This window comes from Oryza glaberrima, chromosome 6, assembly GCF_000147395.1.
Source record: "Oryza glaberrima chromosome 6, OglaRS2, whole genome shotgun sequence".
NCBI lineage: Eukaryota > Viridiplantae > Streptophyta > Magnoliopsida > Poales > Poaceae > Oryza > Oryza glaberrima.
In genome coordinates this window covers 23,762,360-23,830,827 of record NC_068331.1, presented here as the reverse complement: position 1 = coordinate 23,830,827, position 68,468 = coordinate 23,762,360, and the positions used below count along the sequence as shown (strand labels likewise).

Genomic DNA, 68,468 nt, shown 5'->3' with positions numbered 1-68,468 from the left:
ATGGTTAGTGCCTTCTGCTTTTAAACCTGAAAAAAAATGTGTAGTGCAAACTTCGTGTGTAATGCATACCTAGAAACTGTTGTAGGAAAGTTACTCATAGTAAAAATTTACTCATAATAACATGGATAAATCCCAGACGAATATTTTTATCCTAAGATAGTCTTTGGTTTGTATTATATAGACATACACGGAGTTCATTTCCCTTTAAACCTTTACCCAACAAACACCTTCTATAGAAGTTGGAAGTTTGCTAGCAGTCTATCAAGTTTCACACTGTCATGTGTGTGATCCTTTCTCTCTGATAGTCTGATCAGTGCTAAAAGTGAAAAGAAAAGGGAAAGAAGAGAAGGATGCTGGGTTCAGTGGGTTCCATGCACATGCAAAAGCCTAGCCTTTGGAAGTTACAATGGCAGGCTGCTGCTTCTTTAGAAAACATCCAGGCTATGGTGCTTTGCTGCAAGCAAGATGCTGCTGAATCGAACTTTTCTGTTTTCTAGTAAAAATAGCCATATAAAACCAGGCCAAAGAAGGAAATGAAAACACAAGATATGGTCAATTGAAATTCAAGTAGAACTGACCAATGATCAAGGCAAATTGAACTTAATGTACACCATATTATACAAAGGATAAATCAAGCAGATCATCACCTAGTCCCGTCTGAAGGAGCTGGGGCAAGGTTTTTGGAGGAATTATTTCAGTTCTTATTGAAGATAGAAAAAAAAAGTATTTCAAACATAACCTTTGAATTTAATTTTCACACCATTCGAATGGAGGGCGAGAGTTCAATCTTGAGATGGGTAATAGTGGGATGGCGTGAGGAGAGAGAAACACAAAATATGGCGTGCGATCATGTCAGATGGAGGAGACACTACTTTTGGTGCTCGAGATGGCATGTTTGCGGGTTTTTCGCTCAGACGTGCTATCTTCTGGATGGCATTCGTGATAGCTTGACTGCTGGAGATGCTTTTATGTATGTTACAAATGCGAGCAAATATATATCAATTCTTTTTAGAAAAAAGAGTGAAGGCATTAATACTTCAACGTTCTCGAATAAATGACACTGGCACATTCATGTTTGAACTTTCATCACTCATCTTTTTTGAAAAAAAGAGAAGAGAAATACTTAAAAAAATATGCTACATTATCGAATTGTTTAGCGTCGTAAATGTAATCAAACAACTTTCATTCACTTTAATGTAATTACTAAAGGTATTTTGTGATCATTAAAGGAAATTTGTTATCAAAGTGAGACGGCTATAGTAAACAGTAATATTTATTCGAGAACAAAGGGAAATTTAAGATACCATCTTTGTCGGACAAAAACAATCTCGAGTGTATACATCTGATCTGTTTTCTCTCTACATATGCTAGATGGAATTTATCCTTACATAAAAATCTACATTGTCACTTTCTTTAGGATTTCTTTTTGACTAATTGAATGGCATATACAAACACGAGAGCATGTGTAAACAAACTGTCTAAAACGTCCAACAAGTATAAACAAAAGCAAATTGGAATCGGATATGACTGCCACGAGGCAAGTAAATGGAATAAGAGAAGATAATTGAGTTTTTCCCTAATTTAGCTTAAGATAAAAACAAAACACAACCCACAAGCATTAACCAAGATTTTGAAACTAGAAAAAGTTGGAACATTAGCCTCAAATTATCACACAAAATGCTTGGGCTAACTGATCGATGCACCTCACCACCCTTTGAATTCTACTGATATCTTAACTCGAGCTTAATTTGCTTCCTTGAGGCCACACACCATTTCCCATATTTTCTCCACAATAAAATCACAATGAAAAGGTGAAACAAAATTACAAGACTAGCCCAAGAAGAGCATTTTCCGCTAATCAATTGCACTAACTCGCGAAAAACCTAGCTTCCCTAGAGATTGTTAGGTTGAAGAACGCCATGGATGATTCAGCTCAGATCATGATCATACGCCGCCTGCCCAGGCGTATGGCGGCGAGCGGTGGTCGGGGTAGGTCGCGGGCATGGCTTGAGGGTGGTGCGAGGATGGCGGCAATGGCAGCTGCTGTTGTTGCACTTCTTGCGGCGCCGAGGTGGACGTGGCGGCGGCGGCGGCGGAGGAGAGGTCGGGCTTGACGTCGGCGACGTCGGCGGCGTCGGCGAGCGGGAGGCGCTCGTAGACGGCGTTGGCGAAGGTGGCGGCGAAGAGGGTGACGGGGCCGGCGGCGACGAGGGGCCCCACGACGCAGCCGCCGACGACCTGGCCCTGGCCGGCGGAGAGCAGCACGGAGAGGCCGGACGCGCCGGGCGGCGCGGGGGGCGGGAGCACGGTGCCCGTTACGGAGAGGAGCTCGAACCTTCCCGGGAGCGGCGCCGCCGCGCCGCGCACGGCGACGTCCGCGACGGCGCCCGACGCGCCCATCAGGCACACCCCGCGCCCGCGCCGCCGCGCGTACTCCGCGACGCACGCCGCCACGTCGGCCCCCGGCGCCACCTCGATGATGTGGGAGTGGAGCGCGTCGGGGCTGTCCCGCGTGATGATCACCGGCGGCTTCGGCTTGTTCTTCGACCCCAGCGGCCTCCCCCTCGGCCGCCGCAGCGGCACGATGGCCCCCGCCGCCGCCTGCTGCTTGCTCTCCGGCGACGCGGCCCCCGCCGGAGCCGCCGCCGGAACGTTCACCGGCGGCGGCGGAGGCGGGAAGTCGAGGGCCGCTTGCCACCACTTGTTGTTGCTGGTGGCCATGCACGTATCGATCAGCTTCTCACGCTCTCGCTGCTCTGGCGTCGCCGGTCAGATCTCGAAGGCGATGGTTATAGAGATAGAGTGTAGAGAGAGAGAGAGAAGAAAGAGTGAGAGATGGGAGATGGGGTTGGGTCGTCTCGTCTTGGCTGGCTTTGCTGTTGCTGCTGCTTTGGTGCGGCTGTTTCGGGTTGGGGTTGCCCTTTTGCTTGCTTAGTTGTAACCATGAGAGAGAGAAGCATATGGAGGGGAGGGGAGGGTCGCGACGGGGGCGTGGACAGGTGGAGGGCGGTGTGGTGTCCAGTGCAGCAGTTCGCTGCTGCAGTCGCGGGACACCGGATACGTGTCGCCGGAGGCAGACACCGTCCCGTCGGCTCGGCGCCAACCTGTAAACGAAACGACGTCGTCTCCATCCGCCCCCCCGCGTACGTTTCCGGCGACCCTTTTTCACCACCCGACGCAGAAACCGCCGTGAATTGTTCGTTTTACATCATTATACGGATCGACGAGTTAACTTTGGGGCTATTCTGATCGAGGCTGTGTTTAAATTAGGGAGTAAAAAGTTTTGGTGTGTAACATCGGATATATGAACACACATTCGAAATATTAAACGTATATTAATAAAAAAAATTATAGATTCCGCCTGTAAATTTTAAGATGAATTTATTAAGCCGAATTAATCTATCATTAGCAAATGTATACTGTAGCACCACAGTGTCAGATTATGAAGCAATTAGGCTTAAAAAATTCATGTTGCAATTTACACGCAATCTGTGTAATTAGTTTTTTTTTCCATATATTTAATATTACATATAGCATGTGTCCAAACATTCGATGTGACATGGTGAAAAATTTTGCTAGGGGATCCAGACCCTGATACCATTTTTCCACCATATTATTTTTTGGGTAAAGTTGCTAGAGAGTATCTATATTTGGTTTGTTGTCAAACTTTGGTAAATAAATAAGTAATCCTATAAAAATTTTAGTAATATTGCTAACTTACCATGATTTTGACATTAATAAAATTTGGTAAGGTTTATTTTGGCTACAATGAACAGCCCATTTGTTTTCCTTTCAAAAAAAACAACCTTGTTGTGCATTAATGGTTATAGGTAGATCTCTATTTTTTTTCTTTCAGAACATCATATGGAGGTACCCTCCATCACATAATAAATTAATCTAGTACCGTTTGAAGTAGACGCTAGTACAGAACACATACACTCACCCTAAATTCTCATTGTTATAAAAGTTACGATATAGCAGAACGATGGTTAACTTTCTCGATCGCTCTCAAGACATGCCAGATGACGATGCAGGAACACGATTTTGTTAACGAAGTTTAGCCAAAACCCACATCTCCGGAGCTAAATTAACACTTTGATGTACATTATATATTTTACAGGAATTTTATGCTGAACAGTTCGATTTAAGTGATTTAACCAGTGTAGAGAGTTCCTTGGTTTAGAGGGTGAGTAGGACAGATATATCTGATTTGATGGATATGGTTAGTGATCTGTCTGGGATGGACGGAGCTAAAATACGTACAAACCTGTCAAACTGACCGCAAATGATGCTAATCCTCTGTACCTGACCTTGCATTCTGCATCTCTTGGCCTATAATAATACGAGGTCCTAAAATATGATTATCCTTCTCGTTAATCTATTATTGAGTGCAAGTGGCTCTTAGTCAACTGGTTGATCCAGGTTTCAAACTATTCAGGCCGCGACAACCAATCTCTATCTAGCTATTGCAATTTTGTTATACTCGAATTGAGTTCACAGAATTATTACTCCATAATATAATAAATCAATCATTTTGTAGTTTACACACAGCGACAAGATTTTACTTGCACCAATCAGATGATAGTCTATCTGATAATACTATATGATTCAATGGTACTATCAGAATGTAATCTGCTGCAACAATCATAATGTTCAGCTGCCTTGTTCCGATCCCTGCAGTCTTCAGTCGATGGTTACAAAATCAATAACTACCTGCTGCTGGATTTGGACAAAATTAACAGCGACTGTAATCAGCTGGCTGGGTTAATGGCTTAATGACTTCATGGAAAATAAATTAAAGATATTCAGGCCACTGATCTATGCTTGACCGTTCAATGCGTGTTTATTGAAGAACTGGTCCGGAATATCGGCGTCTGATCATATGACTTTTCCATATTATCTTCAGGTCTAGTCTATCTATCCCTGCTCATAGATAATGACCCTAGTTTGTTTCCCTATCAGGAAGGCCGTACGTTGCAAACATCCACAAGATAATAGTAACATTTATGGAGTACGAACACTTAAAAAATCTGAACATATAGCATCTAGATTATGACTGGTTTAGATCTCTTCAAAAAAAAATATGCTTTCTTAAAAAATAATTTCTTAAACCACTTGTTTTATCATGATAATACTCCCCTGTCTTAAACAAAACTATTTTTAGAGTCGAATATAGACATTCTCGATGTCCAGAGTCGAACTTATCAAAAGTTCAATATTTTTTTTCTAAAACAGATGGAATATTGTTAAGTTTTTTTTAAAAATATTTAATTTGTCTATACCATCGACTAGATAATTCGTAGTAATAATGCACTCAATAATCTAAATCAAACTGCGCCTTAGACCCTATTTAGAAATCAGAACAGAAAAGTTTTTTTTTTCTGTATATGCTGAAACGAGAACCACCAATTCCACACCCAAAAAAAAATAAAAATATTAGAAAGTGCTTAATTTCATAGAACTTTGATGCCTTCCTTGAAACAGAGAATTACTGCAAAAGCTAAACTGGTATGATGTGCTTAATATCTTAAAATGCATGAGTTCCAAAAAGGAAAAAAAAAAACCCTTGATCAAATTGAACCATCCTGCATCCTGGAATCTGGACCATGCCAAGCATGCCCTTTTCAGCTTTCACCCACACCACACCATGTCACCACCATGCACACACAGCTAGCAGCTAAACCACTTCACAACTCCACTCTTAATTAACCTTTCTTCTCACACAGCTGTACACACACAACCAAAATCTTTAAATTAATCAGCCTCATAACATGCCAATCATCCCTAGCCCTTCGAACTCGGCGACAAACAGATCGAGTCACCCCCGGGCAGGGGAGATTAAACCCTTAATTAATCCCCATGGCTAACGCCTAAACCCTCCGACGTGTCGTGTAATCGCGTGTATTATAGTGGGCGGCAGCGGCGCCGTGCCGTGCCGCGAGGGTGAACGCCCATGTGCGCGAGCGAGCCAGCCCGATGCGATCGAGAGAGAGAGATTAGATTAGCGACAAAATCATCATGGCCATGGCCGCCTCGGAAAGCGTTTTCCAGGGCCCTAATCCATCCTGTGTTGCTGTCACAGCTTGGGGGGTGTTGTTCTTGGATTAGTTTAATTGATCTGCTGCGTGATTGAAAGCTAATTAAGCTGTGGTTGAAGTGGTGCCCCATCAGGGCTTTTGTGCCGACCAGTGTGTGTGTGTGTGTGTGTGACAATGTGAGGTGATCTCTGATCGATCTTAGGTGGATCTGGCCCCTTTTGCAACCTCTGTCAGAGTTGGCCATTTGGCATTAGCTGGGAGCACAAGACAAGGTATCTTTGGTAATGTACTAGTATTAGCTTGGTGTACTTGCGTGATGAGTTTTATTTGGGGATTTAGTCCGAGAGTCTGGACGAGTATTCATTCCAGACCTGGGCCGCCATCGGTTCCCCTAATGCAGATTATAAGCCATATGGCTTACTAGAGAAAAACCATTAGTGAAATACTTATATATGTGTTCTATGAGATTTAAAAACTTATCAATGTTGTACAATAAGGTATGGTGAAAAGTCACAAAATAAATTTAAGTTTTAAATTTTAACCTTTTTAGTAGCAATTTATAAGTTGTAGGACAAATAATGGGAGCCTTGAAGTTACAACTTCGGTCTGCCTTTTGCAAGTTCAAGAAGTGATACACATGTAAATAAACTAATCTGCTTACAAACTATATAGGTACATTGCAAAAGAATCAAAAGCACACAGATAATGCAGAAATCTAACATATATCCTAAATCTAAGTGCACAACCTAAATAATCTAGCTGCTTTTGACGACTCCGACATACGGCAATTCAACATTTCCCATGTATATTTTGCCATCCTTCCTCTCCATCACTTCGGTTGGCCTCAAGCTCTTTGGTCCTCTCATCTGTTGAACCAGCTTCCCACCAGCACTAACCCTCATAGCAACCAAGTGACTATCCGGACCAAAGGGAAGCTCATACTTCTCGCGATGAAGCGCTATCCAATAACCACCTTTTCCATCAGGCCTCACATTATCAGGATAGCCTGGCAGGTCAGCAAATGGTTCAGATTTGCCAGTCTTCGGGCCTCGGATCCAATGCCTCATCAACTTACATGGCCCGGTCAATGCAACGATCAGATGTGTTCGGTCAGCGCTAATGGCGACACCGTTCGGGTAGGTTATGTTGGATTGAAGAACGGTGACTTGGTTAGTTCGTGGGTCATACTTCATGAGCCGTCCGGTCGAATCCTTGGTCGCCGTGACTTGCTCGTGCTGAGATCGTTGGTAGTTCATGCTGCTGTCGGTGAAATAAACATCTCCGGTAACCTGATCAATGTCCACCCCATTGGTGAAGCGAAGTGGCACGCCATCAGCCTTCGTGGCTAGCACTGTTGCCTCCCCGCCTTTTGGACCAACTCGCATCAATCCCATGTAGGCGTCGGCGATGTACAGGTTGCCGGTTTTGTAGTGAAACCGTAGGCCCAACGAACGGCCGCATTTGCTGTCGGTCTGGACCGTGGGGAGAGTCGATGCCGCGCACTTGTTTTTCGTGTAGCTGGGGCTGTACGTGTAGGTGCTCCAGCCAGCCGCCTCGCCGTTCCACCTCATGATGCGGCCGTCGGAGACGCCGCTGTACGGGCCGCGGCCTTTGCCGTCGAACGCGACGCTCTCCGGGCCGACCAGTGATCCGCCGAGGTCCAGATGCTGGCTCCGCCGGGCGTCAATGGTCTTGAACATTCTCGTTGTGGCTGTGGCGGCGGCAGTAGGGGACGGCGAGAGCAGCACGAGGAAGACGATGAGCGCGAACGCCGCCGCGGTCGCCGCTTGCCTCGCCGTGCTTCTCATGGCTGTAGCCTGTAGGAGCTCGGCCGTGTACGCGCGCTGTCTCAGTCTGATCAGTTGGCTGCACTGCACGTACGCTTGGCTCTCGTGCTGGTGCTCTCGTTCGCTGCAGCTGCAGGCTTTGGTTTGGTTGAGAGATTGGAGGAGCAGCGTGGTGCTTATATAGTTATATGCGGCTGGGTTTTGTCAGCCAGGTCCGAATCGGAGCTCGGCCGCGGGGTGACCTGCGATCCGAGCTCGATCGATCGCAAGGTATGTTCGCTCGATTCGGACTCCGAGTTTTGAGAGATTCCGAGTCGGGAGAGGCCCGGTTGCAGAGGGTTGACAGGCCAGATGATAATGGACTGTTGGGCCGGACCGGGCTCGGTTTATTGGAACATGGACCTGCGGACTCCGAAGCCCATCTCTCAGAATTCAGTTATTCAGCACAATCCGTTGCAGTCTTGCAGAAGTCCAATTTCTATGGAAGTATATAGTTTCTCGTTAACTTTTCTTAGCATACATAACAAAACTCATGTACCATGAACTCATGTATAACAAATCTATTATTGTAAAAGTGTGGTCTGACAATATTATGCAACATGGTTGTCGGTTACAATACTCTTGTCTATAACAGCGTTGTTGGAAAAATAGGTCACCGACTAGGCTATCACCTACTTAATAAATAATACCCTAAGCTGTTGGATTTCATTTGAGCTGTTGTAAAAAACTGCAAATTCATAGTGATGGTACAGTCGTTGACACTCGATTGCAAATTTGTACTCTTTTCGTCCGATAAAAAATCAATCTAGCACTAGATTTTATACATCTTAGTACAACGAATCTAGACAGGTATTTGTCTAGATTTATTGTACTAAGAAGTATCATATTTAGTTTTAAATTTGTTTTTTTTGTGACGGAGGGAGTACTGAGGAAGGACTTGAGATGGCTAGCCTCCACACCTTGCTAAACTTGGTTGGTTGACTGCAACTTTTAGCTAACGAGATGGCTAGCTGGACCCATTTTTTAATGTTGGCTACAATTTGATATTATGGTTTTTTTTCTTACATAATAGAAAAGGGCTATATCTCCGGCCTCTGCTCATGGACACATATCCAACAAGTCTCAGAAGAACTTAAAAAAAGACGTGATGGGACAAACCCCCCAACTCCCGCCCGCCAATAAAAGGGTCAACTGAAATAACGTTTTCAAGATTACGTAGATTCTAGCACGAAATTCTGTAGGTACTGTACCATCCAAATTGGAATAAAAGCTCCTTGGCTACCAATTCTAAACATGTAGCACCAATGCGCATAGTATCATGTTATTCCTATAAAACATCGTACCCAAGAATGGAGTAAACTGAAACACATGAAGATAACCTATAATGTTAGACAATTTCTTATGGTTAAAAACTTTATCATTACGGCAATGTCAGATTGACCAACAAAGCGCACTAGCTTCAAATGAAATTATTATTTTTTGGGCCTAGGCACTCCCTTTAGCCATGATACTCCCTCCGTCCCACAATATAAGGGATTTTGAGTTTTTGCTTGTAATGTTTGACCACTCGTTTTATTTAAATTTTTTTTGCAAATATAAAAAACGAAAAGTTGTGCTTAAAGTACTGTGGATAATAAAGTAAGTCACAAATGAAATAAATAAAAATTTCAAAATTTTTTGAATAAGACGAGTGGTCAAACATTGAAAGCAAAAATTTAAAATACTTTATGTTATGAGACGGAGGAGTATTATGCATTTGGTGACTACCCATAATTATTCTCTTTTTTTTCTAGAACACAATAATTATGACGACCCACACTTCTCATTATGTGCCAACAATAATGCCGTACACTATAATGGGATCCGAAGAAATAGGAAATAATTACTTATGGGAGAAGGCGGGCATGTTTGGTTTTTTATGTTTGTTTTTTTCCCTTTGTGCGCGGTATGGTGGGAGGGGATGTGCAGAGGGCGACTGTGTGAAGAGGATGTGCAGACACTCCACATGTTAAATTTTAAGGCTGTGTTCGTTTCCACAAGGAACACGGAAAACGAAGCAGTCCATTAACACATGATTAATTAATTATTAGCTATTTTTTTTAAATAAAGTGGATCAATATGATTTTTAAGCAACTTTTATATAGAAACTTTTTGAAAAAAACGTACCGTTTAAGAGTTTGAAAAGTGTGTGCGTGGAAAACGAGGGAGATGGGTTAGGAACCATGAGAAACGAACTCAGCCTAAGTCTCAAGTTTGTTTGTGGCTAGAATCCAAATAAACTTCATGGTTTTACTATTGGTCCTTTACATATTAAGGGTTTCTTCGAAACACATGATTAAGAAAACGAAGGAATAAGAAAAAAAAAGAATTCTAATATGAATTCAAGTACAAAACTGATAGTTGTGCAATACAGAAAAAGAAAAGAAAAAAATAATCGTTTGATTGGACCATAAGAAAAACATTAGAATTGGATAAGAGAGATCCATTCGAAACTTTTCATGAGACTGAATCTTATGTTAAAAAATCCTTGAAAACTTATGTGGATAGAGGGCATTTCTTAGAAATTTCATATGATCTAACAAATTGTTATTTCCAAGGATCATATATAAAAAAAATCCAATATGATATGTTTTTACTTCGAATTAAAAATGGTCTAACTAGGGGTTCTCGAGATGTGAACCTGCAGTGCTATCCTTATCCTCTGTACCAAATAATTATACTCGTCTCTATCCAGTTCAGTTTTTGAAAAAAAAAAGAGATCACTATCCAGTCCCAATCAGCTGCTACAACATTTGTCAACTCTCACGTTCTGCCCAGGCTCAATAACCAGTTTGTCTGGTGAGTTAATTAATCAGTGCTGCTCGAAGTATACTAAAGGTGACATCGGCTGGCCAATTGCTGAAACTATATCGTTTAACGTATTAGCAGAAAAGATAATTTAGAATTTAAACTTTTACATACATATTCTTAATTATCTAAGCGTTAATATTAAAAAAGAAAACTACAATGAAACAAAACCTTTAAAATTAATCTCAAAATTAACTTGTATAAGACTTAAATTTTGATATCCATGCGACATAATATAGTAGAACTAGCACACTACCGGTAGACGGTAGTACTACAACTCTACAAGCCACAGACAGGAAACAGGATTTCTCCTCTTGGGTGACACTGACACGAGCTAACCGAAGTCTAGACGTCGTGCTGTAGCAGCAGTTGTACCATAGCAATGTTGGGCGGCGACGGGAGAACGAAGACGGTGTGCGTGACCGGCGCCGGGGGCTTCGTGGCGTCGTGGCTCGTCAAGCTCCTCCTCTCCCGCGGCTGCTACACCGTCCATGGCACCGTCCGTGATCCAGGTATACCCTCACTTCCTGGGATCTTTGACGAAATCGATCTCCTCCTTGCTGAATTCTTGGATGAACCATTCAGAAATTTCCTTCTGATGCTGCTCAGAGATTTTGATATTTACGGCGTTCTGCTCTTGTTCTTGATTGATTGATTGGTGCGCGTGTGCTGGCGATTTTGTGCGAAGGCGACGCCAAGAACGCCCACCTGATGTCTCTGGACGGCGCCGCGGAGAGGCTGCGGCTGTTCAAGGCCGACCTGCTCGACTACGGCAGCGTGGCGGCGGCCATCGCCGGCTGCGACGACGTCTTCCATGTGGCCTGCCCCGTGCTCCTCTCCGCCCCCAACCCAGAGGCACACCTCTCTCTCTCTTTTTCAGCAAAATAATTCCTTCTCTTCTCCATTGACTTGTTCAAACTGTAGACTGCAGTTACTGAAAATCGACAAAATCAACAGTTTCTACTAGAAATGATTTGTTGAAACAGTTGATTTCTCAACAAGCAGTAGTAGCTGAAGTCTGCAGAGAGTTGTAAACCGTCATGTTCTTGTAGCTAATGAATTGATGTTGCTGTAGGTTGATATACTTGCTCCTGCTGTAACGGGCACGACGAATGTGCTGAAGGCTTGTTCAGAAGCTAAGGTTGGGAGGGTTGTGGTGGTGTCATCTGTCTCTGCTGCGATGGTGAATCCTAACTGGCCTGAGGGCAAGGCCATAGATGAAGATTGCTGGTCTGATGTCGATTACTGCAGAGCCACTAAGGTGATACCAACCAAACCAACACAAGGCTTATTGCTCATGTACTATATGCAATGAGATAAATGACTGAGGGGCCCCTTTAAATCGTAGGAATGAAAAAACAAAGGAAAAGGAAAAATATAGGATTTTGATAGGAATTTAATTGCAAAATAGAGAATTGCAATACACAGGAAAAACATAGGAATGACCGTTTGATTAGACCGCAGGAAAAACACACGAATCGGATTAAAGAGATAGACTCAAAGGAAATATTCTAAGAGGTTGGAGCTCTTGCTAAGTTTCCTTCAAAATTTCTATAGGATTATCCGTTTCATAGGAATTTCAAATGATAGGATATGATTCAATCCTTTGTTTCAAATGCCTTCATAGGAAATTTTCCTATAGGATTAAAATCTTTCCAAAATTCCTATATTTTTCCTACAAATCAAAGGAGCCTTGAACTCTTGACAAGTACTTCCCCCGTTTCACAATGTAAGTCATTCTAGTATTTTCCACATTCATATTGATGTTAACGAAGTCTAGATTCGTTAACATCAATATGAATATGAGAAATGCTAGAATGACTTACAATGTGAAACGGAGGGAGTAACAGATTTTGCTTGCAACATGATGTTGGATTTACTAGATAAGTATCCAAAAAAACTTACTATTAGAAATTACAAAGCAAATTTGCATGAATAAACATCTTGATAGTCAACGCTAGTTGGAATACTGTTTCTGTTAGTTCACTAGTTTTTGCTGTTGCTTAAATATTCGGTGCCTTGAGACTTTAGTCTGAGATGATTAATTCAAGTGAGCAATAGTGCAATACTTTGCCTTTTTTCTTCTTTACATATCTTGGTCATGTAGGCATATGGTTCTCATATGTTCCAATTTCGCTTGATACATCGGTTTAGCAGAATTGGTATACCCTTGGGAAAACACTTGCGGAGATTGAGGCCTTTGATTATGCGAAGAGAAGTGGATTGGATCTTGTGACACTCTGCCCATCGTTGGTGATTGGACCTTTGCTGCAACCAACTGTGAATGCGAGCAGTACAGTCATACTTGGATGTCTGAAAGGTTGAGCATTTTGCCTCACTTTGCTATGCTCCGGTGATTCATTATACTCCCTCCGTTTCAAAATGTTTGACACCGTTGACTTTTTAGCACGTGTTTGACCGTTCGTCTTATTCAAAAAAATTTGTGAAACATGTAAAACTATATGTGTACATGAAAGTATATTTAACAATGAATCAAATGATATGAAAAGAATAAATAATTACTTAAATTTTTTGAATAAGACGAACGGTCAAACACGTACTAAAAAGTCAACGGTGTCAAACATTTTGAAACGGAGGGAGTATAAATTATCTTTGTTTCTGTGGCTGCTTCAGATTGAGATCCATTTTATTATCTCTCGGCAGGTGATTGTGAGGTAAAAATCAAACTGAGGAACTTTGTGGATGTCAGGGATGTTGCCAATGCTCTTCTTTTACTGTATGAAACCCCAGGGGTCTCCGGACGATACATCTGCAGTTCACACGCAAGAAGGATGCCTCATATCATTGACTTACTAAAGAGCTGGTATCCCGGTTACAAATTTGCCGACAAGTGAGCCTCTGCTCTTGGGTTGAAATGTAGAATAGCGAAATCTTTCCTTCGTATGTATGAAGTATTGCACTTTGCATCTGTAGAACACGGCAATCGTTATGCTTTTGCTGCATTTTGAATTAGTAAAGTTTCCATATGAATTCTATGAAACCCCTACATTTCAATTACAGGTTTGTGGAAGTGAGCGATGAGCCGCAATTCAACTCGGGGAAGCTAGAGAAGCTAGGATGGAAAATCAAGCCATTTGAGGAAACACTCAGGGACAGCGTTGAATCTTATAGAGCTGCAGGTGTCCTGGATTGAGCAAATGGTGTCCTGTGTATATACCAACACAATTGAAGGAATTACCAACACATTGATCGGGTTCTAGGCTTAGTTTAATAGATCTACTACATAGGTGTTTGTTTTGATCGACCTTAATTGGATCTGGCCTCTTTGGCAACATCTGTATGTAAGAGCTGCCTATTTGGCAGCAGCTGGGAGTAGAAGATAAAATTATCTTTTGGTGATGGATTTGCGCTGAGAATTATGCCATTTATGCCCTGAACATGAGAGTGACTTGATGTACCTGTGTGATAAGCTTTATATGGGGCCTTACGGGAGAATCTGGATGCATAACCAGAGGAATGAAAATCACTAAAATGCACATGTAACCAAACTAATCTGCTTACAAATTACAGTACACAGCAAAGGAATCAAAAGTACACAAATTACGCATAGATCTTACACATGCTAAAACCTAAGTGCACATCCTAAATAAATCTAGGTACTCTTCACGACTCCGACATACGGCAGCTCAACATTTCCCATGTATATTTTACCATCCTTCCTCTCCATCACTTCAGTTGGTCTCAGGCTCTTTGGTCCTCTCATCTGTTGCACCAGCTTCCCACCAGCACTAACCCTCATAGCAACCAAGTGATTGTCCGGACCAAAGGGGAGCTCATACTTCTCACGATGGAGGGCTACCCAATAACCACCTTTCCCATCAGGCCTCACATTATCAGGATAGCCTGGCAACTCGGCAAATGGTTCGGACTTACCAGCCTTTGAGCCTCGAATCCAATACCTCATCAACTTACATGGCCCCGTCAGTGCAACAATCAGATGTGTTCGGTCAACACCAATGGCGACACCGTTCGGGTAGGTTATGTTGGATTGAAGCACGGTGACTTGGTTGGTTCGTGGATCATACTTCATAAGCCGTCCCGTCGAGTCCTTGGTCGCCGTGACTTGCTCGTGCTGAGATCGTTGGTAGTTCATGCTGCTATCGGTGAAATAAACATCTCCGGTAACCTGATCAATGTCCACCCCATTGGTGAAGCGAAGTGGCACGCCATCAGCTTTCGTGGCTAAGACGGTTGCCTCACCACCTCCTGGCCCAACTCGCATCAATCCCATGTAGGCGTCGGCGATGTACAGGTTGCCGGTTTTGAAGTGAAACCGTAGGCCTAACGGACGGCCGCATTTGCTCTCGGTCTGAACCGTGGGGAGAGTCGATGCCGCGCACTTGTTGTTCGTGTAGCTGGGGCTGTACGTGTAGGTGCTCCAGCCAGCCGCCTCGCCGTTCCACCTCATGACGCGGCCGTCGGAGACGCCGCTGTATGGGCCGTGTCCCTTGCCGTCGAACGCGACGCTCTCCGGCCCGACGAGTGATCCGGTGAGGTCCAGATGCTGGCTCCGTCGGGCGTCAATGGTCTTGAACATTCTCGCTGTGGCGGCGGTGGCGGGGGACGGCGAGAACACCAGGACGACGATGAGCGCGAGCGCCGTCGCCGCCGCCGTTGGCCTCGCCGTGGTCCTCATGGTTGCACGATCGAGCTCGCGAGCTCGTGATCGTTGGCTGTTGGTGTTGGTTTTGGTTGGCTTTGGTGGAGGAGAAGCGTGGGGATTATATAGCTAGGCCGCGGCGCGCGCGTTGTGCCATTGCCAACAATGCCAAGCTCCTAGTCGGACAAGTTTTGAGTCGGAGAATCCGAGTAGGCAGGCAGCATGGCTCGCTCGACAGTCGACTCGGATTCGGGGCTCCCAGAGTTTGTCAGAGTTTGCCGAGTTAGAAGGCCCAGTGAAACTTTTCCTAGGCTAGTTTGAACAAGTAGCCAAGTAGGCCAGATGATAATGGGCTGGTTGGGCCGGATCAGCTCGGTTTGGGTGTTGTGACATGGGCCTGTAGAATCCGAAGCCCCCCTCAGAATTCAACACAATTGGTCGGTGAAAATGGTTTTCTACGCATGATTAGCAAATAGATACCTGGCTCAGTTGGTTACCTCACGTGCACGCTTTTCAAACTACTAAACGGTGTATTTTTTTAAAAAAGTTTATATACAAAAGTTGCTTTAAAAAGTCATATTAATCCATTTTTTTAAAAAAATTAGTAAATACTTAATTAATCATACAATAATAGATGTTTTGTTTTGCGTGCCGGGGAGGAGGGGTTCCCGCCGGCTTAGTTCGTATGTAGTAGTTGGCTGCTCATTTTGGAAGTTGGGAATGTCTAGCACTCTAGCATTCTTGCTGGGGCCAAGGATGGCAAGGAACATGATTCGTATATGGATGAGAACTCAGATGCTTATAATTCTTTTTGTTCATTTGTATCTAGACATATCTCTGATCTCAGGGGTGGATCTAGCATGGGGCAGTGAGGTCTCAAGCCCCAACCGATGGCGCGAGTATCATAGGAGCTCTCACAAAGTCCTAACTTTTTGCTATATATAAATAGGAAGGGGGCTCTAACTTTATCTAGTTTGTTCAAACTTCCCTGCTATCTCTTCCTATATCCACCACTATCTGATCCGTTTGTTCATTCCATGAGGTGTCGATTTCTTGTTTCTGACTAGCAGAACAGATATTACATTGCTATATGAATATATGTATTTTATAGCTTATTATAAAATTTTATTTGACTTACTATACTTATAAGCTAAATTTTAAAATTTAAAACTTAATTATTTTATTTGACCTTTTGGTTTTTTTCATCATAATTTTTTTACAACATTTGCTTTTGAACCATAAAGGACACACATATAAAATTTTCGTTCACAAATTATTTTTTAAGTTGATAATAAGCAATTCAGATAAGTATATGCATAAGAAAAAGATAAGACTGGAAAAATTGAGTAAGGATCTTGGCCAGGCTGAAATTGAGCGAAGATTAAAATTCCAGGTCGTATTTTGCAGGATGGAAGCATAAAAACTTGTGTATTTGTGCAGTTCTCTCCCCGAAACACCATAATATATAATCAAATCTTGTATTGTTCTCATATTCCGGTGTGGCCAATAATAATTTAGTACTGGAGTGTTTTACTTGATCTTGTTGTTGAGATTTTTTTTATATTGTTTAGTGTTTGGAAATGAATATCTGCAACGGTGCTCACAGATCCGTTGCAGATATTCTAGAATAAGATACGATTGACTGGTTGTACATGGTTTATATGGCTGGTGTCTGTTGTCCGTCTTTACCATTGAAAAGAAAAAGACATAATACAACGGTGGAACAACAGCGCTTGATATGTTATTACCAAAATGTATAATACGAACATTGAACTTTTTGTCATTTTTTAGTAACATTTACAGTCAACAACGTTTACTCAGTATCCTTATATATAGTAGCAAAGTCATTTTGATGCCAATAAATATTCCTCATTTCTCGTATGTCATTTAAATTAAATAGGTATGACAAATTTTCACATGCAAGAAAGGATAAGAGAGATAGACTTAAAGAAAAATTTTCAATAGGTAAAAACTCATGCTAACTCTTTTTTAAAATCTACGTGTATTGAGCCATTCCTTAGAAATTTCATAGGATTTGAGAAACTACAACCCTTTTTTTGAAAGGATTCATATAAGATTTGAATCTTGTAGAATTTCTCAACAAATCATTTGTTTCAAATAGGGCCTGAAGATGTCAGTTTGCCCTTTGCAGTATTGTTCTCTCCAATCAGTTACCACAACGTTTGACAACTGTCACATTTGGCGCGAGCTCAATAACGAAGTTTGAGAAATCACACATGTGCTCACATTTACTCCTATTTATTCTTTCAGTGGTAGGCGACATACCCGTCGACAGCGAGACGTCTATGGTGACTTCATCAATATCAAAATATGCCGACCGATTCCTTCGAAGGTGCTCATAGGGATAAGGTGTACGTGCGTTTATAAGGGTGGGTGTGCGTGTGTTGCGTGTGTTCTAAGCACCTACGTTTCTAACTTTGTATTGTGTTTCTAAAAGAAAAGCTAGTGCACTACTGTAACAAATCAGATCAGTTCATACTGGTGAAGCCTGAAAGGTCCAAGCCGCAGGATCTTCTTCCCCTTTGGGTGACATAGACGCGAGCCCGCTGAAGTCTAGACGTTGTTGCAGTGCCAATTTGCCATTAGCACTGACCCAACATATTTGATCGTTGCGTGCATTGACCGATGCCGGAGGCTTTTGTGGCGTTGTGGGCTCGTTAGCTGCTGCATCCTGCATTTCAGCATTCACTGTAATTATCTGATCGCGCCAAGCTCGTTGGATTTGCTCAACGTCTGAAACTCTGAATCCTTGTTTAGAAAAAAAAAAAAACCTGTTGTATTGCACTTGTAACACTGAACTTCATTGAAACCCATCGATGATTTTCTGTTAGAAGACTCAGTCGTGTAAGTTCAGTTCTAAACGGGCTGGGCTTGTAATGGAGAGAGAAGCCGCCCAGTTAGGCCCACCAGGCCCATTTATCGTTATATTCCATGACAGGCCGGGCCCACGATCGGCTAAGTACACCCGAGTCCGAGTCGATCGAGTGCTCCGCTCGTCTTCTCCGATTCGGAAGCTGGCCATTGGCAACACGCCAAAACCCAGCAGTATATAATCACCACGCTGCTCCTCCACCAGCAGCGAACGAGCACGACTGCACGAGCACCAACCGTACGTGCAGCAACAGAGATCAAGCAGACGAGACGCGTGCACCAACGAGCTCTCCCTCCCCTGCAGCTAGCCATGAGGACCACGGCGAGGCCAACGGCGGCGGCGACGGCGCTCGCGCTCATCCTCGTCCTGGTGTTCTCGCCGTCCCCCGCCGCTGCCGCAGCGAGAATGTTCAAGACCATCGACGCCCGACGGAGCCAGCATCTGGACCTCGGCGGATCACTGGTCGGGCCAGAGAGCGTCGCGTTCGACGGCAAAGGCCGCGGCCCATACAGCGGCGTCTCCGACGGCCGCGTCATGAGGTGGAACGGCGAGGCGGCTGGCTGGAGCACCTACACGTACAGCCCCAGCTACACGAACAACAAGTGCGCGGCATCGACTCTCCCCACGGTTCAAACCGAGAGCAAATGCGGCCGTTCGTTGGGCCTACGGTTTCACTTCAAAACCGGCAACCTGTACATCGCCGACGCCTACATGGGATTGATGCGAGTTGGTCCAAAAGGCGGGGAGGCAACCGTGCTAGCCACGAAGGCTGATGGCGTGCCACTTCGCTTCACCAATGGGGTGGACATTGATCAGGTTACCGGAGATGTGTATTTCACTGACAGCAGCATGAACTACCAACGATCTCAGCACGAGCAAGTCACGGCGACCAAGGATTCGACCGGACGGCTCATGAAGTATGACCCACGAACTAACCAAGTCACCGTTCTTCAATCCAACATAACCTACCCGAACGGTGTCGCCATTAGCGCTGACCGAACACATTTGATCGTTGCGTTGACCGGCCCATGTAAGTTGATGAGGTATTGGATTCGAGGTCCAAAGGTTGGTAAGTCCGAACCATTTGTCGACTTGCCAGGCTATCCTGATAATGTGAGGCCTGATGAGAAAGGTGGTTACTGGGTAGCGCTCCATCGTGAGAAGTATGAGCTTCCATTTGGTCCGGACAATCACTTGGTTGCAATGAGAGTTAGTGCTGGTGGAAAGCTGGTGCAACAGATGAGAGGACCAAAGAGCTTGAGACCAACTGAAGTGATGGAGAGGAAGGATGGCAAAATATACATGGGAAATGTTGAATTGCCATATGTCGGAGTCGTCAAGAGTATCTAGATGTAGCATTAATTTGTACTTATATCGTGCTAGATTTATGCATTATTTGTGTGATTTTGATTCCTTTGCCCGTGTATCATAATAGTAATATACAAGTGTATCAGTTTGTTTTTTTAATAATGGATTTTCAGTAATTCGGCCTCTCTATCCACGAAGGATATACACAACAAAAGGATACAAGAGTTCTTAGACTCATGCCTCAACAAGGAGGAGAATACAACAAAAAATGAAAAGAAAACCAAACGACCTCGGCACGTACATTATGCTTCTCTGCGTCCCACCATATTCTCCTGAAACGGCCAGATTTGACGAGTGGAAGTCTACCAGTCGCGGCCACCCCTAATACGCTGTCGATGCAAAACTCCATTGGTGCTAAATCAAAATCAAACAGGTTCAAGAACCTAAATCAAACAGATTCTAAGGGCTCCATTCCAAAACCCCTTACAAATGAATCTTACAAAGTCCTTAAAATTACAATAGAATGGCTTGTTTCGAACGAATGAGGCTCAAAATTTCTATGTCTTTTCAGTGGTATTACCAAACAATTTTTTTAAAACAAAATCTTCTAGATTCATTTTTCTGTCGGATTCGTTGAAGCATGATATTTTACTCATGGCATTTTCATGTTTCTGTATTTTTCGGAATCATGTACTCCAAAGGATATATTCCTGAGTAGACCAAATTGTTTGTTTGGTTAATAATTTTGTAAATCTCACTAAAATTTTGATGATAGCAGTTTTTGGTGGCAAACTAAAATTTCATTTACTTAGGGGTAGCAGTTTGGATGGCTCGAAAGAGCATCGAACAGTAACCCAGATCCCAACAGTCACCATGCGAGGAAGGGCCGTCCCTAGGAGGCAACGAGCACGGCAGGGAGGGGGTGAGATCGAGAGGAAGAAAGTGAAGGAGAGAATTAAATTTGAAAATATGCTATTTATTTTTTCACAAATATTCGGGATGTAATTCTTTTAGTAAAAATACTAGCCACATGGTTGCGCTTTGCGCAACTCTAAATACATGTTTAAGAACCTGTGTAAATGGCATCCACCCATACACAAACACAATCATCTACGTGGCCAAGACCCCTGAGTAACAACTCGATCCTAAGCATTTATAATGTAGTACATTATAATGTACATGCCAACAAAAAATTTGATCCCAAATCTAATAAAATAACAAAAACAAATGTAGTAGCTTTGTGTTCTTCCACCAAATGCATGGTGGTACCGTGGTATTCACTTGGAAACATAAAAAATATAATCTTTTTAAGAGCAAATAATAGATTAGCAGGACCAGTTGATTTATGTTCTTCCACCAAATGCACGTTGGTATTCACCCACAAAAACAAAAAGTATGAAATTCTTATGAGCTAATCTCATATGAGAAGGACCAGTAAGGACATAGTCTCATGTAAAAATGATAGAAAGATATGCTCCTCAATTTGTACAATGATTAATGAGTATGGAGTACTACAGTATTACAGATATAGATAGGTGCCATATGATAATCCAATATCTAAAGCTCTGCCAAATATTCCAATATCAGTATGCATGGTATTGCCTTTGGATTGATAAGAAATGCACCTAGGCCTATTAGGACAGTAAAGAATCTACGGGTTGGTGGAAATTACCATAATACCGTTAATTAAACTTCTAAGCAAGATTTATGGGTGGTGCATAATCACAAAGCTGGCAATTAACGTATTATAATTCTTTCTTGTAAATATGCCTTGTTTAATTTTAAACGAGAACCCATTCTTCCTGTCGACACATCATTCACACTTCTACACACACAAAATATCATTGAAACTCATTGCTCTTATAGCTCAATTCTATGCTTGATCAAGTAGTCTAAGACATTTTACTGGCACTTGGAAAAATAAGGATAGGTGTAAATATTACTTACCGATGGTCAGTACAGATAATTTATTTCTCCCTCCTCCGCTGCGTACCCAAGCATAAGGCCCCACCACTGATGTCGATGATTTAATTACAACGCTGCAGCCGTGCAGTGCCTGCTGATGCAAAATAAAATAGGATCAGAATGAAGCATCCTAATATGGGCCGATGTTGACCAAAACTATATCTTGTGTGAGTTAACCTTTTTTGTTTAAACAGTTAGGGTTATCCCTAAATCAACATGTGCTATTGAACTTTCTACTGTTGCAGGCTCAGGGAAAAATAATTTCAGTCGAGATGTCTTCAGTAACAGCGATATAAATAACTTCTAGAAAAAAATTAAATAATAGGAATCAGGAAGGCTATACTGATGGATAAGTCTTTGTGGTCCTTGTTTGTGATTCTTTCTTTTGCTTTTGGGTAGTTTCACCTTTTCAGGACAGCATCTACTCCTTTAGCATATTTTCAGTTGCTAGGACAGCTGCGGTTAGTAGGACAGCAGCGGTTAGCATCTCCTTTATGCCCCCCTTTATGCTTTATTCAGTTGGGATGCCCTCTAGGACAGCATCCCTTTCAAATTTCGAATTTTAGACTAGAAGAGTGCAGCAATAGGCTTGCAGCCAGCTATGGCTATATATATATGTATCCAACCTTCCTCGGGAGGTATGGCTTTGTGTTTGTGAATGAGAGAAAACCAGAAAATTGCCCCATCTCTTGTGCCATCCTCTTCTCAATGAGAGTAACCATTGAGGTTCTAACATTTGGTATCAGAGCCACACTTTCCTGTAGGCTAAACATCTCCTGTTCCACCCCTTCCCAAGCTCGGTTGAGCTCTCAGCCAACAGCAGCAGCAGCAGCACCGGCTGCTCCTTCCCCTCTCCCTTCCCCCTCTCCACGCAGCAGCCTCCCGGAGGCACACCATGTCCGACGTTCGGTCTCGGCGTTCGGTCGCCTCGAGCACTCGGCGTCAGCAGGACGCCGAGCTCGCCGCAGCAGAAGAGCGCAGGCGAGCAACGGCTCAGACCGCTGCAGCAGCAGCGAGGGCGGCCAGACTGGCGGCAGCGGAGTTGGCAGCAGCCAGGGCGGAGGCGGAAGCAGAGGCGGCGGAAGATGCGGCACGTGCGGCGGAGGTAGAGGTTGAGACCTTGCGCAGCAGCATCAACGGCTCCATCGCCGGCGACATCACCGCCGACAGGGAGCTTGAGGAGCTGGCAAGAGGAAGGGCGCGGGAGCGGGCAGAGCGGTGGGCAGCAGCCCACCCCCATGGCGGCGGCGGCGGTCCAAGGGACCGCGCACCCGCCGACGGGAACCTAGACGGGCGCTGGCGTGCCGGCGGCAGCCCGGAGCCCGCGCGCGGCCCTCGTAGGCAGCGCGGCTCTCCCTCCCCTGACCGGCGGCATGGTCACCACGGCGTCCAGACGGTGGTCAGGGATTTTGGTCCCGGCGGTGGGTGGCCTACCCTCACCAAAACCAACTACATCGAGTGGGCCGCGGTGATGAGGGTGAGGCTCCAGGTGCGGCACATGTGGGAGGCAGTCCGGTACGGCGACGTCGACTACGATGAGGATCGGCGGGCACTGAATGCCCTCATCGCTGCAGTCCCGCCCGAGATGCAGTTCTCGCTTTCCCAGAAGCGGACTGCCAAGGAGGCCTGGGACGCCATCGCTGCGGCACGCATCGGCAGCGACCGCGCCCGCAAGTCCACACTGCAGGCACTCCGCAAGGAGTGGGAGAACCTGGCCTTCAAGCCGGGTGAGGATGTTGATGACTTTGCCCTCCGTCTCAACACTCTTTTGCAGAAGATGGTGCAGTACGGCGACGACACCTACGACGAGGAGAGAGCTGTCGAGAAGCTCTTTCGCTGCGTCCCAGAGAAGTACAGGCAGATCGCTCGCTCGATCGAGTCTCTGCTGGACCTCTCCACGATGTCAATAGAGGAGGCGTTAGGTCGCCTCAAGGTCGTCGATGGTGATGAGCCACAGCCTCTCTCGGGGCCTATCACCATCGGCGGGAAGCTCCATCTCACTCGAGAACAGTGGGAGGCCTCTCAGAGCGACGGGAGGAAGGGGGAGTCTTCTCCCTCGACAGGCGGCCGCAAGCCGCGCAAGGGGCGCGGAGGTGTCCAGTTGCGGTGGGCGCGAAGACGCGCCGAGGGTGGTGCTCGCAGAGGCGCCCAAGGCGGCGCCGCCGGCAACCACAAGCCGGCACGAGACGACGCCTGCCGCAACTGTGGCAAGCTTGGCCATTGGGCCAAAGACTGTCGCCAGCCACGACGCGGCCAGGCCCACGTTGCACGGGTGGAGGAGGAAGAACCGGCTCTGCTCCTGGCTCACGCAAGCATCGAGCTACCTCCAGCGGCACCGGCCGCAACGGCTTTTCTCCACCTCGATGAGCCAAAGGTACTCGTCTCCCTCTGCAACGGCTCCAGCAACGACAAGGCTGATGGGTGGTACCTCGACACCGGCGCCACCCATCACATGACCGGCCGACGGGAGTTCTTCACCGAGTTCGACTCCAGCGTCCGAGGCTCTGTCAAGTTTGGGGACGCCTCCGGCGTGGAGATCAAGGGCGTTGGCTCCGTCACCTTCACCGCCAAGTCCGGTGAGCACAGGCTGCTCACCGGAGTCTACTACATCCCCGCGTTGAGGAATTCTATCATCAGCGTGGGACAGCTGGATGAGAACGGCTCACGCGTGTTGGTCGAGGACGGACTCATGAGGATTTGGGATCGCCGTCGTCGCCTTCTTGCCAAGGTAACCAGAGGCACTAATCGACTCTACATCCTCAGCGCGCAGGTCGCACAACCAGTTTGCCTCGCTGCTCGTCGGGACGACGAGGCGTGGCAGTGGCACGAGCGCTTCGGGCACCTCCACTTCGAGGCCCTGAAGCAGCTCAGTGCCAAGGAGATGGTGCGAGGCATGCCGTGCCTTGACCACGTGGAGCAGCTCTGCGACGTCTGCGTGGTGACGAAGCAGCGGCGGCTCCCCTTTCCCCAGCAGACGAGCTTCCGAGCCAAGGAACGGCTCGAGCTCGTGCACGGGGACTTGTGTGGCCCAGTGACACCGGCCACACCAGGAGGACGACGTTACTTCCTGCTGCTCGTCGACGACCTCTCCCGCTACATGTGGGTGATGGTCCTCGGCAGCAAGGGAGAGGCTGCGGACGCCATCAGGCACGCGCAGGCTGCTGTAGAGGCGGAGTGTGGCCGCAAGCTGCGCGTGCTGCGCACTGACAACGGCGGCGAATTCACGGCGGCTGAATTCGCGTCGTACTGCGCTGATGAGGGCATTCAGCGCCACTACACCGCGCCGTACAGCCCGCAGCAGAACGGCGTCGTCGAGCGGCGCAACCAGACGGTTGTGGGGATGGCTCGGGCTCTCCTCAAGCAGAGGGGGATGCCGGCCATCTTCTGGGGAGAGGCGGTGGTGACGGCCGTCTACATCCTCAACCGCTCGCCTACCAAGGCTCTCAATGGCAGGACACCGTACGAGGCTTGGCATGGGCGCAAGCCGGCGGTCTCCCACCTGCGGGCCTTCGGCTGCCTCGCGTTCGCCAAGGAGCTTGGACACATCGGCAAGCTCGATGACAGGAGCACCCCAGGGGTGTTCATCGGCTACGCGGAGGGCTCGAAGGCCTACCGCATTCTCGACCCGGAGACACAGCGTGTGCGCACGGCGCGCGACGTAGTGTTCGACGAAGGGCGAGGGTGGGTATGGGACAAGGCGGTGGACGATGGTTCGACTCCGACGTACGACGACTTCACCATTGAGTACGTCCACTTCGAGGGAGCTGGGGGAGTAGGCAGCTCTTCTTCACCGAGCGTGTCTACCCCAGTCCCCGAGCCTCCACCGACTTCGACACCAACACATCCTCGGACCACGACTTCGACTACGACGAGCTCTTCGCCGACACCGCCCCAGCCGGTGACCCCACGCGCTCCAGCACCAACAGCCACTCCTCCGGGCATGTCTACTCCGACGCCAGCTCGTGTTGAGCGCAGCCCGGTGGAGTTCGCTACTCCGCTCTCCCACGACGGGGAGCGCATCGACGCGTACCACGACGGCGAGCAGCTACGGTACCGTACGATGGAGGATCTTCTCGGCGACCAGCCGGTGCCGGGACAGGTGCCTCGCGACCTGGAGGCGCAGTTGCACCTTGCGTGCGACGACGGTGAGCCTCGGTCTTTCGCAGAGGCCGAGAAACACGCGGCATGGCGTGCCGCGATGCAGTCGGAGATGGACGCGGTTCAGGAGAACCGCACCTGGGAGCTTGCTGACCTCCCTCGTGGTCACCGCGCGATTACCCTTAAGTGGGTGTTCAAGCTGAAGAGGGATGAAGCCGGAGCCATCGTCAAGCACAAGGCTCGCTTGGTGGCACGCGGTTTCGTGCAGCAGGAGGGGATCGACTACGACGATGCCTTCGCTCCCGTGGCACGGATGGAGTCTGTGCGACTCCTCCTTGCGCTGGCTGCTCAGGAAGGCTGGGGTGTCCATCACATGGATGTCAAGTCGGCGTTTCTGAACGGCGACTTGAAGGAGGAGGTCTACGTGCACCAGCCTCCGGGGTTCGTGCTCCCCGGCAAGGAGGGCAAGGTGCTACGCCTGCACAAGGCCCTCTACGGCTTGCGGCAGGCACCGAGGGCGTGGAATGCCAAGTTGGATTCCACGCTCAAGGGGATGGGCTTCGAGCAAAGCCCGCACGAGGCGGCCATCTACCGGCGGGGCAATGGAGGAAATGCCCTGCTGGTAGGTGTCTACGTCGACGATTTGGTGATCACCGGCACCAAGGATGCGGAGGTGGCGGCTTTCAAGGAGGAGATGAAGGCCACCTTCCAGATGAGTGATCTGGGGCCTCTCTCCTTCTACCTGGGGATCGAAGTGCACCAAGACGACTCCGGGATCACGCTTCGACAGACCGCCTACGCCAAGCGCGTCGTTGAGCTAGCTGGGCTCACCGATTGCAACCCAGCTCTCACTCCGATGGAGGAGAGACTGAAGCTGAGCCGCGATAGCACGACGGAGGAGGTGGATGCTACACAGTACCGGCGTCTTGTGGGGAGTCTTCGCTACCTCACCCACACACGGCCGGACTTGGCCTTCTCCGTCGGCTACGTCAGTCGGTTCATGCAGCGACCGACGACGGAGCACCAGCAGGCTGTGAAGAGGATCATCCGCTACGTTGCGGGGACTCTCGACCAAGGTCTCTACTACCCGAGGTGTCCTGGCAGGGCACACTTCGTCGGGTACAGCGACAGCGACCACGCCGGCGACATCGACACCAGCAAGAGCACGAGCGGGATTCTCTTCTTCCTCGGCGAGTGCCTCGTTAGCTGGCAGTCGATCAAGCAGCAGGTGGTGGCCCTGTCCAGCTGCGAGGCCGAGTACATGGCGGCATCCGCCGCTTCGACCCAAGCGCTCTGGCTTGCTCGACTGCTTGGTGATCTCCTCGGCAGAGACATTGGAGCGGTAGAGCTCAGGGTGGACAGCAAGTCCGCTCTGGCCCTGGCAAAGAACCCCGTTTTTCACGAACGGAGCAAGCACATCCGGGTGAGGTACCACTTCATCCGAAGCTACTTGGAGGAAGGGAGCATCAAGGCGAACTACATCAACACCAAGGACCAGCTTGCGGACTTGCTCACCAAGCCTCTTGGGAGGATCAAGTTCCTCGAGCTCTGCTCCAGGATTGGGATGGCCCAACTTCCCCACAAGACGACGCACAAGACTTAGGGGGAGAATGATGGATAAGTCTTTGTGGTCCTTGTTTGTGATTCTTTCTTTTGCTTTTGGGTAGTTTCACCTTTTCAGGACAGCATCTACTCCTTTAGCATATTTTCAGTTGCTAGGACAGCTGCGGTTAGTAGGACAGCAGCGGTTAGCATCTCCTTTATGCCCCCCTTTATGCTTTATTCAGTTGGGATGCCCTCTAGGACAGCATCCCTTTCAAATTTCGAATTTTAGACTAGAAGAGTGCAGCAATAGGCTTGCAGCCAGCTATGGCTATATATATATGTATCCAACCTTCCTCGGGAGGTATGGCTTTGTGTTTGTGAATGAGAGAAAACCAGAAAATTGCCCCATCTCTTGTGCCATCCTCTTCTCAATGAGAGTAACCATTGAGGTTCTAACATATACCAACTAAAGCTGGTACCCGAATAATTATCCTTTTTAATAGTAGTGCACACAATTTAGCAAGATAGAAGTGTATACATTATTGCAGCCCTTATGTAAACTGCTGAAATCCTTTCCATGAGCAAATATTTTTCTAATTCAGTCATAAATGAAGATAGTAATCCACTCTCCATGAATAGATTATTAGTGTAATTAAGCATTGGTGACTTGAGCTGTACAGTATATGCATCTGAGACAGATTGCTCCTAAGACCATTCCTGTAAATTAATACTAACTATAATCGATTTACATGAGTCTCTAATTTGTCTGGTCCCTCTGAAGCTAAAGCTGGGATTTTTCTTTTGGTGTATTTGTTTGTGATTCATGAAACATTTAGATACACTTCATCATCTGTTGTGCGATACCTTAGAGAATCATTTACTTTGAGTATAAGTAAACAGATCTACATTCTACAAAATATTTTTATTTGCTGATACTTGCAGTTCTACTTAGTTGTCCCAAACTTGATTTTCTCAATTGTAATTATAGCCAATCATGGAGCCTAAATTGATACGATTTTTGGGCTTATGAAATAAAGCCTAATAAAGATAATTAATATTGGAATTCATAAGGTGCATACATATAATACAAATCAATATAGTAGTATTTGAAAGGCTAACATCCAATCAACAGTCAAGAAAGGAAGATAGAGAAGGAAACAGAGAATGAGGAATAGAGAAGAGAGTGACCTTGGTTGTTCTGCCCTGGATACCGATTTGGTGAATAGGTGTGGACGCAGCTCCTGTGGATACCCTCCTCCTCGCCATCGCTATTCATCTGTCATCCCTTTCCCCCCTTCTTCAGGGTAGCGGGAGATTAGAGGTGGATGTGATGCGCCGGTGTCGGTGGGGTATACGGCGGCGGCAGGGGTGGGATGGAGCCGCGGTGATGAGGGGATGAGTAACGCCGGCAATGGAGACGGAGAGGACTAGAGGGGGAGGTAGCGGCGGCTTGGGAGAAGAGGCGGCGCGCGGCGGCTGGGCCTCAGGAGCGGAGGCGGCGTGAAGACGAGAAGGGTCGCGTTCTTTCTTCTTCTTTTTTTACCGCAGGAACATGGAAGGACCTCGTTGTGAAAGAAATTTCTAGAAGGACTAAGAAGATATTTCGCCGATCTAGGATCTAACGGCCTGAAACTTTCTGAATAGGAATCGGACGGTCCATATTTTATTGATGACGTGGCTCAATGTTGTTTTGAGAAACTTTAATAATTTCACTACTTTTGATACCGTCAAACTTGCACAACTGGTGCACGAAAACGACGTGTGCCGGATGATACGAGCGGTCTCGTGCAGGGACGACGCGAGACCGCGCGGTCTTGCAAGGGGATTAATTAATCACTAATGAGGATCATTAGGTGACAATGTTTGGCGCTGGCACTGTTTGTGGGTGCGGTATCGCTGGTTAGCCGCGCCAGACCGCGCCTATTCTGCTTGACACCGTGCAGTTTCGCATCGGTATCGTGCGAGACAGCCCGTGTTGTTGTTTTCACACATCGGTCATGTGAGATGAACGATATATTTATGTCAAATAAATTGCATCCCGAATATTTATGGAAAAAATTGAATGAATAGTATATTTTCAAACTTAATTCGTGAAGGAGATACATGTGGGTGTTGATGGTTCTTTTATTTTCTTTAAGAAAAGTTTTGCATGTAATGAGATGTGACACGTTATAATTATCACGTAAATGTCACGTAAGAATGAAATTATCATCTAGACCACTCGGGAGACGAAATGAATTGGTTTTAGCATTGAAAGATGAAAAGAAGTTTTGTATCTGGTTTTGAATTACTCTGTTCGTCCTATAATATAACAGGTTACTCTCTTTATTGTAAAAATTAAGGATGTAAAAAGGACGCGAAGTACAATTGATGGTACAAAAGAGATGGTATAAACTAGTTAAAAAATGATAGACGTAGAATAAATTACTACAAAAGTAGGTGGGTAAGTGAGAAATAAAGAACTCGCTCCGTAAAAAAAAAAAAAGGCCAACCTAGTTTATACCATCCCGCTGTCCAGATTACTTGATTAGCAGGGGCAAGGTTTACGATTCCGACGAAATCCGGTTGGATTTCGCAAAATTTCAGCGAGGCTCGAAAGTAGAAACCATCTGAGATTTCGAAAAGTTTCATCCAAATTCAAATTTAAATTGATAAAAAAAAGAAAAAAATCTTATAAATACTATGATATTCATAGAACTTGTTGGGATATAAATTTTTGAAAAAATGATGTATTGTGTGTATTTACTAAAACTTACATCAAGAAAGAAAAGAATAAAGAATTAAAAAAAAGAAACAAATTACCGATCGGAATTTCTATGATTTCGATCGGAATTTCGCCAAAACCGATCGGTTTTCGAGAACTTGTCGACAAACTCAGGGATTTGTATTCAAATTTTGGTTTATGAAATTTGTTCAAGATTTACCGGTTTTTCACTGGATTTCATGAAATTCCGAATTTCACCGATGCCCGAAACGGAAGGGCCTGTCAGAATCGTAAACCCTGAGCAGGGGTCACATTTTCTACAGGTTGGCTATTTTTTTTAGGTGAATAGCCAAAGTGATCCTCCAGGTTTTATGCAAGGATCAATTTAGTCTTTAATGTTTCAATCAGTCCATATTAGTCCTTCAAGTTTTTAATTTAATTCAAACTTATCCTTCAACCCACATAACCAATAACTCTCTTAATAAATGACACTTATACCCCCTCATTCACATATATACGAGAAAAAATTGCATGCTATGAATTTTTTTTATAGATAATACATAGCAATTTATGTAAAACAAAAACAAATTATGTACTTGCAAGTGTATTCGATAACCATTAGGCTCAAGTTCATATGCACATGTTGGAATAATGGGAAGTATATATGCAATGATGTTTATTCATTTTGGTTTTCTTTTTTCTAATGTATAGTTGTATACAAATTAAGGGCAAAATAGATATTTTCTAATATAATTGTTGACTAGGAATAGCCATATGGCATATTAAGTGGGCCCAAGGATAATTTTAGGCCAAAACAAATACTTAGAGCAAGTTCAGTATAGCCCACTGCTAGCTTCAATCTATAGCCAATCTAATAGCTAATTTATACAATAGTTACTTACTATACTGTTAATATATGGTCCCACCTGTCATACACACCTTGCGTCTTGTAGTCCTTACTGCAATTGGCTACAAATCTGTAGCCCGTTGCTCATGTCTCTATCGTTTATCGCATTAAAATTATACCTGCTCTTAGAGGACCTATGTGGACAAAATGAAACCTAAAGGACTAAATTGAGACTTAGGACTAAATTGAGACTTTGGTAAAACTTAAGGGACTAAATTAACTATTCACCCCTTTTTCTTATATTTAATACAAATTTATTTCCCATAATCAAGGAGGCGATATCGACTTTTTTTTTTTCCCCAAAAACGAATGGGAGGCCATAATCGAGACGGCGCCGTGCGGCCAAACCGAGCTCCGCAGCGAAGAGGAGTGTGGGGGTGAGGAAGTCGGAAGTCCGAAGGCATGGCAGCGGCGGCGGCGAGGCAGACGGTGTGCGTCACCGGCGCCGGGGGGTTCATGGCCTCGTCGCACGTCGAGCTGCTCCTCTCCCGGGGGAACTACGCGGTCCGCGGCACCGTGCGGGATCCAGGTGAGGCCGCCCACACATACACCTTCACAGCCCCTCCAAACCTCGCCTTGCTTTTTTTATTCGTCGCCCCGGAGTTGGTGAAATTTGGGGCGGAAGTATGCGAGGTGGAAGCGTGGATGATGGAGTTAGGTTTCAGAGGGTATTATCTCAAAAAGAAAAAAAGAAGCAAAAAGGGTTCAGGGGTGCAATACTCAAATAAATGAATAAATAAATAAATAAATAGTGATCCGTATGTTGCTGGAAGCAAAGAGGAGAGTTTCTAGTTCCTAATTTTGAGTTTTTTTTGTTGGCCTGAAATGTTAGTTTGGTCTTCGTACAACTATTTGTTTATCTTTAGGTCGAATCACAAGAATTTTGAAGGTCCTAATCTTTGAAGTTATTTTAAAATTACATTGTATACTTATTATGGCGGGACAAAAGTTTTGCTATGTATGATGGTGGTGACGTGGTGTGCCTGCTTCTGTATGCTGTAGGTGATGCCAAGAATGATCATCTCAGGGCGCTACAAGGTGCCGAGGAGAGGTTGCAGCTGCTCAAGGCTGATCTGTTGGACTATGATAGTGTAGCTTCAGCGGTTGCCGGCTGTGAGGGCGTCTTCCATGTCGCCAGCCCTGTACCCTCGGGCCGATCCACCAACCCTGAGGTTAACATTTGACAAGAACATATATTTGTTGTCAGTTGGGTTGATGTCGAACAATGGAAAATAGGGTGATTTTTTTGTGTTGAATCAAGGGGCCATCGCTGGTTATGGTTTTAACATGGTGAAATTGGTGATATTAGTATAAAGCAGTTGATGTTAGATCAGAAGTGAAGTCGCATATTTCAGGATATCTGTGTTCCCCATAAAATTAATGATTACAGACAATTCATTCTGATTTATGCTTTGCACCATCGTTGACTCCTGGCTCTATGATATTGTATTCCTATGTCGACATTATATAACTATTGTTGTTTTGCAGGTAGAGGTCATAGCTCCTGCTGTAACAGGCACACTTAATGTGTTGAAGGCCTGCCATGAGGCAAAAGTTAAGCGAGTTGTCATGGTGTCTTCCATTGCTGCCGTGTTCAGTAATCCTAACTGGCCAAAGGATAAGGCTTTCACTGAAGACAGTTGGTCAGATGAGGAATTATGCAGAAAGAATCAGGTAATGCTCTTAATCCTTCAAGTAAGCCAATGCCTTTTCCGTTGCTAAATTTATATGTACTAATGTCCTTGAGAGGAGCAAAATTTCAGATACCTTTTTCAGTATATGTTGCTACTGGGCAAATTGATTGCTATGACATATAGTTACTTTGTGCTTTCTCATAATAAATGATCTTCCTATATTGACAAAGAATATTCGTGACTCTTGTTGTTTGTGGTACATAACTCCCTGTGCTGTATTACCCACTCAAAAGAAGTTATCTGTGTTGTTATTCTGGCAGGATTGGTATTACCTTTCGAAAACGGTGGCAGAGCGTGAGGCTTTTGCTTATGCAGCAAAAACTGGGCTGGACATTGTAACTATTTGCCCATCATTGGTGATTGGACCCTTAATGCAATCTACAGTAAACGCGAGTAGTAAAGTTCTCATTAACTATTTCAAAGGTAACCGTGTTACATCGTTATATTAGTTTCCTCTTGGTTTACATGGAGTTAGTTAAAATCATAATTCTAAGCAGTATTATGTTTAAGCTGTGTTATCAGAAATGATATCCACCTTCTTGTGTTCCAAAAAGGAAAGCTTACTAACGAATAGCGTGAAAGAACTTAATACTAAGATCAAGTTATTTCAATCAATAAAGTATTTTAGGCTTTAAGCTTTCTGTTAAAATGAAGTACTCATCTTTTGCAGGAGATCGTGACACTGTCGAAAATAGACTCCGGAATGTAGTGGATGTTCGTGATGTTGCCAATGCTCTCCTTTTGGCGTATGAAAATCCAGGAGCATCCGGACGATACATCTGCAGCTCAGCTCCAATAAGAGTCTCTGATATGATAAACATTTTAAAGACCTTATATCCAACTTATACTTATCCCAAAAAGTAAGCCCAACCCCTCAACAAGTTACTGGATGTGTTTTACCTGTGTTGTAGCTGTTAACTCTGCATTTGTACAACAGATATGGCTGGCATTTCATAAAAGGGGAGGGTACATAAACTTGAGATAACTAGGTAGAATTAAAGATCCATAATATTTTTCCTGAATTCATACACCCACATCACTTGGTTCAATAAAGTACAACTGAGTACCAAGTTTATCAAAGCGGTGTGAAATTTTTATGGGCAATTATTTCACTAGACCAGTAAATGCTTCTTTTTTTTACAAGAACTAGATGTGTCATATTTGTTCCTATCTTCAGCTTCTCTATGCTTAACTTTCATGCAACTTATTCTCCTCTCATCCAATGGTTTTGTAGCTTTGTGGATGTGGAAGAGAACACCATATACAGTTTTGAGAAACTTCAGAAGCTTGGCTGGAGTTTCAGGCCTATTGAGGAAACCCTCCGGGACAGCGTGGAATCCTACAAAGCATTTGGCATCCTTGATTGAGGATCCAAACTGTGAGAACTTCAGTGTCTGTTAAACTCTCCATGATTCATGTAATCTGTGTTGAGATCAACCGGGTCAATAAAGAATCGTTATTAAAACCACCAGTGCATTTCCGTAAAAACAAAACAAAACAAAAACAAAAACCACGAGTGTATCGGTGTATCCTGATTCCTGAATCTTGTCCATTGAGCAATGCAGATATATATAGTTGACAGTTGTTGGCTCGGTGGTGAGGACGGCTTAGGCCCTCTTTGTTTAGGTTTAGGCTTATTGGTTTAGACTTTTAAGTTAGCTTATTAGTTTATATGATTTGTAAGTCGGTGGATTTAATGTCGTAAGTTTAGTGGTGGAGTCATACATCTACCTCATATAAGCCAAAAAAGCTTCTCCAACCTAGCTTTTGGCTTAATAGTGTTAGAGTGGCTTATGTCTTCTAAAAAGCTAAACGAATAAGCTGCTTGTTTGTTTAGGTTTAAACTTTTCGGCTTTTAAGTTGACTTATAATACTAAACAAAGAGGGCCTTAATATAAACTGGTTTGTTCTTGCGCTAATTCAGTTGGTGATGGATTAGTTTTGAATCTTGCCTATATGAAGTTATGTACTAGTGTGCCGTGCACATTAGTTCCGTAGTTACTTGGCTCAAGGCATCATACTCTTTCCATGTTCACCTAAATTACCAACGTTCTCTCTGCCATCTTCTTTGCGTGACCTTCCCTTGATGATCATTGCAATTTGCAAACATTAAATAAGGCAACAATTGGCACATTCCCAATTAGGTGGACTGAGGATCAATCCTAAGATGGCATGTACTTAACCAAAAAAAAAAGTTTTTTTCCCTCAGTGTTTGTCCCAATTTCACTATCATATTGATCCATTTCCGCAAAACTAATATAATAATATTATTATTATTACAGATGGTTACTTATTTCAAATTTTAGTTTTTCCAATTTCTGTCGGTGTGACATTGAAGTTGACAGTTTAGTTAAATTCATAAATATGAAAATTTCCTAATTGTTTCCGTTCATTTCCGAAAATAGTAATGAAATAATTATATTGTTTCCATCCTTAGCCCGTGGTGATTTTATTAATCTCAAGATATATCAGCTAAGTCTTTTGGATGTACTCATAGGGGTAGCGTGTGCATGTCAGCATGTGAGCACCTGCGTTTCTTCCATGTTTGAAAAAACAAAACAAAATCTTATGCTTTTAAACTTTATATATATACTAGAAAAAAATGCTCGTGCGTTGCAACGACCAACGGGAGAAGTCTATTTTAATCTTATTATTATTGTTATATGGTTTAGTTAAGATAAAATTCACTGTGGGAGTTCGCTTGGATATATATATATATAGATATATAGAAAATCATGAACTGCAATTAAGAGTCCGATCGTCTCAAGTTAGCATGCAAATTTTTTTAAACAGATTTCTTATATGATTCCTTCTGTATTACCAAAAAGTAAATGATCTTAAAAATCAACTCAAATAAGGATATGTATTTCCAAAAGCAAACGAACTTAAAAACCGACTCATACATGGATAACGTACCAAAATACCGGCAAAAACATCTTCAAGTTTTATAATAGTAGAGATTTTAATTTAACAATGAAAGATAGAAAAGTTTTATTAAGAAAAAACTAAAACGAAGTAATTGAAAATGGTGGTTCGTTCAAAAAAACGAAATTCTTAAAAAATATAGTCACAATTTTTTTTTGTCTATGATGGGATTTAATCTATCTTTTAAAAAACGAAGGGATGTTATCCATCTTTTTAAAACTAAAATGTCCAATCTAGATTCTTTTTAAAAGGGACCATCTACTCCTCATTTGATAGAAACCCCTCCTAATATTTTGTAAATTTAGACCGTTGGATTACGTTTAGATTCGTAAGAAGTCCACAAAACCCTAACTCTTTTCCTTTTCCCTCCTCGCCACCGCACAAAGCCCTTGAGTGCGCTGCTTCCCGACGCCTCCTTTACACCACCTCCTGCGCCGCTACTTCGGCTTTGCTGGCTGGCCGGAAAGCGTCAACCACCGGCGAGGCCCTCCCGGGCCCCGACTGGCCCCTTCCCCCTATCTTTCCCCCCTCTTTCTCCTATCCTTTTCCTTAATCGGTGGTGGCGAGCTATCCTCGCATCGCCGTCTTCCCCATCTTCAACGACGGGGCATCACCACCGGCCACCTCCTCCTAACAGTTCTCCCGCTTTGCCCCCGCCGCCTACACCAGCCCACTTCTCGCTTCCGACCCAGAGGCTTTGGCGGCGGGGCTGCCGCCTCCCACGACCATCCTGTAAAGACAACGAACTCCCTCCTCTTCTCCCTTCCCCTCCCACCTCAACCTGGGACCCTGATTCGTCGGCCCTCCGCCAGAGCTTGGGTTGTCGCTAGGATCGGAGTTAGAGAAGAAACACCTAAAACACAAATCACGAAGCACATCTAGTGATCCAAAATATGTAAGATTGGGAATGAATTTTCTGTCGAAAAATGATTAGCAATTTCATTCCTTAAAATGGGTCAAATATTTTGCGGAGGAATTAGGGAATATGCCAGTACATATCACCTACGAAATGCTATCCATAGAGGGAGCAGCCGCACAGGCTGTACGGGCGGCGTGGCGGGCGCACGTGTCCCGGCAGCCTGCGATACGTGTCGCGCGCGCGTGCAGCCGGGCAGCCACCGCTCGCGTATATAAATGGAGGCTTCCGGCGATCGAGGGGACGAGGAGAGAAAACCACCATCGACGACGGCGCTGCTGCCGCCGCCGCCGCAGGGAGGGAGACGACGAAGAACAAGAAGAAGACGGTGTGCGTCACCGGCGCCGGCGGCTTCGTCGCCTCGTGGCTCGTCCATCGCCTCCTCTCCTCCGGCGACTACGTCGTGCATGGCACCGTCCGTGACCCAAGTAAGATATCGCGACGACCAATCGAATCGAATCGAATGCACGCGCGTTGATGGCCGCCGGCCGTTAGTGCAGGTGATGCCAAGAACGGTCACCTGAGGGAGATGGACGACGGCGCCGGCGAGCGGCGGCTGCGGCTGTTCAAGGCCGACGTGCTGGACCGCGCCAGCGTGGCCGCCGCCGTCGCCGGCTGCGCCGGCGTCTTCCACGTCGCCAGCCCCGTCCCCGCCTCCAAGCCCCACAACCCCGAAATCACATCATAAACCAAACCCGGAAGTAGAAGATTTAAACACGATAACGACACCGAGACACGATATTTGGTAACGGAGTCCAGCAGCCGAGACCAGACCTGACCGGCGACGTACGGCGTCCCGTCGCCGTTTGATTTTTAATTTCTCCGGCGCTGGCGCTGGCGCTGGCAGGCGGAGGTGCTGGCTCCGGCGGTGGCGGGAACGCGGAACGTGGTCGAGGCGAGCCACGAGGCGGGCGTCCGCCGCGTCGTGGTGGTGTCCTCCGCCGCCGCCGTCATCCTCAACCCGGCCTTCCCCCGCGACGCCGTCCTCGACGAGGACGCGTGGTCGGACGAGCACTACTGCCGATCCATCGAGGTAAACACAACCGAAATGTGTCAAAATGCAACACAAACAAATTAAACCATCGATCAATATTCAAAAAGAAAAATAGAAATAAAATCATTCGCACGTATTTTGAGTTGCCATGCATCGAACTGAAATTCTGAGACGATCTTGGTTAGAACTGGTACTGCCTCTCCAAGACGCTCGCCGAGCGCGAGGCGTGGCGTTTCGCGGCTGACAACGCCGCCGCCATGGACGTCGTCACCGTCTGTCCGCCATTAATTCTTGGACCTCTGCTCCAATCGACCGTGAACACCAGCAGCTCCATCCTCATCAACCTGATCAAAGGTAATTAAGAAATATTCAGAAGACTGTCTTTTACATATATTCAGAAATTGATTAAGCTCGATCATGATTAAACAGCAAATGCATCTGCATCTGACAGTAATACCGACTGAATTCCAAGAGCTAGTAGCATATGAACATCTGACAGAAACTGAATTCCTAGATGTGTTTCTCACCGGTTAATTGCTTTTATGCACGTGCTCGCCGGCGGCGGCGGTGATGATGAGGAGAAGGCCGCCACCACGGACAAGAGGAGGAACGTGGTTGACGTGCGTGATGTCGCCGCCGCACTCATCCTGACGTACGAAAATGCGGCGGCTTCCGGCCGCTACATCTGCAGCGCATACGACATCAAGGTGTCTGAAATGGTTGACATCGTCAGGCGCTTCTTCCCAGATATCAACTACCCAAAGTAAGCACATACTCTACGGATTTGGATCGTCTGCCTTCGCAGAGTGAAGGCACGAGCATGCAGTCACCCCCTTATCCACCATTGAAGTAATCTAACGGCTCATGTCGCATGTGCGCTTAAAAAGACGAATGAATTTGTCTGTAAAAGACCGCGATGGTTCTATCGCAAAAAAAGAAAATCCCACGATGATTGTTTTGGTCTGGGAAGTGTACGCAAGCTGAAGAAACTTACAAACTATATTAGTGCTAATACACATGAAAAAAAATGGATGATATCACTAAATTAAAACTACAAGAAAACCGAAAGTTTCAAATAACAACACTAATTCATTACAAAGTAGTTCTCCATCTTTTTCATATTATAAGTCATTTGACTTTTTTTCTAGTCAAAAATCGTTAAGTTTGACTAATTTTTATATAAAAAATAGTAATATATAAAATATCAAATTAGCTTTATTAAATCTAACGTTGAATATATTTTTATAATATATTTGTTTTGTGTTAAAAAGTTAAAAAAAAAAGAAGTTTGACTAGAAAAAAAAAGTCAAGCGACTTAGGCCTTGTTTAGTTGGAGAAAATTTTTGGGTTTGGTTGTCACATCGAATATACGGACACACATTTGAAATACTAAACGTAGTCTAATAACAAAACAAATTACAGATTTCGCTAGGAAACTGCGAGACAAATTTATTAAGCCTAATTAATTCATCATTAGTAAATGTTTACTGTAGCACCACATTGTTAAATCATGGTGCAATTAGGCTTAAAAGATTCATCTCACAATATACACGCACACTGTGTAATTAGTTTTTTTTTCACATAAAAAGTTTTTATTTTGGGAACTAATGGGGGGAGTATGACGCAATGTCAAGTCACATCATAAAAGCAAAAGAAAAATTATGATTAGAGCATAGGATTGATAAGAAAAATTACGAAATTTATAATGCAAACATCATTGGTATTCGGACTGAAATATAGCAGTAGTGCTTCGTGGGCTTTGACAGACAGATATCCATTCAGACGTGCACAGGCGACATGAGCCATTGGATTATTTGAACGGTGGATGAGGTGCCGACTGCACGCTCGTGCCTTCAAGCCGTGAAGGTAGAGGATCCAAATCCATACTGTACTCCCTCCATAGGGATTATGTGGTTCGAATTCTTTTTTCTCCATTGATCTAAGGGTTATGGAATACTTCATCTGTTTTTTCATTCATTTTATTTTTTTCAGAAAAACATCAAACATAAAAAATAAAAAATATGAGTTCATGCTTAAAGAACATTTAATAATAAATCAAGTCACAACAAAATAATGATAATTACATAATATTTTTGCATAAGACAAATGATATCATATCTTAAAATATCAATGATGCCATATATTAAAAAAAAGTAAGGAGTGCTATCTTTCAATCTATCCAGTCACTTGAGTGCTATCTTTCAATCTATCCAGGCACTTTATCTATTGATGACGGGTAGCGGCTATTAAGTTTGACTAAGTTTATAGAAAAATTTAACAATATCTAAAATATAAAATTAGTTTCATTAAATATAGTTTGATAACATGTTTGTTTTATGTTGAAAATACTACCATATTTTTTTACGCCAGTGCCCGATTTACGTGCAAAACTGTTTTAAACTGATTTTTCTCCTAAATTACTTATCCAAATCATGATCTGATTGTTCCATTAAATTCGTTGCAATTAAATCTTCAAAACAAGACCACACATAGATATATTTCGACGAAAAAAAAATTAGCTTATTATTGAATTATTTTTAAATGTTGCACGATGTTCCACCAGGTATATCGGAATTGTTTCACTAAGAAGATCGAAAATGTTTCACTCGTTTAAATCGGGTGTTGTTTCACCTTATATAAAAACAATATTTCAACAAATAGCGAAAGAATGTTTCAGTTCACTGCAGCATTAGATCTGTACACAGTGAAACATTGTTAGTATACTAGGTGAAATATTTTTCGGTGAAACAAAAATAAACCAAATTCCCTTAATAGGGGTTTTCCAAAATATGTGGATTTTTTTGTTGCAATGGAATGTTTCGTTCATTGCAACATTAGATCTATACATAGTGAAACATTATGAGTACACTATGTGAAACATTTTTTGTGGAACAAAAATTAAACCAAATTCCCTTAATAGGGAGTTTCCAAAATATGTTGGTTTTTTTTTACAAAAGAGTATTTTAATTCACTGCAACATTAGATCTATAAATAATAAAAAATTGTAATTACATTACGTGAAACATCTTTTGTGGGAAAAGGGAAGAGAGAAGTGAGTGGGCCCATAGGTTTGCACGTGGGGGGAGGGGCGCGCGGGGGGAGAGCCCGATACAGCTCCCCCCGCGCCGGACGCCCGGCTCTAATCATTCTCATTTTTTTTTTATAAATTTGGTCAAACTTAAAATAATTTAAATAGGAAAAAAAGTTAAATAACTTATAATATGAAACGGATGGAGTACTAAACAACCTGAAATCTCTTATATTTATGGACAGATGGAGTGTATACATATCCCCAATGCACCTGTGAGGCTGTTGTCATGTCAAGAGCTCTCCCTCCATTTTTATTTACATGACGTTGGTTAATTAGTTCGATTAAATAAAAAAACATTGTTTAAATTGCTTGATATACGTAAAACTTGCAGTTTTTTTAGCTTGGTGATGATTAATTAATGGCAGGTTTGTGGGAGGGGAGGATGAGAGGATTTTGAGCTCCAAGAAGCTGCAGAAGCTGGGGTAGAAGTTCAGGACGGTGGAGGAATGCCTGAGGGATAGCGTTCAATCCTACAAGGCTGCTGGGATCCTGAAATGAGCTAGATATTGGGATTTGAAAGAAAAATTTTAAACTAGCGTAGTGAATTGTTGAAGGTTGGAATAATTTCATCTGTGTGCAATGCAATAAAACTTGTTAATTTACGAATTGCATCGCTAGGCAGTTAAATGTGTGTGCACTCTTTTCTTAGAGGAAAGAAAAGGAGAGATTTTAAGACTGGAGAGTGCATTGTATGTTCATTGTGAAACCAGGTTGCCTGAGGAGTGAGAGTTTGGTTCCCTACCTCTTGGAAGTAATAAGTAATAACAACAATTTGATAGGACCACCGACCACAGCAGGAGTGCTTGTTTTTCCGGTGTGGTTCATGCATGTAAAGTATAAAACTAAAAAGATTTCAGGAATAACCCAAAAAAATATAGTTCGTTCTTGTTTTGGGTGTTGTTCATGTACGTAAGTAGAAAACCATAACAGAAACCCAGGAAAAAAACAAATTATAGGTTGAGCTTGTTTTGGGTGTGGTTAAATTTAAACAAAGGAAAAAAGGGTGTATTTAAATTAAACAAGGCAACAAAAATTTTTGGCTGGGTGTAGTTAAATTTAAACAAAGGAAAAGAATTGGGTGTGGTTAAATTTAAACAAAGCAAAAAAAATTATCCATGGTTAATTTTTTAAAAAATATTGTCTGGTGTGGTTAAATTTAAACAAAGGAAAAGAATTAGGTGTGGTAAAAACAAAGCAAAAAAATTTTGGCCGTGGTTAAATTTAAAAAAAGGAAAAGAATTGGGTGTGGTTAAAACAAAGCAAAAAAATTAAATATTGTCTGGTGTGGTTAAATTTAAACAAAGGAAAATAATTGGGTGTGGTTAAAACAAAGCAAAAAAAATTTTTCCGTGTTAATTTTGACCGTGGTTAAAACAAAGCAAAAATATTTTAAAATTTTTGGCCGTGGTGTGGTTAAAACAAAGCAAAAAAAATTAAAATTTTTGGCCGCGGTTAAATTTAAACAAAGGAAAAAAAATAATGTCAAGAATGGGATTCGAACCCAAGGTCAAAAAAATTATTGTCAAGAATGGGATTCGAACCCATGCCCTTTCGGACCAGTACCTGAAACTGGCGCCTTAGACCAACTCGGCCATCTTGACTTCGTGCCAAGTGAATCAAGCTTGGCTATAACATCAATAAGTGGACCGGTGTTGCGTCGCGGGCCGCGCGATGCAGCAGGGAAACCGGATGGGCCGTGTGCGCGTTACCCCAAAAGGCCCGTGACCGCATCGTGCGTCCCAATTAGGCCCTTCTCGGACGCTCTCCTGCTAGGCCACGGTGCTGACCGGAAGCAACGGCGACTACGGTCCCTCCAACACAACAATCTCAAAACTAATTCGTTTGTTGTGAGAAGTTGGTTTGTCTTAAAACAAAGATCTTAAGAAATATGTCGCATATGTATGTAACACGCACACTCACCTACCTCCAAAGATTTAGCGATGTCTTACTGCTAACGGGTGCATCGTCTATCAATGAAAACCAGGTGGACTAAAAGTATAAATAGTCATAAATATAAGGAAAAAGTACTAATTACCCCCCGAACTATCGCGGTTGTCCGAATTACCCCCTAAACCACAAAACCGGGCATTCTTCATCCCCAACTATGCAAACCGGACAAATTACCCCCTGGACCTAATCTGCGGTGGTTTTGGTCTACGTGGCGTACGGTGGCGGTCCAGTCAGCATTTTATTTATTAAAAAATATGGAGCCCACATGTCATACTCATATTCCACTTTTCCTCTCTCTTCTCTCTCTCACTCTTCCTCTCTCTTCTTCGCTCTTTGTCTCACGTGCGCACGGCAGCAGAGGAGGCGGCAAGCGGGGGATGGGGCGGTGAGCGGCCGCGGGGTGCAGGGTGCGGTGGAGGAGGCGAGGCGAGACTGCGGCGGTGGAGGAGGCGAGGCGGCGGCGGCGGGGTGCGGCGGAGGAGGCGAGGCAGCAGCGGTGGCGAGGCGGTTGGCGGGGGGCGACGGACGACGGCGCGCGGCACGGGCGGGGCTCGAGGGGAGATGGCGACGGCGCGCGGGTGGCGGGGTTGAGATGCCGTGGACCGGGTGCCGGCGGTGGTACTCGCCATCGCAGCCGACGATACGGCGGGACCTCTTAGCGGCGATGGCGTGGCCCGAGTAGGAGGCGAGGCTGCGGGCGGCGGGGTTGACTGGCTCGGGCGCGTCGTCGTCGGTAGTCACGTAGCTCCGTGCACCCGAGACGTCGCATGGTTGTTGAGCTCCGCTAGCCGCCACGACTCGGCCACCGCTCGTGTAACACCCTTTAAAAAAAAAAAGGAAAAGCTAGCAGCAGCAGGCCACAGGGTGCATGCGTGCATGCGGCCCAGCAGCGAGCAGAGCAGCAGCGCTACAGTATTGCGTGGTACTGTAGCTAGCCTTAGTCCCACCTCGTTAGTTTGGAGAGGTGGAGAGCAGCTTATAAGGATGAGCTGTCCGAGACTGTAAATTCCAATTTCAGAATTTTTGCGTTAAAGCGAGGATGAAAAACACAGTGAGTTACAGTGTTAGGTATGGTCCAACTGAGATGGACCAATGCTGTGTTCGGACCCTCGGACCCTGGGCAGGGAGGGGGAAGCCGCGCCGCCGACCCCGTGAGAGAGAGAAGAGAGAGTAGTGTATAACAGGTGGGTCCCACAATTTTTTTTATAAATAGAATGCTGACTGGACTGCCACGTGTACGCCACGTAGACCAAAACCACCATGGATTTGGTCGAGGGGGTAATTCGTTCGGAATTCATAGTTGGGGGTGAAGAATGTCCGGTTTTGTGGTTTGGGGGTAATTCGGACGACCACGATAATTTGGGGGGGTAATTTGTACTTTTTCCTAAATATAAACATTCGTACTGAAACCCACGAACTTATTCCACCACGAGAAATATAACCAGTTGAGCATTTCCAAGTTCCAACCATCTTGCGACTATGTACCCAACAAAAAAATGAAAAAAAAGAAGAAGGTTCCAACAATCCTGGGTGAATCCTGACCTCGAGTCAAGGTGTTAATCCCAGCAACTATCCGTGCCAAACCGGCAAATACTATCACCATTGCAGCAACATTCACAAAGTGCTACCCATGTACTAGTAGCGATTACGTAAGGTCAAGCAACAGACTCTGACGCCAGCATCAGACGTGACGGCATGTTGCATTGCAATGCCCCTCAAATTATTTCACCAAAAAAACTGGACTGTGATGTCAATAGCACCGGCACTTTCCGTGCAAGCGTGTTCCTCTAGCTAGGCTGTGTTTAGTCCGGCCAAAGTTTAAAATTTGGTTGAAATTGAAAATAATATGACTGAAAAGTTATGTGTATATGAAATGTTTGATGCGATGGAAAGTTGGAAATTTGGAAAAAAAACTTTGGAACTAAACACATAAACACATAGTCTACCTCCACTTTTTTTTTCTTCTTTTTTGGAATTCTTCTCGCTGATACTAGTGCTATTCACTCGTACATATGTGCCGCTGAAGTCAGAACGGCAGAAGCAACAATTTGGTTCAGCTTGCAACCTCCCATTCTCCGCTGCTAAATCGCCTGAAGAGAGAACATAAACATCAAAGAGCTCTATTGGTTGCCATAATAAGCCAACGCTAAAATTTAAATTTTTAAACTCAATTTTGAAGAAGATTTTAAGCTATTTTTAACGTAATTTCTTCTTCAACATTTGGTTTTAAGTCGCAAAGAACACGTAGTTTTGGTTTATTAGGGAAAATGAGCGACCCATGGGAGCTCAACTGTCGCAAAGTCCGTACTTTACCATGCATGGATATGGACCCAATTATATGACCCTGTTTAGATGGTACTAAAACTTTTAAGTCCCTATCACATTGAATGTTTGGATATTGATTATAAATATTAAACGTAGACTATTAATAAAACCCATCCATAATCTTGGACTAATTCGCAAGACGAATCTATTGAGCCTAATTAATCCATGATTAGACTATGTGATGCTACAGTAAACATTCTCTAATTATGGATTAATTAGGCTTATAAACTCTGTCTCGCAAATTAGTTTTCATTTATGTAATTAGTTTTGTAAGTAGTCTATATTTAATACTCTACATTAGTGTCTAAATACAGGGACTAAAGTTAAGTCCATAGATCCAAACACCACCATAGTGTCTGAGAAAAGAAGGAAAGTTAAGTCCATAGATCCAAACACCACCATAGTGTCTGAGAAAAGAAGGCAATTAAGCAGAAGGACCGACAACTAATTTCTTTCACCAAATTTTCCTCGTCGTGGTCATTTTTACTACGTTCTCTATAATACTCCCTCCGTCCCATAATATAAGGGATTTTGAGTTTTTACTTATAACGTTTGATCACTCGTCTTATTCAAATTTTTTTGAAATTATTAATTATTTTATTTGTGACTTACTTTATTATCTACAGTACTTTAAGCACAACTTTTTGTTTTTTATATTTGCAAAAAAAATTTAAATAAGACGAGTGGTCAAACTAACAAAAATTGAAAATCCCTTATATTATGGGACGGAGGGAGTAGTTGGCTATATCTTCTTTAAAACATAGACCGAAATAAATTTCACTATATTTAAAATAAAAAAAAGTTACCTCAACTTCAGATGTCCTGTTGCATACCTGCATGGTGTAGCTGCATATTTGTATCCAGTTCGAATTGGGTCAAGAATCTTTTTCTGTGTGGCACGTGCAAGCATTACTATCTCGATTGGGATATGGCACTTCGGCAAAGTGGAATGGAATTTGCATACGCAGCAGAATATAATAGGTTCATTGGGAGTTTGGGTCAAGAAGCTTCTTTAGTTCTTTCCCTGCAGTTTTTTTTTTCGAGGAACCCTTTCCCTGCAGTTTTGGATAAACATACAGAGACCATGTCTCTTTAGACCCTTTGTTTTCTCATAATTTATTCAGAACTCCTCCACTCTTTACGGCAAAAGGGGGAAGGGTGCTTCTTCCTGCAAAATCTCGATCGCAAATCCACAAAACTGTTCAAACAGAATTAGTAGCCCATCCTTTGACATTATAAACCGTAACACTTATTAGCAGTAGAAAAAGTTTTACGCAAAACTTTTTTATATATGCTCTAAGTGACATGCTAAAAAATAAACTACAATAATAATATTGAAACCAAATCCAAAATTAAATTTTAAAATTTAAATTTTAGTTACATTTTCTATGCAAAAATAAATCTAAGCCTAAAGCAAAGTGAGGGGTTTTTTATAGTGGAACCTGCTTATTACCCAGATTCAACTTGTAAAATTGACATGAGGCTAGTTATTCTTTCAACAGTGGATGACGTACTCATCGATGGTAAGATACATGTGATGATTTAGTTACGCATGTTGTGCGTGTATTGTCAGCGCATATGTGGTGTACGGTGTTTTAGAAAACAAACTCTAAACCTAAAAAGAGTAGAAGCCTGTATTACACACATCAATAATGGTAAAATGATAAAATAGTGAAATGCCGGCACTTTTTTTCCGGACAGGAGACCTTTTCACACAAGAGGTGGATTAGTAAGCATCATTCTGCAAAGATGAGTATTGGCTGAGATGTCATGGACATAGACGTCTAGAAGTATCAGGACACAAAGTAGGGGACCACTTAATTCAGCTACTCTAATCAGTGGATATGTTTATTGTTCTTTCATCCTTCCGGAATGACGTGCACTAACCCAAGTAGTTCCTTTTTTCTGGAAAATCAAAATATTAGGCTTGAACAATCCATGTGATATGCACTACTCAATTTATAATTAAAAAAAATCGAGATTTTGACTGCCAAATCCTAGTTTGATGATTTAACACTGCTGAAGAGCTGTGTTATCATTTTTTCACTATGTTATATAATTATAACTAAAATCGAGATTAACTAAAATACATTTTTATATTAGCATATTCGAAAATTGAATAAAAGGTGTCCCTAATATTTTAATTTGTGCTCGTTTGTTCAAGACATGTACAACCTTTTGCTTGTATGGCGAGAATAAGTCAGATGTTGTTAGTACACAAGACATATCAATTTTTTTTTGTTTAGTCTCTCACTGCAATGTCAGGTGGATCCTGCTTTATGCATTCTGAATTACTACTTGCTCCCTCTAATTTCAGATACTAATCATTTTAGTTTTCGTAATTTTTTTTCTATAGTAACTTGTATTAAACTTTTAAACACTGTTTCCATCTTTTATTCTATGCCTACCTTTGATACATAAATGCTATCGTTCTCACAAACGAGCAGTGCTATACAAACTTTTTTTTAAAAAAAATCTTATAGAACTTTTACAAACTAAGATCTCAACCATTAAATCTACTTAGTTCGTGGTTATGAAAAAAATATATTCATAGTATGCCACATCATTTTTCTTTCAAGTTTATAAGAATTTTTTTTACGCGTGCCGATGATTTGTCTTCATGATTTCCAATGTTATATATACAGGGCAATAGTGTCATTTGAGTTACTAATTCTTGTGTCACTTGTGTACAATTCTAAAATAATTTATAATTCAATCATATGGAGTAGGGCAATGCGATTGTGCTTTGGATTATAGGGCTGGTTTGGTTTGTGGCCTAAATTGGCCTTACTAATTTTTTGTCAATGTCAAATTTTGGCAATTTTTGGTATGGCTAATTTTGGTAAAGGTAAAATTGTGTTTGGATTGAAGCCAAAATAGCCTAAATTAACTGTTTGAATGGCCTATTTTCTTAGGCATGCTAAAATTTGTCTCCAAACCAAATAGACAATAAACACTATTGAAATTGACAAATATTGGTAAGGCCAATTTAGGCCTTAAACCAAACCAGCTCATAGTCCAAATTTATCTTGAATTTGGAAGCTTAATTTTGAAGTACAATAAGACAGATTTTTTTCATGTCTTCCTGGTATTATGAAAGTATTATGAAAACAGATGACGGCGATAAATAAAATTCTAAACTTGAGAATCAACTTGGCATTAAAGCACAATAAAGCATTGCATGTAACGCTGAACTTGCTCCACCCCCAAGCTCCATCACATCTTTTTTTTTTCACCTATACTATATAAAGGTGGAGGATTTAATAGAATTAATTTAACGTATAGATGTTATTATATTTTAAATTTTATAAAGTTTAACTTAAGAAAAAACCAAAACTATCTTACATTGTGAAACAGGGAAGCAGGATATATATAAATCAATTTTAGCCATGAAGGATATTTCGTTGAAGGTAAAGCAATTATATTACAAATACCTTGGCACCAAGAAAATTTCAGGGATCAATTTATAAAAATAAGATTTTTTAAAAGGACTAAAATATACATAAAAAACCCCCAACTAAAACAGGCGAGTAGGATATACTACCTTCGATTATATTAATAGATAACGCCGTTGTCACATGTTTAACCATCCGTCTTATTTTAAAAAAGTACATAATTATAATTTATTTTGTTGTGAGTTGTTATATCACTTAAAGTATTTTAAGCATGATTTATATCTGATACGTTTTAATAAAAAATTTAGCAAGGAAGGAGATATTTTGCAATTACAGATACAGAAAAGCACAGAAGCAGAAACAGAAAAAAGATCATCCAGGCTGAGAGAGTCCATATAAATCCAAATAACAATAATTAATCAGCACGAGACAAGTCCCTATCCAACCCAAAAAAATATAAAATCCCCAAACCACCCCCCCTCTCTCCCCTTCTCTTCGCGTGATCCTTCTTCGCACGCAGTTGGCACCAACTCCCCACCACTTCGCTTCGCTTCCCTTCCCTCCTCACCTCTCCCGCGCGCGCGAGTTTAACCGCTTAATTATAACCGCCTCTCGGATTAGCGCGGCTATAATACCGCGCGCGATTGGCTGATTAGCCCTAGGCAACGCTCGCTAACACGCCACCACCTCGGCTTCGCTGTTTGCTGTTTGCTGCTGCTGCTTCTAGGGTTAGGGTTTGGGGTGGGGAGGGGTGGATGCGCGTGGGCTGGTGGTGGTGGTGGGGATGACGCCGCAGCGGTCTCCGGCGGCGGCGGCGGCGGGGGGAGGGGGCACGCCGGCGCTGCACTACCTGAGCGGGCCGTACGGGGACACGACGTACACCAAGGTGTTCGTCGGGGGGCTCGCGTGGGAGACGCGGAGCGAGGGGCTGAGGGCGCACTTCGAGGCGTACGGGGAGATCCTCGAGGCCGTCGTCATCACCGACCGCGCCACGGGGAGGTCCAAGGGCTACGGATTCGTGAGTCCTCCCCCAATCCTCCTTCCTGTGTTTCTCTCTTCTTTCTTTCTTTCTTTTTTCCCCTTTTTTTGAAGCTAGATGTTGCGGGGTGTTATTTTTTGTGGCTCGGGGATTGATTTTGGGGTTGAATTGGGAGGTTGTGTGGTGGCTATTGGTGGTGATCGGCCGGGAAGGTTTGTGAATTTTTTGGGAGCTTTGAATTCCCTGGTGGTAATTTGGGGAATTTTATGATTGTGGTGCGGAAATGGGGAAAGCGTTTGAAATTTAGTGGGGAATTGGAGTCCAAAGCCTCGCTGCTAATGAGGTCTAGGGTTTGGATGTTGCTATCGTTTTTAGTTCGTTTGCTACCTTTCCGAGCTTCCAAATTGGAGTTCAATTTCGCGTTTTTTCCAGTGTGAATTTGGAATTGAAGAGGGAATTTGAAGCAATTTCGTTCCGCAAGGGGAAATCGGGTCTTCTGGTTTTAACGTTTAGTCTTAATTTCGCGTGGAGGCTTGTACAGGTGACCTTCCGGGACCCAGACTCGGCGAGAATGGCGTGCATGGACCCGTACCCGGTGATCGACGGGCGCCGCGCAAACTGTAACCTTGCCATCCTAGGCCGTCCTGGGCCAGCCATGCCTTTCGGTAGGTCTTCTAGCTTAGTTTTCAGCTACCCTAATTGCATAACTGTCATATCCATATACTATTGTTTCCTCCAGCTTAAAATTTTGTTGTAATGCATATTTTTTTTAACCATTATCCGTTCCCAACAAACTGGAGTTATCATGATTAGATATTTTGTACCATGCCAGAGTTGTTGCCCATAGCTTTTTCTTGTTACATCTTTTCTTTCATTTGCTAACTAATGGTTTTTTTTCATTAATTATAATTCTAAAAGAAAAAAGGGACTTGTCATTGTACGATTAATAAAAGCAAATGTGTAGAGTCTATTAAGTTATTTATGATATGAAAGCTAGTTGATATAAAAAATGTCATCCAAAGCTGTAGAGTCTAGTACAAAATCAATTTCTGATAGAAGCTTGATTTTTTATGGGAAAAAATGGAGATGATCAAGTGCTACTAGTCCTTTTTCTTTTATAAATTTTAGAGGAAAGGTATTGCAGGATTTGGTTTAAATGAAAATTAGGTAACAGAATCGATAACAGAAAGGGGACAACTCATGACTCATGATTTGGTAGTTGGTACAATCATTATTGCTTTTCGACAAAATTGGTAACTTACAAGCCAGACATCTTTTTCATGGCCTGCAACTTGTAATGACAGATGGATTCTCAGATTTTGCTGGAAAGTTAGTGATCTGGCATAAGATGGAATTCCTGTCTGGAATGTTTCTCTTGCACCTAGACCAACCAGCCAGTAACCAATGAGTTATTGTTCAATCTTGGAACAAATTCAATTTCTACCCAAATTTTTGGTGAAAATTTCTGAAAATGTGAACTTCATACAACACATAATAGTAAATAGGATTAAAAAAAATCAAGTATACAAAATAGCGTATAGCTCCTGGTATCCACTGATTTTTATCCCTAACTAGAAAATCTTTACATCGCAAAAACTCAGATAGAGCAGTATGCATTAGTAGAAAGATCAGTTGCTAAAGAGCTCATGGTTACCCTGGAAAAGGGATGAAGTCCATGCTTTATTCTTAAGTTTCTTTTATATTCTGCCATTGTCAGGACTCTACAACAAAAATATATAGTTGCAAAGCTCTCTTACTGGTTTATGCATGCTTAAACACCTTATGAGGTCCGTGTGTATGTTCAATTATTGTGATAATTTGTTCCCTTCTTTGTAATGTGGTAATAGCACCTTTAAGGCCGGTCATCCCATACAATGGAGGTGTGGCGGTTCCAGGGGGCATGTATGTGCAAAGCCCAACATATCAGCAACCCCCCTACAACTATCCACAGGCATTTGTATATCCTTCTTATGGGTAGGTTAACAGCTCATTCAACACATACTTTGCAATGATCATGCACAGCTAAGGATCTGATCTCCTGTTAGGCTGTGAATATCTGTCACATTGTTAAAGTCATAGCTAGTCTGGAATTGTGCTTTGTGGGATTGTAGTATAGATAACGTCTTTGTGTGTTTCTTTTGTTTTCAAATGAACAACCTGTCTGTTGCAAGTAAATGATCGATTGTTTTTTCAAATGCAGACCATCAACTTATGGGCCAGAATACATGTATCCTCAGGTTGAGAACTCCAGAATCTTTTGTTCCCATTTTTCTTGGTATATTATATAACGTGTTCCTTCTTAGCAATTACTTTTGCTAATTTATTATACTTTTAGTTCTGTAGAATGCATATGGTTCATATGTTGGGCAACAGTATGTTCCAGTATATGGCGGTCCCAGGACAGTAGGCCCAGCAGTTTACCCATATGGGCAGTTTGGCCAACCTGTGCCTGGTGATCAACCGTATTCACCTGGCTATGTACCAGGTCACATTCTGCCGCTATCTAATCAGAATGCTGCAAATGTTGTACGCATGTCAACAGTTCAGCAACAATATCCTCCAGGCAAGAAGTCAATCTTTGATGAATGGATTGAGAATACTTTTGCGCGCACACCCTATATTATTAATATTTCTAACATCTGCCACTTTTGTGGAAACAGGAGCTCCACGCCCTCAGCAACAGCTCTTGATCCCTGCTCGTGCACAATTCACACCAAACAACATTTCGGAACAAACGTCGGGCTGACATAAGGATGCCAACAAGTACAAATTTGAGGTGCATCCACCTTGTTATTATATGTTTTCAGCTCCTGTCAGATATAATATTCTGACACTTTGCCTTTTGTCATTGCAGGTATCCTATAGTCTGCAGCAGGACTAAGAACAGCAGAACTGCTAATTGGGCGGCATGCTTCTTTTCTTGCAAACTGTCATCTTTTGCATTCTAAAGGTTGGTTATCCAAATTCATCTAACCTGACCATGCTTCTGTTTTATTTTTTTCACCTGGAGAATGCTACATCTATATTCTAGATTGAATCATCTGTTTATCGCTTTATTCCACAGGTTCTCCTTATCCATGGTTACCTGATCCATATAAAATGTGAATGTCAAGCTGCTCCGTTGGAAGGGGCAGGAAGGCGTGAGAGTTTCGAAGCCACTCTTGCGCTGCTTCTGTCAAGTGTCTGTGCATTCCCCATCTCCTGCCAGGAATTCTGATAGCTGGTGGCCTGTACATGGACCAAAACTGGATGCCGGAAATGGAGTCCGGAATCCAGCCCTGTGTATAATAGCTCAAGTAGGGTCCAAAATCGTAGAGCTAGTCAATTCTTTCAAACGTTGCTGATGCGTCTGGTTACAGTTGTGTATAGCCCAATTCTCTCATCTTCGTCCTTCTCGTCATCTCCAATGCATGTGATTGTGTTGCATTATGTACAGCATTAGGGCGTTGGATCGCGTCCTCGGCTGGTTGTGTAAATTATTCATCCCAAAACTGTAAAACTGTTTATATCACTTTATATGCAACGTGTAACTAAATAATGGCAGTTCCAATCCTAGAAAATAATCAACTGCTCCTACCTGTTAATGATTCTCTGGCGTTTTGTTTCTGTAGCTTAGCTGATTTGTTGTCAAAGGGTGCAAATCCATTGACGTTGTCATATTCATCTAGCCTTTAAAAGACAGTTGTTGTCTCTAATATGGAGTACTTCACATCACCTATATTGTCTTGTAGATAGTTTGGAGAGCTGTGTCCGAGACAAATATTTTTCCACTCAACACTAGCAAAATTCTATATTCATTGCCTTTAAAAACGCTCCTAGCAATCTGTTTGATCCCAGTTTGCATATGTCAATAGCCAAAACAACATTCTTTTCGCTATATTATGCATTAAACAAAGGAATACGATACAAAACATTGCTCATTTTAGGTACAAGGCTAGTCTAGCTCTACTTTAGTTTCACAACAAAAGCTATTACAAAAAGAAAAACAAAAACAGAATTTCATAGAGCGAATTCATCTAGTAGCTCAGGTGTTTCCACGGCACATGGTTGAAAGTACTATGGAACTAGTAATATACATGATGGATTGTGGCTTTGCGAGCAATGAGCATGCTGTCCTTCAGTTTGACAATAACATATTACCTCCACACATCGGGTAAATCTTATGTCCGCATTATAGGGTTGCGAAATACTCCCTTCGTTTCAAAATGTTTGACACCGTTGATTTTTTAAATACGTGTTTGACTATTCGTCTTATTCAAAAAATTTAAGTAATTATTTATTCTTTTCATATCATTTGATTCATTGTTAAATATACTTTCATGTACACATAATTTTACACATTTCATAAATTTTTTTAAATAAGACGAGCGGTCAAACATGTGCTAAAAAGTCAACGGTGTCAAACATTTTGAAATGGAGGGAGTATTACCTCAACACATCATCGGTCTCAAGAGAGTCCAGCCATAAGGGCCAAATTCTATGTCAGTCTACAATGTTCATTTACTGATAGTCTCGTATTGCCTGAAATGAATGCTGGCAAAATCAATTCTATTCCCTCACGTATCTGGATTGATCATATTAAACTGCAAAATATAAGATAAGCAGGTTGATCTCAGTTGAATTTATAACATACAGCATAATATGCAAGTGCACAGAGCTAATGAATTTTTACCTTGAACTCCAGGATTTCGAAACAGATAAGATAAATCAAGGATGTCGAAAGATAGTCCTGGGCCCCCTTAGTTAACTGGAATAACGTGAACAAAATGGAGTAACAAAATCGTAGACCTAGCAGAACAAATATGTGCTATTATACTGTTAGCATGGGGCCTATTGATGATTGGAAGATTTTGTACAGTGCATGTTGAACTTCTCCAGAGCTATGCTCACAACGGATCAGATCAACTAGCAACGGGAAAAACCAGGGCAGTACTCTCCTAAATGAATCCTCCTCCAGGTTTCCCAGTAACTGCATCACGAGGAGGACCAATGAAGTCCTAGCAGCCAATTCCTCTTTTTTAGCAGCACCCAGTGGCACTATGCAATGTATAGATGCGTTTCTGTGCAAAGCTTCATTGGATGGTTCTCGCTGTGCACACTGTAGATATATCCGCAGTATTTTCTCACAAACACGAAGTATTTGTGATTCAATGTCCATTTCTTCCGACATGGATGGATAGTCACGAAACAGCGCTTGCAGAAGCTTGAGGTAGGTCTGGTATGACTCATTTTCGAAATGGACAATTGCTGGCTCAGATACTTCCATAAGGGAACATGCTTTATGAAACTTCCGCAGCAAGGAAGATTCAGAGCTCACTTCACTTGCATGTGTCGCAATAGCTGATATCATCTCCAAAAGAATATTAATATGATCGGAAGACAGATATTTTCTGTGTTCTTCATATAATTTAATTATTCCCTGCAAAAAAGGGCAAAAGACTGAGAGATACAGTGATGTGGCTGGAAATGTTAGAGCGAAATAGAAGCCACAGAAAATGGCACATCTGGGTCACTTGTCCTGTTGTCCACCTAGGAAAGGACAAGAGATTCCCAATTATCACCTAGAAAAGGAACATGCTTCGTAACCCTACTTTGCCATAAGAACTGGCATAACCGTTAGGTAAAAACCAAACTGTTCCATAGAGGTAGCTAGGCAAGGTCAAGATATGTAGTGATTGATTATTTGATTCTCACACCCTTGCTTTTCGTAATAACATCATTATTCCACTCTGCTCTTTCAAAAGTTACTGCCTTAATTGACGACTAAAATTTTCAGGTCATAGTCACTAGAGCATTGGAGTATTGGACGGCAAGTAAACAGCCTAGGACTAGGTTCCCAATTGTAGAGTTAGGCCCAGAGTCGACGTGAATAAAAAGTGCCATTAATCAAACTTAACATGTTATGGGTGGATTAACAAGATAATTTGTTTAACAGAGAAAAGTACCTGAACAACTAAGAGGAGCAGAGCCATATGATTCTTCAGTTTGACAATAGCATAAGAAGTTGTCTCCATATTAGCTTCCTCTTCTTCATTACCATAATTTTCATGATCTGAGTACTGATCATTTTCTGAATAAGATTCAAATCTATCAGGAATTTCAATATCTTGCATCATTCTCACAATTTTGGAGAATACAAGAAAAGTATGTGCCACCGATTCCTTGAAGCGCAGCAATATGTCTTTCCATTCCTCCTTGGAAAGTTCACCACCAACTCCCTCAATTAAGCGCATCAAAGCAGATACACCTATGCTAGCAGAATGTTTGTAGGGACTTCGGATAAAATATGTGACTATAGATGCAACCCTAGCAAGTTCTGGACGCATCACATCAAAGAAATTAATAAACAAACCCACTAAACATTTCACTGCCAATGTTTGGGTTTCAAGATTTGAAAAGTCATCCTCAGGGATACTCGGTGTTGAGGTCGGATCATTTGATGAAGACCTTTCACTGCTAAATAGAGGATAAATAACAGATTCAAGGATGTTGGTCCAAAAGGACTCTGAGAAGAGTTGTCCATGATCCTTCAAAATGTCAAAAAGTACTCCCACAGCACTTCTCTTGATGGTTGATCTTGAATCACTAGTCAATTTAGCTAAACCTGAAAGGTTAAAAGGAAATATAAAATAATAATCTTACAAATGAACCAGTCCTTACGTTTTTTAATCCAACAAGATTCACACTGCATGATAGTAACTAACACTAAAAGATTGCCACACCTGCAAGGAGAGGAATCCATAAGGAAATAGAATCATCCTTGTTCACAGTGGCATTTCCATCTGACATGACTAAATTCCTGGGTTCATCAGTACACTTTTCCTGACAACCAAATCCTTCATCGGCAAGTTTAACAGCACAGAATCGGAGAAATGCAATAGCATTGAGATTAGCATCACTATTAAATTGGCTGCTTGTAAACGCAATAAGACAGTTAACACAATCAGTGAATGTGGTGTTCTCCGTCTCAGTTATGTATGGAAAGTAATCTCGAACAATTTTTTCCATAGTTTCAAATGCCAATAGGACAATACTTTTTGTATCATCAGCTGCAGCAGAAGTAAATACCTGCACAGTGCAAAAATAATTCAATAAACACCATAATAATGCATATTTTAGTCTTCTTTTCATGAGAGAAACGTTGCTGCAATACATACCATAAAAACACCCTTCCAGCCAGATTTTATGTTGTTGACACGACTTAGAACCATCTGTGAGACACACCGGACAATCAGCTCTCGTACTTCTGGAGCATTACTCTTCTGCATAACAATCACGAAAGGTCTAAGGAATTCATTCTGGAAGTTATAGTTTGCCAGTTCCTCTCTTTCCAGAAACTTCATTGCCAGCTGCCTCAGAGAATCCATCACAAATATTGCAACAGAAAGATTTTCTAGCAGTCCAACAGATACAAAAAATTCTGACAGAACTTTCCAAATTCGAGACCACACCAAACGTATGCGGTTCACGTTGTAATGCCTGCACGAATTTAGTTCAGAATTAGAATAGTTGACAAGTACTGGGTCACAGCTACTATCTGCTAGTGAAAGGTAGGTTTTACAAGTGGATCTAGGAAATTCTTACGCGATTTCTACTATTTTTGTAAGGCAGAAGATACGAGGATCCGTTGGAGACTGCAACTCAGTCATTGAGACCTTGCAAAGAGCTTTCACAAAAGCAACAATGGCATCACTGTTTAATCTTTGGCTGTGGGTAAATATATGATTTAACTCAACAATACCAATCTGGTCCAACAAATTTAAGTTCGATATGAAATTACTGATCTGTTCAGGAGTAACCAATGACGAGGCACTGGTTTTTGCCACTGTGCTGTCGTAAGAACCTCCTCTAACAGCAGCCATTACAGCAGGATTCTGAAGAGCATTGGTTCTCTTTGAAGATAGACCAGAGCTGGACTTATGATTTTTTTGTTCGGACTCAACTAAGGGTACTGTAAGAAACGACGAGTCAGTAGGTACCCCTTCTCCAAGCAGGTGCAAATGCTCAAACCGTGACAAACAAGTCAATACATGTTCCCATGCTTCCTGCAAGTAATTGCCATCTTCGATTGCGATGGATATAATAGCCTGTCGAAATTATAGACTAAGTATATCATTCCACTGTTTCAAAACAGTCAGATATGCCAGACATGGAATGCACATACAGAACATATGAGCTGAAATCGTTCAAACACATCTAATATGCTCCATCTATATGCTTCAAAGATTATAAATTTATATGCTTTTTTTAAAGTAGAAATTGGTTACTTGGAAGTCAGAAGCAACATTTTTATGTAAATTGCACAAAAAAGGGTAATGTTTTTGTGTGGCCTTTTACCTTCATAGCATCGACATTTTTTTGTTTCATGTCTGCAGCAGAATGGAGGGATGTGAATTTGGCTATGGTTGTCAAAAAAGCATCTCTCTGTGTCTGCATGCACATAACAGATGTGATATGCACAGCAAATCTTAATCCCTTTAAACACTGCGCTGCAGAAGCCTTATCATCGCTTTGGTCTAGTGTCACACTGAATGCTGCCATCATAGGAGCCCAACAGGCCTCCATCATGAATCTTAAAATGGTTGCATCAGAAACAGTATAGAACACAGACCTGCATCATGCACAAGCTTAACCTCATCAAATATCAGAGCATATGAGTACTTAACAAAGAAAAATCATGTTGATCTTACTCCGATTTCCTGCATTTTGCTTTAAATTTCTCCTGTATGTGCTTAATGAGCAAGTCATTTGCACCTAATGCTTTGTCTTCTGCCTGTCCCCAGTTGACAAAATTGATGATATTGTCTAAGCCAAGAAGCTTGCTTATGCTATTGGGTTGTTTGATTTGTGTCGTTGAAGAATCAGCACTCATTTTAATTTCCTTATTGACAATTTGGTCATATAATGCACTAAGATAATCTTCAGGTAAGTCCTTCCCATCATCAATTCCTCGGTTATTGCGCATGAAATCAGCCTTAGACATCTGCACAAGAAATCTTGCAATATAAGCGAGCCATTCCCAGATGACAAAATAGGAAGATCACCAAAGACTAACCTTATCTTTCACCATGACACTGTGAGCATCAGTGTTTAGCAAGATAACAGAGTAAGCAAGAATATAGGCAGTATCTGCACTAGTAAAAGCATTTGGATTGCATTTACAGTAGCGTTCAGCAAATTTTTCCATGATCCGGTCAATTTTCTGTGCTTCCCCTGGTAATCTGAAACCTTGCAAGAAAAACCTGATTGCTTCACCGAAGTCCATGCCTTTAAAGTTCAGTGCATCCACATAAGCATGCATGACTTTGAGGGGGAAGTCATCCCTTTCACCCAAATAGTCTCCTACCATTGTTGCATTTAAGCCAGCAGTGTTTTTCAAGAAAAGAGCCACATCTTCCGGCGAATGGCCTATTTTCTTGCTGCGGACAAGAAAATCGATACCTTTGGAAGGCTTCCTGTTAAACAAGGCAATTCCTTTCTGCCAAAAGAAATTGTAGGCCCATCAGTCATCCAAAGTACAAACTATTGAACAGAAGAAAAAAAAACACTTCAGCCTAAAGAAAGAGAGAAACAACGTAAAAATTAGGAAACCTAATTCAAATTGGAAAAAAGTTACACCTGAAGTTCTATTTTATAAGCACGTCGTTGCTCAAGTGAGGAAGAATCAGATATGTCAGAGCTGCTTGTGTCAGGTTGCATGTCATAATCCATTCCACTTCCATCTCCATTGGTAGTATGATTGTCCATTGAGCCTGGAGTTTCTGAACTAATCAGGGAAAATTCACCAATTCTCAGTTGTCGGTCCATCCATGAACACATTGACTTAACAATAACTGCAAGGCACTTGACAGATTCAATTCGAAATGTTTGGTCTTGTGCAACAGTTAATGTTGTTGTTGATCCAGCAGGGACACCTAAAGCAGTCTTTACTAGTCCATTGACAATCCTGTGAAGATCTGATGGAATTAAAATTGCTTTACTAAGAAATCATAGAGTGACATATACTTTTAGTAGAAGTGATGCTAATGGCTCTTATTGATAGGAAAGTTATAAAGAGAGTGACAAATATTTTCAGTAGAAGTAATGCTAATGGTTCTTGTTGACTACAAAACAAAAATAAGGGTGTGTGTCCATCAAGAAGAAAAGTAGAGTACCTTTCAAAAATATTTGGCGCATCAACATCACAATCATAGTTCACAAAAATATCAATGATAACGTGAGGCTCTTTACATATTTTCTCCAAAAAGTTTAGAACTGTCATTTTCTGCAGAAAGCTAGGCTGAAGGACATTTTCAAGAACTCTTAGGATAAGCATAGGAAAAAATAATCCAATTTCCTCTTTCAAGCCAGATCTAAACCTTGACAGCAGACCAACAAAAATGGAGCACAGAAGCTGGAAAACACTCATTGCTGACAAGGCACTGTTCTTCAGCAATGATAAAAATAGGTGCTTCTTAATCGCTTCAAGATACCTGCATCAGTAGGGGAGAAGGTCAGTATTACTGAGCTATACCTTCTGTTGAACCCAATATTCAGTTCAACATTTAGACATGGAATGACCCAAATTCCTCATGCATGAATTAGTTTGGGTGCAATTATTTGATGCATTCCTATATGTATGAATTGAATATTAAACTTTAAACTATTGATGAAAAATGATTTAATACGCAACATGAAGTGGGGACATCAACATATAAACTAAAACCCCACAACTTTAGATTGGTAACCATGACTTCATAAGTGTCAAGGGACATTTGCTCTTCTTTCCTAACAAATGATCAGTGCAGGTCTGCAAGTCACAGGGTGCATGCGCCACTGACTCTACATGGTCTGCCAGCGTTTGGAACATTTATTGAGGATTTGAAGGGATGCCACAAATTGACTAGAAATTGAAAATCTCCAATAGAACCCAGAATCAGTTGCTCAATAATCGGTATATCATTTGGAAGAGCTAGAAGATTCATTATCTAACAGTAATTCCTTACGATTCTGACTAACTATAAACAAAATTGATCTAATATCAGGAATATTCTTTTTAGATTGATCAAGAACTTATCAAAGCATGCATAGCTAAAAGTATATTTCTAAACACATCAGTCTCCACAACAACTGCCTTGTTCATATGCGACATGCATCTTCACCTGGCCAACCTATCATGCAGAAACAACACGGGCAGATGTCATCTGGCTAGAGAAATGGTAAATACTACTCTCCCATACCCCAAATCGTAAACCTTACCCCCCCCCCCCCCCCCCCAAAAAAAAAAAAAAAATTCCACTATTGTTAGCTGAAGTTTTTCTACATTTGGCAAATCCACCTTAATTATCGTCTTTTAGCACATATCAAGACTCATGGCAAAATTAATGAACAAAATAGGCAATGCTGAATTCTAATGGATATAATTAGCACAAGCATGTATCAATCCAAAACATACATACATTTCATTTGATTTCCAGAATGGCCCTGCATTGTCAACGACTGTTCTAAGCAGCTCAAGTGACAAAACCTTCCCCCGCAGCAGCACCGGATCATCGGGGTTATCCGGCGTGGCAAACTTCATCGACAGCTTGCAAAGGTTTTTGAACAATGCCAGCCCATCCTCCCTGATCCTGCTCATCCCCACATCATCTCCATTTTCATCTGCCTCAGCTGGCAAATCCGATGGGGGAACCTCCTCTGGCACATCGCTCCCCTCCATTGCCTCGTTTATGAACGCCTGTGCCGCCTGCACTACGCTGGAGTCATTCAGGCTGCGATCGGAGAGGTCCATCATGTCGGCGGCGGAGACGGTGCGCACGCGCACGTCCATGGCATCCGCCTCGACGCGCGCGAACACGATGGCGAGCACCTGCGCGAGCGCCAGCTTCGCGCAGAGCTGGTTCCCGCCGCTCGCGCTGCCGAGGTAGAGGTTGTAGCACGCCCTCACGACGTGGCCCAGGCAGTCCCCGGAGACGGAGACCGAGGGGCACCGCGCGAAGGCGACCAGCACGCGGAGCGCGGCGAGCTCGAGGCCCTCGTCCCCGAGCCCCCCGCAGGAGACCACGGCCGCGAAGAGCTTGGATACCGGCGAGGCGGCGTCGTCGGCGTCAGCAGCGCCAGCGGCAGCGACGGCTACGACCTCGCCGTGGAGGAGGCGGAGGGAGAGGAGGGTGGAGACGCACTCCAGCGCGGGCTCGGCGACCTTGGGGGAGGCCGGGTCGAGCGCGATCAGGAGAGCGCGGATTGCCGCGTCGGCGGCGGCCGCGGCGACCCCCTGGATAGGGGAAGCGGAGGCGGAGGCGGCCTCGTCGACATCCGGGGAGGCGGAGAGGAGGTCGAGGGCGGACTTGGAGGCGGCGACGAGCGCGGAGTGCTTGCGCCAGGAGGAGTGCTTGATGACCTTGTCGAGGGCGCGGGCGAGCACGCGGGCGGCGGCGTCGGCCTCGCCCGCAGCCGGCGACGACATTGCGGTGGATGGGAAGCTAGGCGGCGGAGGTCATCGGCGGTGGAGGTGGGGGGAGATCTGGAGGAGCTCGCGCTGATGGGGGGTTGTGGTTGGAAGGGGAGCGTGGAGGTGGAGGTGGCAGGGGAGGGGGGGAGGGAGAGGGAGGTTTGGTTGGAACAGATCAACGGAGTAAACTACAAGTCTTGACACTTGCCGTCTTCTTCTAGAAAGTCCCCACCACCACGGCGGGTGAGCTGAGAACCAGCAGCAGCCAGCAGCCCAACTTCTGATTCTCCTTCAGATCATAAGTAGATACTGTACCTTTTGCTTAATAATAGCATGACGAACTTAATGGGCTCGTTTAGGGCCTGTTCACTTTGATTAAAAAAAATTATCAAATTTTGGATTGATTTCTTATATGGTTATTAAAATTTGATAGCAAACTAAATGTAGCTATTTTTTTTTGACAACTTTATCAAAATTTGGTAAGGTTGAAAATGGCATCACAATGAATTGGCCCTTAGTTTCAAAAAAAAAACTTTTCACTCATCACATCGAATGTTTGGATATATGTATGGAGTATTAAAGCCTTATTTAGTTTCTAAAACAAAAACTTTTCACCCATCATATCGAATATTTTAGAACATACATGGAGTATTAATTTTGGACAAAATAAAAAAAACCAATTACACAGTTTGCACGTAAATTGCGAGATGAATCTTTTAAGTCTAATTGCGCCATGATTTGATAATGTGGTGCTACAGTAAGCATTTGCTAATGATGGATTAATGAGGCTTAATAAATTTGTCTCGCAGTTTCCTGACAGAATCTGTAATTTGCTTTGTTATTAGACTACATTTAATACTTTAAATGTGTGCCCGTATATCTAATGTGACAACTAAATCTAAAATTTTTCCCCAACTAAACAAGTCCTAAATGTGAAAAAAACAAACCAATTACACAGTTTTGACGGAAATTGCAAGACGAATCTTTTGAGCCTAATTGCACCATGATTTAACAATGTGGTGCTACAGTAAATATTTGCTAATGACGGATTAATTAGGCTTAATAAATTTGTCTCGCGGTTTTCTGGTGGAATCTTATTAGACTACGTTTAATACTTTAAATGTGTGTCCGTATATCCGATGTGACAACCAAACCCAAATTTTTTTCCCAACTAAACAAGCCCTATGCGTATAGAAATTAGTTTGTCTTTATTACTTGTGTAAAAACCACAAATATTATGGAATGGCCTAATATCAAATAAATAGAATGGGGTGAGACTTCGAACCCAAACCAATTAGTCCACCACTGTCCACCATCTTATGAAGCTAGCTGAAAAACCCCTAAACGTTTCTCATTACTTGTGTAGCTTAGCCCGTCTTCTCAGTTAGGCCCTGTTTAGTTTAAAAGTTTTTTTTCAAACTTCCAACTTTCCATCACATCAAACCTTTCATACACACACAACTTTTCTATCACATCATATCGATTTCAACAAAATTTCCAAACTTCAGTGTGAACTAAACACAGCCTAACTACTTGTGTAGCTTAGCCCATTTTCCCAGATTTTTGCTAAGATCTTTGCTACAGATTATTTGCTTCACGTTTTTAAAAAGATGATTTTTTTAGAAGCTTTCTTCTGCTGCATTAGACTGTCTATCCTTAGCTATTTGTGAATTTTATTTTTCTAATTTATCATACTAATCATGTGTAAACAACCCGTATCAATAATCTAAGGAAAGACAGTAGCTGTTTCGAACAGGACCTTAACCTTGAACAGTTGAACTGTCAACACCATGGCCAACTTTGTTTGTGTTGCGTAATCACAGTTCGGGTTAGTAGTAGCTACGAGAAAGTGTTTATCTTACTCAATGGTGATTTTGGGTGGTCATACAATTAAGCTTTCGACAGAACTATAATGAACTGAAGCAAATGGGAAAATTTCCCTGAAAATCATACCGGACAGGAAGTTGCGTTTACTGTCGAAAATTTATGGTAGATTATATGTTCACGATTAATGATTAATGGAAAGCAAAGATCAACTATGTTTGCACTTGTTTGTTTATTTGTTTCATTTACTCACATCAAGGCAAATACTGCTGAGGAACAATATATCTGTTTTTTACTGCCATACACTTCCAGAGAGCCTGGCAAGTAGGAGTGTAGGAGCAACCGTAAATCTTCCGACAAGATGAGAAGCCAGCAAACAACTCAACAAAACCAGATTTCAAAACTACCTGGATAATGCATTATGCATAGGAGGATATTATAAAAACAAGGGGGGAATGAACCAAAAAATGAAAAAGATAGTCCATGGATAAGCGGCAGCACGACAGGCGATAGACAAGCCAATTTGATTTGCTAGCTACAATACAGACTGGAAACAACTTTGCAAGGAAGCGGCAGCCTAGCAAGCAGCTGCTGCTAAACGGAACGGTCCGGTATCTAGCTTGATCCTCGCCCTCGAGCCCTTGCAACGCCTCCCATGGAGTAGTAATGTTTCTTCTAGCTGTTGTTCACTGCTTGTCTTCTTTCCGGTTACCGTCGCGAGATCTCTTCCGGCGCTGCTTCGAGCCACCGGGTTTCGGTTGGGTAGACCGGGCACCAGGAGTAGGCACACGATGCTCACGAGCCAAAGCAGGGAAACCAGCGGCAGGGTTTCTGCAAACAGGAAAAGGTTACCTTTAGCATCAGGTTTATGACACAAATATACTGTAGGAGCATCAGGATTATGACTCAAGCATACTGTAGGATAGCAAAGAAACCATGTTCCAGTTAATGTCAACTTCAGTCGGTGATTGATTAGGTCCAAAGTTGGAAAACAAAAGGCTAAGCAAGTGTTATTGTATAAACAATGCAGATTTGTGCATAAACCACGCATACTTGTACACAGAAAATGTAGTCAACAATTGGCTATAACTACAATAGCTAGCTGTTTGATTTCATGGGAATTCAACAAAAATTAGCTTAGGCGGATCATCCATGAGACCACACCGAATATATTGATGCCAAGCACAAGTTTGTCAGCATACTGAGCAATTCAAAATGATCGGCAAGAAAAGATTTGTTCATCCATGTCGAAATAGAAGTATGAAACAGAAAATGTTGTCGATATGTCTTACCCGTGAGTACGGCAGACTCCTGCATGGCTGTGGCGGCACCGACAGGCCTATCCTTCAACAAGCTCTGGCGCAGCGCCATGTTCTCAGCTGCGCAGCACTGAAGCGCGTAGCTGAGGCGACGACATTCGGCCTCTAGATACTTGCTCTTAGTCTCTAGGTCCTTAACATACATCTTCTTCCTCTCCCTCGATTTCATGGCAGAATCCCTATTTCTCATCTGCCTGATAAATTCATAACACATACTATTAGATTATTGTCTAACTAGAACATCTTTGATTACGGAAACATCTTATAGTTGAAAAGACCATACACTCTTATAATTGAAAGCCTAGCAATTTCTTACAATTTCACAAACGATTAGCACTAAAAAGACCATGCATCTTATTACGACAAATTAGATCATATACTCATGTATGTACATATATAATGTTTTAATTAATAAAAAAAATGTACTATGGGTGTAGTGCGGTTCTGGACTTCTGGCACTCACTGAATAAGATCAATTGTGTTGAACTAAAACCTGACCATTATTCCTAGCTACCTATGTAAATTCACAAATCTTTGTACACACGAAATCCCCCTGATTTTTAGAAATCCCAAGTTTTTAGGCAATTCATACATACCTCCTCTTCTTCTTGCTCATGGGATCATCGCCATCCACCTCCGCCTCCACATCCTCCTTCTCCGCGTCCGGGGTAGCCACCTCATTCTCCTTCCCGGAATCCCCATCCGTGCTTCCCCCCGCCTCACTCCCCTTCCCCTCTTCTTCCTCCTCCTCCTCCCCGCCGTCGACTAGCAGCGCGTCGAAGAAATCCTCCGCGCCGACCCCCTCCTCCGCCGCGGGGCCCTCCTCCATCAGGAACCTCTCGATCTCCGACAGCGCCGCCTCCCGGGCAGGGCTGGGCCGCCGGGAGCTCACCGACTCCGGCGACCCCGCCTCCGCATCGTGCGGCGGTGACGGGGCGAAGAGGCCCGAGACGCCGGAGCCGGCGGCGGCGGCGGCGGAGGAGAAGGAGGCGAGGAGCGCGTCGAGGTCGAGGTCGGCGAAGAACTCTACATCCATGGAGATCGCGATGGAGATATTTTTGTCTCTCGCGGTGGGTTGCCGCTCGTGGGTGTGTTTAAATATGGCGGACTCGTCGGAGATGCTCGGATTTTGCTTCGGGAGGAAGGAGGAGGGGAAAGTTTCGGCGAAGGGAGGTCGTGGGGCCCACGCGGGGTGGTGCCGTGGCATGGCCAATGGGAGGGCTTGAATGTGCCATGTCATCTCGCGTGGTTTCGTTTGGTTTATGTGGGCCTTTTGGGCCAGAGAGACCCATGTAAGTCCAGATATTTCAGGCCGGGCTTAGGAATTGGGCCGAGAAAAAGCCTTGTACGGACTAAACGGGCCTGGCCTAATTAATATTGTCCTGAAAGACTTCTAAGAACAAGTTCATTTTAGGTCTTATTTTCGCTGGTCATCAAACATCAAAACATTACCCATTTTCATTTATATCCCCCCCCCCACCTTATAGTCCTACACCTTTCTTAGGACTATCAAGCCTTCCCGAATTAGGGCTAAATAAAGCGAGCACTCGGCAACTTCAATCTCACCTCTACCCCGCACTGAGGTCAAAACCATCTCTCGATCGGGGCTATACTACTGAGTCGACCAATTCCTCGCCGCCCTTCTCTGTCTTTACCCGCCGGGAGAAGATTCTAGTAAAGAGATGGCCCTTCTCGTCTGATCTGCATCAACAGGAATGCGGGAAAAGCTTCTTCTAGCCCCAGAGGCTACCTTTGCAAGGGCGCAAATTCACTTGGAACAATGCTGTGTCAGCTGCTAAGTTAGACAAATTCCTTTTTACAATAGACTGGGGATTAAATGTTGTATACCCATGCTGTGGTGACTGCCCTTCCTAGATATGGTTCAGACCATGTTCCTTTGTTGCTGGAGTGTGAGACTGAACTGTTCAAAGGGTTTTCAAGTTTGAAAGATCATGGTTTCAACAAGATTATTCAGAGGATGGAGTTTTAGTGGCATTCATCAAATATTTTTGGCAAGTAAAGTAGGTATCAATCTGCTTGAAAGCCTGCAGAGTCCAATTTTGAGTATTTTCAGTTAGAATCTAGAGTCAGCCTATTCAGTTCTTAGCCCTTAAGGGTAAGGCAGGGGGTAATATGGCTTCTTTTTAGAGAAGGGTAAAAATCTCTGGTTCTTTTCTTTATGGTACAGAAGGAGGTGAGATTAGGTTCCCTTTTCTTCATTTTTGCATTTCTTATTCTGCTATTCCGAATATTTTTTTTTCTTTCTTATCTTATCTTACTTTCCTAGTTGTTCCAAGTAATGCGCGTGGTACCGACCATAGACCCTGTTCAATAAGTGGAACACATTAACCGTCCGCTCTCCGGTTGGGCAGTAAGGGTCGGAGAAGGGCAATCACTCGTTCTTAAAACCAGCATTCTTATAGCGAGAGAACAAAATCTGGATAAATACCGATTCCTATTACTGGTAAAAAGATACAGATTAAAAGAAAGAGTTCTCGCGGGCCGGAATCCTCAAAATTTTCGTTTGGAACATGAAATAGCTTGTATCCATAGAACATCTGTTGGTCATTCGGGAAGTCCCCCCGAGGACGACTCCCATACAATTCTTGCGAGAGCTGGAGAAGCGTCTACGGGTAAAGCACCGTATCCATATAACTGCCTGCCACCTACGCTCCGCTGAAACTACCTGTTCTCGCATTTCCGAAAGGAAAGGCAGGACAGCTAAAAATAATTCGCTGTCAGCCGCAGTATAGATACTTCGAGTTTTGGTAACTCTGGAAGTAGCGCTACAGATTGAAGTTTTTCTGCCCCCGATTATAAGTTCTCGTCGACCACGGCCTATAGGAACCAGGCTATCCACTGAAACAATTTTTAACAGGCATCCCTTGGAAAAACCTTTGAGTTCAAAACTTTGGTGACGGCAAGTTTAACAAAATTTTGACAGCGAGTTTAAGAATGTTTTGAACCGCAGTACCAGATATAATACATCCCTGGTCTTGCAAAACCATCTCAAATGGAGTCCCAAGGTCATAGAAAGGTAACGGTTGTGGTACAAAAAGGTAATAGAAACTTTGGATAGTATTTAAGAGCATCAGAAACTCTCGATGTGTAAATCAAAACCCGGGAACTTTTGAAGGCATGGAGCCAATGTTGCCAATTATATACTTGTTGACAGAAAACACGAGGCCTGGGAGATCTGCTTAACTCCAGTGCAGATCCAAAGCTCGCCTTCGGATGTGCTAGCGTGCCAGTTGATTTGATCCTATAATCAACAAGAAATAGAAGCAAAGAAAGCGTAGTTAAATCTATAAATGATAGCCGATCGGCTAAATGCTGATGACATATCATTTATGTTTGAGCCGATGTCATATGTGTATCGATCGGTAATCTTGAATAAGTAAGAAAGAACTAAATCTACTCGATCGGCTGTAGATGTTAACGATATGAACTCCTTATATCGATATATACTTAAATCAAGTGATTAGGATAGATCGGTTGCCATGCCGAGATAGTATAAATCACTTAGACCGAAATATATATTAATAACAGGACTATATATGTTTACAGCATAGCCGATCAGATAGATATAGCATGTATCGGCTAATACTCCGATACTACTTTATATCAGGATATTAAAACAGGTATAGAATATCAAGCAAAAGCCTAATATATTCAAATACAGTAATATCTTGGCATAAAGGGCAGATTTAACATGTCAATATAGCATATAGAGCAAATATAATTAAATCAGATAAGATCGGCTGAAACTCCGATGCTACCCTAATTGGCAACCAGAAAGCAGGCTAGAGATTGATATTCTAAGCACGACTTAGTAGATCAAACTCAACTGATGCAGCATTAAGTATGAAAAGAAGATCAATATCTAGACAATCAAGCCGCTAGAAGTTTCATA

At 43.2% G+C, this 68,468-nt stretch overlaps 10 protein-coding genes, 1 non-coding gene and 1 pseudogene across 13 annotated transcripts; 6 read left to right on the top strand and 6 right to left on the bottom strand.

Moving 5' to 3' along the window:
- Window positions 1-1,582: 1,582 nt before the first annotated feature.
- On the bottom strand, window positions 1,583-2,943 carry LOC127777482 (AT-hook motif nuclear-localized protein 27-like). Its single transcript, XM_052304080.1, has one exon. It carries the CDS (start codon window positions 2,719-2,721, stop codon window positions 1,945-1,947), a length of 777 nt encoding a protein of 258 aa, XP_052160040.1. The 5' UTR covers window positions 2,722-2,943; the 3' UTR covers window positions 1,583-1,944.
- A 3,762-nt stretch (window positions 2,944-6,705) lies between these two features.
- Window positions 6,706-7,846, bottom strand: LOC127777026 (protein STRICTOSIDINE SYNTHASE-LIKE 10-like). Its single transcript, XM_052303542.1, has one exon. The coding sequence runs from the start codon at window positions 7,844-7,846 to the stop codon at window positions 6,794-6,796; it is 1,053 nt and encodes a 350-aa protein (XP_052159502.1). The 3' UTR covers window positions 6,706-6,793.
- Window positions 7,847-10,957: 3,111 nt separating this feature from the next.
- Window positions 10,958-14,045, top strand: LOC127777802 (cinnamoyl-CoA reductase 1-like). Of its 3 annotated transcripts, none has more exons than XM_052304421.1 (6): window positions 10,958-11,184; window positions 11,361-11,527; window positions 11,748-11,933; window positions 12,827-12,992; window positions 13,337-13,523; window positions 13,694-14,045. In XM_052304421.1, exons 1-6 carry the CDS (start codon window positions 11,055-11,057, stop codon window positions 13,824-13,826), a joined length of 969 nt encoding a protein of 322 aa, XP_052160381.1. In that variant the 5' UTR covers window positions 10,958-11,054; the 3' UTR covers window positions 13,827-14,045. The 3 variants fall into 3 exon arrangements, with proteins under 3 accessions (XP_052160381.1, XP_052160382.1, XP_052160383.1); XM_052304422.1 differs by having other exon boundaries at window positions 10,960-11,184; window positions 12,830-12,992; XM_052304423.1 differs by having other exon boundaries at window positions 11,064-11,184; window positions 11,282-11,527.
- Window positions 14,046-14,053: 8 nt separating this feature from the next.
- Window positions 14,054-15,329, bottom strand: LOC127777025 (protein STRICTOSIDINE SYNTHASE-LIKE 10-like). Its single transcript, XM_052303541.1, has one exon. The coding sequence runs from the start codon at window positions 15,327-15,329 to the stop codon at window positions 14,286-14,288; it is 1,044 nt and encodes a 347-aa protein (XP_052159501.1). The 3' UTR covers window positions 14,054-14,285.
- A 3,166-nt stretch (window positions 15,330-18,495) lies between these two features.
- Window positions 18,496-19,908, top strand: LOC127777024 (protein STRICTOSIDINE SYNTHASE-LIKE 10-like). The gene has a single exon (XM_052303540.1). It carries the CDS (start codon window positions 18,496-18,498, stop codon window positions 19,534-19,536), a length of 1,041 nt encoding a protein of 346 aa, XP_052159500.1. The 3' UTR covers window positions 19,537-19,908.
- Window positions 19,909-31,012: 11,104 nt separating this feature from the next.
- Window positions 31,013-33,917, top strand: LOC127777801 (cinnamoyl-CoA reductase 1-like). The gene is made up of 6 exons (XM_052304420.1): window positions 31,013-31,242; window positions 31,716-31,885; window positions 32,202-32,387; window positions 32,668-32,830; window positions 33,078-33,267; window positions 33,642-33,917. Exons 1-6 carry the CDS (start codon window positions 31,116-31,118, stop codon window positions 33,772-33,774), a joined length of 969 nt encoding a protein of 322 aa, XP_052160380.1. The 5' UTR covers window positions 31,013-31,115; the 3' UTR covers window positions 33,775-33,917.
- A 2,366-nt stretch (window positions 33,918-36,283) lies between these two features.
- LOC127777022 (cinnamoyl-CoA reductase 1-like) lies at window positions 36,284-37,143 on the top strand. The gene is made up of 3 exons (XM_052303539.1): window positions 36,284-36,323; window positions 36,440-36,676; window positions 36,749-37,143. The coding sequence occupies exons 1-3, from the start codon at window positions 36,284-36,286 to the stop codon at window positions 36,934-36,936; spliced, it is 465 nt and encodes a 154-aa protein (XP_052159499.1). The 3' UTR covers window positions 36,937-37,143.
- Window positions 37,144-37,198: 55 nt separating this feature from the next.
- LOC127777021 (cinnamoyl-CoA reductase 1-like) lies at window positions 37,199-40,831 on the top strand (annotated as a pseudogene).
- Window positions 40,832-41,853: 1,022 nt separating this feature from the next.
- Window positions 41,854-41,934, bottom strand: TRNAL-CAG (transfer RNA leucine (anticodon CAG)). Its single transcript has one exon. It is a non-coding gene; the product is annotated as a tRNA-Leu (tRNA).
- A 6,568-nt stretch (window positions 41,935-48,502) lies between these two features.
- Window positions 48,503-52,566, top strand: LOC127775668 (uncharacterized). Its single transcript, XM_052301948.1, has 8 exons — window positions 48,503-49,021; window positions 49,524-49,647; window positions 50,830-50,956; window positions 51,183-51,219; window positions 51,326-51,545; window positions 51,643-51,758; window positions 51,837-51,932; window positions 52,047-52,566. Exons 1-6 carry the CDS (start codon window positions 48,788-48,790, stop codon window positions 51,726-51,728), a joined length of 828 nt encoding a protein of 275 aa, XP_052157908.1. The 5' UTR covers window positions 48,503-48,787; the 3' UTR covers window positions 51,729-51,758; window positions 51,837-51,932; window positions 52,047-52,566.
- Window positions 52,567-52,833: 267 nt separating this feature from the next.
- On the bottom strand, window positions 52,834-61,555 carry LOC127775667 (brefeldin A-inhibited guanine nucleotide-exchange protein 1-like). The gene is made up of 12 exons (XM_052301947.1): window positions 60,421-61,555; window positions 59,137-59,454; window positions 58,601-58,928; window positions 58,038-58,460; window positions 57,673-57,965; window positions 57,320-57,593; window positions 56,567-57,069; window positions 56,140-56,461; window positions 55,705-56,050; window positions 54,928-55,586; window positions 53,655-54,401; window positions 52,834-53,565 (listed from the first exon to the last, which is right to left on the bottom strand). Exons 1-11 carry the CDS (start codon window positions 61,425-61,427, stop codon window positions 53,793-53,795), a joined length of 5,082 nt encoding a protein of 1,693 aa, XP_052157907.1. The 5' UTR covers window positions 61,428-61,555; the 3' UTR covers window positions 52,834-53,565; window positions 53,655-53,792.
- Window positions 61,556-63,640: 2,085 nt separating this feature from the next.
- Window positions 63,641-65,688, bottom strand: LOC127775660 (bZIP transcription factor 50). The gene is made up of 3 exons (XM_052301935.1): window positions 65,152-65,688; window positions 64,529-64,749; window positions 63,641-64,067 (listed from the first exon to the last, which is right to left on the bottom strand). The coding sequence occupies exons 1-3, from the start codon at window positions 65,589-65,591 to the stop codon at window positions 63,814-63,816; spliced, it is 915 nt and encodes a 304-aa protein (XP_052157895.1). The 5' UTR covers window positions 65,592-65,688; the 3' UTR covers window positions 63,641-63,813.
- Window positions 65,689-68,468: the final 2,780 nt, after the last annotated feature.

Bases quoted from the DNA above. Each gene is read 5' to 3' on its own strand.
- LOC127777025 (XM_052303541.1), bottom strand. From the start codon at position 15,329: ATGAGGACCACGGCGAGGCCAACGGCGGCGGCGACGGCGCTCGCGCTC.
- LOC127777026 (XM_052303542.1), bottom strand. From the start codon at position 7,846: ATGAGAAGCACGGCGAGGCAAGCGGCGACCGCGGCGGCGTTCGCGCTC.
- LOC127775660 (XM_052301935.1), bottom strand. From the start codon at position 65,591: ATGGATGTAGAGTTCTTCGCCGACCTCGACCTCGACGCGCTCCTCGCC. The intron at 64,750-65,151 runs GTATGTATGAAT...TGAATTTATCAG, and splicing joins ATGAGCAAGAAGAAGAGGAG to GCAGATGAGAAATAGGGATT. The intron at 64,068-64,528 runs GTAAGACATATC...TCCTGTTTGCAG, and splicing joins GGAGTCTGCCGTACTCACGG to AAACCCTGCCGCTGGTTTCC.
- LOC127777024 (XM_052303540.1), top strand. From the start codon at position 18,496: ATGAGGACCACGGCGAGGCCAACGGCGGCGGCGACGGCGCTCGCGCTC.
- LOC127775667 (XM_052301947.1), bottom strand. From the start codon at position 61,427: ATGTCGTCGCCGGCTGCGGGCGAGGCCGACGCCGCCGCCCGCGTGCTC. The intron at 58,929-59,136 runs GTACTCTACTTT...AGATCTTCACAG, and splicing joins GCGCCAAATATTTTTGAAAG to GATTGTCAATGGACTAGTAA. The intron at 56,462-56,566 runs GTAAGAATTTCC...AAATTCGTGCAG, and splicing joins ACAAAAATAGTAGAAATCGC to GCATTACAACGTGAACCGCA.
- LOC127777801 (XM_052304420.1), top strand. From the start codon at position 31,116: ATGGCAGCGGCGGCGGCGAGGCAGACGGTGTGCGTCACCGGCGCCGGG. The intron at 32,388-32,667 runs GTAATGCTCTTA...TTATTCTGGCAG, and splicing joins AATTATGCAGAAAGAATCAG to GATTGGTATTACCTTTCGAA. The intron at 32,831-33,077 runs GTAACCGTGTTA...CATCTTTTGCAG, and splicing joins TCTCATTAACTATTTCAAAG to GAGATCGTGACACTGTCGAA.
- LOC127777482 (XM_052304080.1), bottom strand. From the start codon at position 2,721: ATGGCCACCAGCAACAACAAGTGGTGGCAAGCGGCCCTCGACTTCCCG.
- LOC127777022 (XM_052303539.1), top strand. From the start codon at position 36,284: ATGGGTCAAATATTTTGCGGAGGAATTAGGGAATATGCCA. The intron at 36,324-36,439 runs GTACATATCACC...GCGCGCGTGCAG, and splicing joins AGGAATTAGGGAATATGCCA to CCGGGCAGCCACCGCTCGCG. The intron at 36,677-36,748 runs GTAAGATATCGC...CCGTTAGTGCAG, and splicing joins TGGCACCGTCCGTGACCCAA to GTGATGCCAAGAACGGTCAC.
- LOC127777802 (XM_052304421.1), top strand. From the start codon at position 11,055: ATGTTGGGCGGCGACGGGAGAACGAAGACGGTGTGCGTGACCGGCGCC. The intron at 11,185-11,360 runs GTATACCCTCAC...TTTTGTGCGAAG, and splicing joins TGGCACCGTCCGTGATCCAG to GCGACGCCAAGAACGCCCAC. The intron at 11,528-11,747 runs GCACACCTCTCT...ATGTTGCTGTAG, and splicing joins TCTCCGCCCCCAACCCAGAG to GTTGATATACTTGCTCCTGC.
- LOC127775668 (XM_052301948.1), top strand. From the start codon at position 48,788: ATGACGCCGCAGCGGTCTCCGGCGGCGGCGGCGGCGGGGGGAGGGGGC. The intron at 49,648-50,829 runs GTAGGTCTTCTA...ATGTGGTAATAG, and splicing joins TGGGCCAGCCATGCCTTTCG to CACCTTTAAGGCCGGTCATC. The intron at 50,957-51,182 runs GTAGGTTAACAG...TTTCAAATGCAG, and splicing joins TTTGTATATCCTTCTTATGG to ACCATCAACTTATGGGCCAG.